The 72,089-nt window shown below is 32.2% G+C and overlaps 3 protein-coding genes and 2 long non-coding RNA genes across 10 annotated transcripts; 2 read left to right on the forward strand and 3 right to left on the reverse strand.

Annotated features, from left to right (window-relative positions):
• Window positions 1-3,834: 3,834 nt before the first annotated feature.
• LOC107954298 (protein AE7) lies at window positions 3,835-6,613 on the forward strand. Its single transcript, XM_016889810.2, has 6 exons — window positions 3,835-4,057; window positions 4,129-4,257; window positions 4,430-4,535; window positions 4,627-4,726; window positions 5,605-5,650; window positions 6,305-6,613. The coding sequence occupies exons 2-6, from the start codon at window positions 4,134-4,136 to the stop codon at window positions 6,403-6,405; spliced, it is 477 nt and encodes a 158-aa protein (XP_016745299.1). The 5' UTR covers window positions 3,835-4,057; window positions 4,129-4,133; the 3' UTR covers window positions 6,406-6,613.
• A 718-nt stretch (window positions 6,614-7,331) lies between these two features.
• On the reverse strand, window positions 7,332-14,728 carry LOC107954297 (uncharacterized). 2 transcript variants are annotated; one of them, XR_005916239.1, is made up of 2 exons: window positions 14,320-14,728; window positions 7,332-7,895 (listed from the first exon to the last, which is right to left on the reverse strand). It is a non-coding gene; the product is annotated as an uncharacterized lncRNA (long non-coding RNA). The 2 variants fall into 2 exon arrangements; XR_001699488.2 differs by lacking the exon at window positions 7,332-7,895 and adding an exon at window positions 12,155-12,500 and having other exon boundaries at window positions 14,320-14,698.
• A 17,545-nt stretch (window positions 14,729-32,273) lies between these two features.
• On the forward strand, window positions 32,274-35,313 carry LOC107954296 (uncharacterized). Of its 5 annotated transcripts, none has more exons than XR_001699486.2 (7): window positions 32,414-32,868; window positions 33,041-33,105; window positions 33,422-33,473; window positions 33,568-33,595; window positions 33,983-34,204; window positions 34,312-34,388; window positions 34,607-35,313. It is a non-coding gene; the product is annotated as an uncharacterized lncRNA (long non-coding RNA). The 5 variants fall into 5 exon arrangements; XR_001699487.2 differs by having other exon boundaries at window positions 32,419-32,868; window positions 33,046-33,105; XR_001699484.2 differs by having other exon boundaries at window positions 32,433-32,868; window positions 33,041-33,473.
• Window positions 35,314-37,087: 1,774 nt separating this feature from the next.
• Window positions 37,088-44,124, reverse strand: LOC107956057 (serine carboxypeptidase-like 44). The gene is made up of 11 exons (XM_016891808.1): window positions 43,884-44,124; window positions 43,266-43,370; window positions 42,919-43,011; window positions 42,737-42,829; window positions 42,225-42,310; window positions 41,502-41,804; window positions 41,202-41,335; window positions 40,873-40,968; window positions 40,595-40,709; window positions 40,014-40,071; window positions 37,088-37,146 (listed from the first exon to the last, which is right to left on the reverse strand). The coding sequence occupies exons 1-11, from the start codon at window positions 44,122-44,124 to the stop codon at window positions 37,088-37,090; spliced, it is 1,383 nt and encodes a 460-aa protein (XP_016747297.1).
• Window positions 44,125-64,603: 20,479 nt separating this feature from the next.
• Window positions 64,604-68,853, reverse strand: LOC107954295 (protein RETICULATA-RELATED 4, chloroplastic). Its single transcript, XM_016889808.2, has 8 exons — window positions 68,072-68,853; window positions 67,604-67,672; window positions 65,998-66,129; window positions 65,829-65,882; window positions 65,677-65,721; window positions 65,333-65,472; window positions 64,968-65,093; window positions 64,604-64,880 (listed from the first exon to the last, which is right to left on the reverse strand). Exons 1-8 carry the CDS (start codon window positions 68,597-68,599, stop codon window positions 64,817-64,819), a joined length of 1,158 nt encoding a protein of 385 aa, XP_016745297.2. The 5' UTR covers window positions 68,600-68,853; the 3' UTR covers window positions 64,604-64,816.
• Window positions 68,854-72,089: the final 3,236 nt, after the last annotated feature.

Consider the following 72,089-nt stretch of genomic DNA (forward strand, 5'->3'; position numbering starts at 1 on the left):
TAACTTGAGAGCCTAGTTGATGATGGTTATACAGTTATGAGTTCAAGTTTAATGCCATCGGAAGAGGATGTTTTATAAACCTCATACATAAGTTTGAGACTATAATCAGTGGGAAAAACTAAAGGGCTTTCTAGTATAATCAACTTATTCTTTTTTTCCATCTTCATCAAAGCAGTATCATTAACCTCATTGTTCGAAACCTGTGATAAATTTAGGGGTAAGAGGACTTTTAGGGAGAATAGTGACTGTGGCACTAGAGAAAAGCAGAAATTCCTTTTGGGGTGACAACAATTAATTTGATTAAACAACTCATTTTTAACTACAACTGTTGTTACCTTGACTCAAGTTTTAGCTTTCTCTCCACCGCCACAGTCACTACACCCTTGGAAGTCTTCTTGGCCCCAACTCTGTCACATGTTTCAAACAATTAGGTTAAGGATACTACTTTGGTGGAGATGGAGAAAAAGAATAAGTTGATTATACTATAAAGCCCTTTTGTCTTCCCTATGATTATGGTCTCAAACTTATGTATGAGATTTATAAAGCATCCTCTTTCGATATCATGAAACTTGAACTTGTGACTGCATAACCACTAACCCATGACCACATAACCACCATCAACTAGGAGCCCTATTTATACTTCAACTCGTGACCGTATAAACACCATGAATTGGGAGCCTGAGTTGCAATGCTATGGGCTTCTGAGGTGATGGTTCCATCCTGACACGACAGATGAAATGTGTGGGTCTCCGAGCACTAACGCATCATCGTGAACTCAAATATACCTAAAAACTATCACAATATCCACCCCAAACACAAACACAAATAGATCTTTCTCCCCAAATTTTCAACGCTCAACACAAAAAAATTTGGACACTTTTTCTATTTCTATCTCTAAAATTAACCTATTTCTTTAGATATGAAAAAAACGACTTAAAACCCTAAATATTTTTCAAAACCGACATTTTTATCAAATTTACCCTAAGAAAATAAGAAGTGAAATAGAAGAAAAGTCGAAGCCATGTAGGTTGAAGAGTGAAATTGGGAATGTAGAGTGGAGAAAATCACAGCTTTCGTTCATTTGTTATTTCTTTTTTCTTTTCTTTCCTTTTTTTTCCTTTTATCTCTAAGTTGCTCTTGCTTTCTCTCTCCTCATCTCACTATCTTTGTTTAAGAGATGAGTTCTTTCAAAAATTAAACAAGCAGCCACTACAGTTGTTATTTGAGCTTGCATCGTGGTAGATGATGCCAAATAGAAACTGTTGCTCTGCAATACCGCCGTTATTTGAAAACCTGATCCTAATAGTTTGATAAAAGTAATATGGCAGATTGCGTTTTGGTTTCTATATTATAGATAAAATAAGCAAAATTGCCTTAACCTTTTTTTAATTGAAGTAAATTGGCCCATCAGGATAAAAAACCAAAAATTATAAATAAAAAGGGTAAATTACAAAATATTCACTCAATTTTTATTAAAATTCTTTTTTGCCATTGAAAAATTACATTTTGATCACTAGCATTATCAAGTCATAATGTTTTGGTCACTCTCCTGTTAATAGCAATTGCAACCTTAATGGAAGTGTGATGTGGCATTTTAATTTCAAGGTTTAATATCTAATTTAACCCATGAACTATAGTTAACGTATTCAATTTAATACTTTTATAACTTTTTTAACACTAATTCTAAAAACAATTATAGAAAACTGTAAAAATATAAAAATATCTTTAAAAAATCTGGAAATTCATATTTTTGAAATTATAAAATATTTTTACAATTATCTTTATGTAAAAAATTTAAAAATCATAAAATTCAATAAAAGTTCTATAAAAAATTATCTAAAATCTAAAAATATATAAGTTGCAAAAATGATAAAAAAATTATTTTAAATCCTCTTTACCATTGGTTTCAGAACTGGACCGAGTAATCGAATTGGCTGAATCTAGAATCAATCAACAAACCAATCAAGAATAAGGAGTTGGATCAGTTGACGCACAAACCGGTTGAACTGGCTGGTTGGACTCGTAGAATTGATTCGATTTTCTTTTTTAATTTATTTTAATTTTTAATAATCCATTCAATTGAATCAAATGAACCAATCGATTCGAAAATTAATGGTTAACTGATTCGACCATCAGTCTAATTATGAAATCCGTGTCGTTTATAACAAATTATAACAAAAGAGCATTTTCACACCAATTTTAATTATTCTAAACAAATTACAACAAACTATTAACTAATTAAAATATTATAATAATTCCTCCATTCATGTCCTCCAGTCAAGCTCATTTTGTATAGTGCTTGGTTAGAATTTCGAGTATCAAAGTCTTATTTTATTGAAGTCCACGAAGAGTGAAATGCTTAAAATTTGGCTAATAAGAATTACAAGTGAACATGTCTTGCTATAATCGAAATAAAAGTGGTATGTGCTAAGTGTTTATTATTGTAAATGAAATGACTATAAATATATTATGTGATTAAATGAACACGTAACTTAGTCAAATGTGAAATTTTTAAAACAAAGAGTTAATAAAGTTCAAAGCATAAAAGCTATTTTGAACACTTAGAATATTTTAGACTCATTTCTCTAACATCTACAAAACTTTTAAAAGTCAAATCATCCCATCTTAACCATTTCAGTTTGATTATTTGGGTTAATAGAAATGAATAATTGATGGAACACATGTGAATCTAAAAGTGAGTGAAGAAGAGAATAAATGAATGCTTAATACATGAGAAAAATTATTAATATGTTGGTAAGCATATAAAGTGATTAATGATTTGAAAACATTCTTGGATGTCTTGAGCCATAATGAATGAATTTTTAAGTAAAGAGAATTTAAGCTTTTTTTGACTAATGACCTATAACATGTGTAATTTTATAATTGGAATAAGACTCAAAATAAGTTAGAAGAATTAGTAAATTAGGGAAATCTTAATGTGCTTACTAAGCTCTACGAGTTTAATGCGTTAATGGTTTAAAACACATAGGTCTAAAACTTATCGACAAGTTTAAACTTTAATTTGGGAGCATCGTGTCATTGATTGTGATTTTAAAATTTATAATCCAATAATTGATTCTACTTGGCATTAAACTATGGCATGTGTATAAAGACTTAATTTGGTTTAAAGTTAATTTAGTTTGAATTTTAGAGTTCCAAATCATTTCGAAAACAAATGAAATCAATATGGGTTCAAAATACCCAACTCAAGTACAACAAGTTAGAGTTTCTAATTTGTTTTTCGAATCTCATAAAGAGAAGAACAAAAATTTAAGATTGCATCTCAATCAAAAGATAATTATGGTTGGAACTGCTGAAACGATTTTTTTCATGTTCTTAATCATCTGAAAACAAAGATGATTGGAAAAAATTTCTCTCGTTAACCAATTATTCTTACCATAAATTCTAAAAATGAAATTGCTTTTATTTTTTTAATCATTGGGTAACAAGTTCTTTTTAAATGTAAGTAAGATATGAACAAAATATATAAGAGTATGAAAATTTAAAAACCTAAATGAAAAAAAAAGTTACATTATTAAAGAGAAAGCAGTTAAAGAGATATTTGTATTTTAGAATATTAAATAAATTAATTTAATCCCTATATTAAAAGGAATAAAATAAAATAAAATAAAAATAGGTTTAAAATTATTGTTTTAAAAAATATCATTTAACAAAATTAATATTTTTAAAAGTGAAAATTTTTATTTGAGATCCAACTATAATTAAAAAATATAATTTTAAGAATATTTTTTATATAATAAATATTAACTCTAATGTAATTTAAATTTATTTAATTTTTTAGATAATATAGGGATTAAATTGATTTTGGAATGATAGTCCCACGGCGACGGGGAACTCTCATGAACGTTTGCCTTTATTAAACCCTAATGTTTTGCTCCTTTATTTGAGAATTCTTCTCTTTCTTTTATCATCATCTTTCTCCTACCATCGTCCATCTCTTCTCTCTCTCGTCTCTGCAAATCAATTGTGTTTTTCTTCCCTTCTCCCACCGCCGTGTCCGCTGGTTTTTCCCGGATCCGACCCGTATCCGACACGGGTAAGTCACCCCCAAATTGCCGAGTTCGGGTAACGAAGGTTGAAATTAACAATTTTCTTTGATTGATTCAGAAATTATGGTGTCTGGTTTAATAAATGCAAACCCTATTGTGTACGAGAAGAAAGAGCGGCGGGTTCGTAACGAAGCAGCTGTACCTGATGAATACGCTGTTGAACCTATTGACCAACTAGAAATTTTTTATATCCTCTTTTTTGTTTTTTTTAATCGCTCTATTGTTTATTAGTTCCTTTTAGTTTATGCAACTTATTGTTATCGTTCTGTGTAAAGAATCTCCATCAATTGAGTTAATGCTTTCCATATTTACATCATATTATGGGGAGCAAGTTATTTTGATTTTCTTAACATTCTTAAATCATATTAGAGATATAAAGGATCCTGAACATCCCTATTCTTTGGAAGAGCTTAAAGTAATAACTGAAGATGCTATTGAAGTTGATAACGAGCGAAGTTATGTTAGGTACGATGATCAAATTATCTCTTATTCTCGCTTTTTATCTGTCATATCAGTTTAAGCAAATCTTTTTCTTATTCATTTGTTCCTTATTCAGGGTCACATTTACTCCTACGGTTGAACATTGTAGTATGGCTACGGTTATTGGTCTTTGCTTGAGAGTCAAACTTATGAGGAGTCTTCCTTCTCGCTACAAGGTATTGCCTTTTTTATGTTTTGAGCTAACATGTCATTTCTAGTGCTGTATGAGTTATGTAAAGTCAATCTTTGTTTCCTTGTTTTGCATTGGTTAAGAGCTTAGTTGAAACAATGTTTGGTGCCCTTGATTTAAAGTTTTGGATGGTAGAAAATTGGGAAGAAGAAAGTGGAATATTAGTAATTTGCTGGATTTGTTCCCTGAAATGGAAAGTAAATCATTACTTCTATTGTTGAATACCTGAAAATTTGTTTATCATTTCGTCCATCTTGATAACTGAAGTCTGAGACCTAAAATTTTGAATTCTATCTTATTAGATATGATACATTGATCTGAGCTTCTTGTTTTGCTTCAGAAATATCACTAACTACTAAGATTCCTTTGGGGTTTTCTTCCATGAGCTTATTGATACTTTTAAGTTTGCTGCTGGACTAGTTTGTGACTGAATTTTGTTGTAAACGGAGCGGGAAACTCTGACTTGATCTTTTGCTGAATATGGTGATTTGTGAAGCCCTTTGCTCATTCTTTTATACTGCCCACGTGTGGGGCCTTATCATTGCAATCATATACCTCAACTGATGGTTAAATGGTTCAAATATGATGAGATGTCAAGTAAATGAATTGATTAATGACAAGTTCTTAACAATTTCCTATAGGAAAAACCCTGTTTCACAAAGTTGTCTGCATCTGCATGTTTTGTTCATTAACAATCCCATTGAACAATATGGAGTTCTTAGTTCCTATAGATTATGTTTGGGTATTCTATTGATCATATAAATTATATATGGTTCTTATTCAGCAGATTCTCTTTTCAAATTCTTGCCATCTTTTTCTGACTCTCCCTTTTAGATGCTCATGACTGTTCTTTATTGTGTTTAGATGGATATAAGGGTTGCACCTGGAACTCATGCAACTGAAGCTGCAGGTATGTCTCTCTTCTATCTCTGGTCTTCAATGCCTGCTTTGTTTCCAAAAATATGTTGTGGAAGAGGTGATTTCCATATTACGTTTAAATAAGTATGGCATAGGCGTGTACACGAGATCCTGTGCTCAAAATTACTTGGGTTTGGCTCTAAAAGCTTCAAATTCGGCTTAGTCATTGTTGAATTAAACTTGAGCAGCTCAAGTTATCGATTGTGTTAAATTCGAGTATCCTAATACTTACCTTTGAGCTGCTCAAGTTTATGTTTATGTACTTTATTTTTTAATTAGTATTAGAAAATCTTAATTTGAACTTGAGCATGAATAATTGAGTTCAAAACTGAGCATATCTTTACCAAGTAAATGAGCTTAATTGAACGAGCTCAACTAGTTTGATTTTTATCTTGATCTCAAACTTTAAAAGTGAAACTCGATTGGCTTTTATCCTTGAATTCTGGGTTGAGCTTGAGCTTCTTACTGCTCGATATAAGTTCAACTCGCTCAGCTTGATTACACCTCTATTGTGGTACAAACTTCAATTTGTGGTCCAACAAGATAGAATGTAAGCGAGTGAATATTTATATGATTGAAATAGGGGGTTAAGTCATGGTATTGCAGCAGCAGTTAAAGCTCATTTCTTTGCTCTTCTCTAATGCAGTTAATAAACAACTGAATGATAAAGAACGTGTTGCAGCTGCGCTAGAAAACCCTAACCTTTTGGATATGGTTGATGAATGTCTGGCTCCATCCTATGCTTGAATTTTTTATTATTACCAGACGTGGTGAACTAGATTTGTTTTTCTTCATACAATAAACTTTACTTTGTCTCTTTGTATATTTCATTTTATTCGTATGAACTTCCCTACTTTGGTTCATAATTACAGATTAAAGTTTGTATTTTTAAGGCATAATGCCAAAAATAACCCCTAACATTTGACTGATTAGTCAATTTGAACCTTGTTTTTTTGAAGCACTTTAGCCTTCCATCTTTCAATTTTGGTCAATTCAGTTAAATTTGGACGGAAAAGCTGATGTGTGATGTGTCCGTTAGTTGACCAACGGTCAACATCTGCTGATGTGCCATTCCACATGTACAAAGTTGGTATGGCGTTATTTTATCTTATATGTCATGTATTGTAATCTTAAAATGAAAAAAAAAAGAAAAATAAGAAAATTTTATAAAAATTCAAGAAAAAAATTATTGTTTAGGGAAAGAAAACAAAAAGTAATAAAACGTTTTTGTGGTTGGAGTCGAGAGTTGGGGTTGAAGGTTTTGTGGTTGGTGGGAGTTTTGCGGTGGTAAGGGGTTCTATTATTTTATTATTTTCATAATTTATAAAAATGGTTTTGAATTTTTAAAATTTTCTTTGAATCGTAGAAGGTTGCATTGTTATGAACTGATTCTTTGTAATTTGTTTGTCGGTAGATTTTGATGTTGCCAATAACCATTATTCAATTAATATCATCAAAGTTTCATATTATACCAGACAAAATTCACTGCAATCGAAAAGTTTCAAGTCTCAACCCCAATAAAGAACAATGAGAAATCTTACATTCTAAAAACAATTGGATAGAAATAATTTCTGAATTTTTTAATCATTTTATTTTTTTGAATTTTTGCTAGCTAACAGACACGTCAGTTTTTCCATCCAAATTGGAGGCTGAAGTGCTTAAAAGAAAAAGAATAAGAATAAGGGCTATTTTTGACATTACGCTTTTTTAAGTACAGTTCTGATGCGTAAGTTTTGTATTCAGTGCTAAGTTTACAAATTGAGAAACTAGCCATTGATGTTGGAGACAGGTATCCTAGATTTCAAGATTCGAGAACCAAGTGCCATTCTTGTGTAAAGTGCATCGATAGGTTTCTTTTTGGGTCTCCTTTAGACTGTTGGCCATCGAACAAGACATGCATTTGTGCTTGTAAGCTTATATACCTTTCTCAGGTTCTTCATTCTACCCACCGCCTCCATCCATACATTCCCTTTGTTTCATTCTAACCCAGCTCTTACCCAGTCATGGCTATCCACAGCACATTTATATAGCCTCTCCTGAAATACCATTTCAGCTTATCGAAGCAAAAGCAAAATCCTCCTTTTGGATCACTTGCCTTTCTCCGAATAATTCTTCAACTGCAAACTAGTGTGTAACAAGGCAGGGTAAACTGAAGCACTAACTGAAATTTCTTTTTGACATGTCTCTGAAATATTCAAGAACTTCGACTTGACTTTGCCAATGACTCGCATAGGGCTCTGTATATATGAGGTGAAACAGGAGTCAAATTTTACTTCCTACTTTCAAATTCATCTAAGGATGAGCAAACTGCCCATACCACTAATTTGCTGATAACCTTCCATTATCAGGCAATAAAAGTAAAAAATACTGAAAATACCATTGAGTTCCATTTTTTCCTTAACCTGCTATTGCTGAAGTAAATGCAATGACAGGAACTTCCTTATCCGAGTTAAATGCGTCATCTAGGATCTATTTTGCTGTGTCAGCATGTCAACCAGTACAAAGTGAAACTATTTTCTAGTCCTGGTATTTAAATTATCTTTTAGCCCCGTATATTCCAAAATTCAATGTTAATTAATAAAAACATGGCGCATGATAAATGACATCATTCACATTCATAATTTTTAGGATAAACTGTGATAAAATAACTTAAATACTAAAATGGATAGAAAAATTAAATACCAAAATGAAAACAAATATTATTCAATGGCTAAATTGCTCAAAAAATAAAGTACAAAGCCATATTAAGCAAAACTATTTAAATATAAAAAAGAAAAGGACAAAGAAAGCTATTTCCTGATCTATTAAGTTTCCCAAATATTTCTGCAAATAAAAAAATAGCATAAATAAATAAGCATATTAGTTTTTATAATTTTTCATTGATGGCGACAATAAGCTCTAACTTGAATAAATATAATTACAATAAAAGGTAAGGAAAAAAAAGTGCCAAGCTTTTGAAGACCAAACTGGTAGGTGAAACTTTGAACTAGACCTATCCGTGGACGGTGAAGGAATCCGGCTCATTTTTTCTACCTTCCTTACCCAAACCTGGGCTGGGTTGGGCCCAGGTCGGCGTGTGGAGCTAATTTTTTTATTAAATAGCACTAAGGGTGAATTTGGATGGACGGTGCGTTTACCCGCGGTTAGTGTAAATACAGCGGTGACGGTGAGATTAGATATTGTAGCGATACTGTAGCGTGAGACAAAAAGTAAGCTAAACGCACCGCACCGCATCCAATCGCCCATCCAAACCCACCCTAAGGTTCATCTAAATTTGAAAAAACTTTGTTCAAGACCTCGAATATAGGCGAGTAATCTAAGCCCTCGGAAAGGGCTACTTGGAGGGAGTGGACAAGTATTTTAGGACTGACTTTGTTTCATAATCAATCCTGGATAAATTGCTGTATGCAGTATATGCTAATTAACGAAATCTACCAACATATAACCAGTAGGTTTTGCATCTTTCAAAAGGTAAAAGGACTTCATTCAAGAGGACCTTTCTATAACGAAAAGAAAACAACCAAAGCAAACCAAAGAGAAAAAGGGAATGTTTTCTAAGTATGACATTCGACCAAAGCCTTAATGTCCATCTTGACTCGTATTCAGGCATTTGTATGGAGGATATCATTATGCAAATATGTGAAAAAGCTAAAAGAAAGAGACATACATGTCCTGAACACATACCGGTATTCAAGATTCACTCGAGTCTGGATAACATAGCTCATAACAAATGGACTAATGAAAAAAAAATTGGGAGCCGCATTCAATAGGACATAAACTACATGAGGAAAAAAGAAAAGAAAAGAAAGAATAGTCAATAATTGGTGTATATAGTAATATCCTAATTGATCAATTCTACCACTTTGCAGACAATAGGCTGTGCATCTTTCAAAAGGAAAAAAGAGGTAATCTAGAAGATCTTTTCTATTCGGAAAAGCGAAATTAACCAAAGATAAAAGGAATGCTTCAAGACATCTTATCAAAGCTCTCAGGCCCAAGTTGATTCATAATCCATGTTAACTAGACTCTTCATCTTCTCTAAAGTATCAATGTCATTTTGTTGCGGATGGCAAGAATTGAGGATACGATCAAGATCCCACAAATTAATGCAACAATAGAAGTAATATCAGTTAATGATTTTATGGAATATCCTAGCGTTTTATTTCTTTCGGTCAAGCCCTATAACAAAGGGATTAGTATCCTTATTATCATGTGCTACCTAAATTAGTCAGCCTAGCCTTGTCATTTAAACAGCAGAATGTAATGAAAGAGGCAAGCAGAAAATTATTCAACTTGAGATAGACATCCCTCTCTCTTGAGCTCCAAGGTTGGTAGCCCCCTTTGAAGAGCTCCACTCTTTTCCCAATCCTCTCACCATAGATGCCTATAAAAAATCCCAAGTAAAATCGTCCCATGCCTAGCTACCAATCTAAGCTTCCAACTATGCTAGGAGTCATTGGAGATTAAAACAACCAGATGAATCCAATAATGGAGATGATGAGGCACATGTTGGAGGAACAACACGAAACAATCCCCTTGGAGAACTCATCACACTTTGGCAAGCATGGATGATAGAATAATACACGAGCATATTTTATAATATGCTTGCACGAACCACCACTATGCTTGTTGACCAACGCCTGGATATTTTCACAGCAAGGCAATTAGACTCCATTCGTCTTGATGTGGAAATTCACCACCCTACAAATTTGGTGTCAAGCTGTCAGCCATGAACCTTGCTAGGGCGTTCGAGAAAAAGCTCCAGTCTATTGAGGGGAAACCCCACATTTACAGTGAGGCAACATCAAGACAAACTCAGAATATTGTAGGAATTCAAAAAGGAACAAGACCGAATAGCAGTGCAGAGTTTGAAGAACAGGCACAACCACCAACCTTCATCAAACGCTTGAATCGGGTTGAAATGGCAGAAAGAAGGGCCACAGGACTGTTACAATTGCGATGAGACATACACTAGTGACCACAAATGTGAACACGTCTTTGGGTAGGAAATAGCAGAGACGGAGTAGAATGAGGATTCAGATAGTGTTGCCACTACCCTGGAGCCTGAAGTTCTCTCCGTGCAATTTGAGCTTGAGTTGGGGGGGGGGGGAGTGATGTTATGAATGGCAAGATCAAGAGAATCAAGACAAGAATCAAAGATGCAGCCAGCAGCCAACATCCAACAAATTAAGGCAACAATAAAAACAATATTAGTTAAGTGTTCTATAGGATATTCTGAAATCTTATTTGTCTTTTAGTCAAGAAGACATTATTCTACTTGAGATAGGCTGCTCTCTCTCTCTCTTGAGCTCCAAGGTTGGTAGCCCCTTTCAAGAGCTCCACTCTTTTCCCAATCCCCTCACCATAGGTTCTCATAGAAAGCCCAAGCAAAACCGTCTCGTGACTATATCCCAATCTAAGGCTTGCAACATATTTGGACACGAGGATGAGAGCACCAATATATGGAAAATAAAAATAAAAATTAAAGAAGCATATTTGTGTTGGATTCATGCCCGTTTTCACTTGAATTTGGGTAACATAAGTTTTAGAAATGGAGTAGTGAAAAGAAATTCAGAAGCCATATTCAATGGGAAATAATCTACATGGAAGAATTGATGAATAAAAAATAATTGGTGTCCATACTTATATGCTAATTAACCAAATCTACCACCACTTAGCCAAAAAGTTGTGCATCTTTCAAAAGGTAAAAGGAGGAAGTTAGTTTCAAAGACTTTTTACATTCATAAAAGAGAAATCAACTAAAGAAAACCAAAGACAAAAAGGAATGCTTTCTGACATTTGACTGAAGCTCTGAGGCCCAACTTGACTCATAATCTATGTTGCTGGACTTTTCATTTACTCTAAAGTACTAGTGTCTGAGAACTATGTTCAACACGTATTGGACATGGTCTGAGGGTAAGAACCTGCAAATATATGAAAAACTTAGAAAGGTTTAGCATATCAGGGTTGGACAAATGTCAGCATCCAAGATTGACTTGAGCCTGGGTAACATACCTCATACTGAATGAAGTAAAGAAAAAAAATTGAAAAACCACATTCAATGGGAAATAAAGTACATGAAAGAATTGAAGATCATTCTTTTTGCAACCTTGGATTCAACCCAAGCAGTGAAGCAAACAAATAAAAGATTCACCTAGAAAGGTTTAGCATACCAGTGTTGGACAAAAGTCAGCATCCAAGAGTCACTTGAGCGTGGCTAACATAGCTCATACCAAATGAAGTAATGAAAACAAATTGAAAAAACCACATTCAATGGGAAATAAAGTACATGAGAGAACTGAAGATCATTCTTTTTGCAACATTGGATTCAACCCAAGCAGTGACGCAAACAAATAAAGATTCACTTCGAAAGGTTTACCATATCAGTGTTAGACAAATGTCAGCAACCAAGATCCACTGAGCCTGGGTAACATAGCTCATACCGAATGATGCAATGAAAACAAATTGAAAAAGCCACATTCAATGGGAAATAAAGTACATGAAAGGATTGAATATCATCCTTTTTGCAACATTGGATTCAACCCAAGCAGTGAAGCAAACAAATAAAAGCTTCTCATTCCAGTGCCATCTGCTAAGTTTCTATTTATACACACACAAGAAGGAAATAAGAATAATTTAATTAATCATATGTTCAAAATAGCCACTACAAAGCAGCTAATTCAGTTTTCCTCTCATTTCCAAATATCATTTCTTTGTTTATTGAATACATTGGTTGATGCTACAGAAGTCATGCATGCCTGAATAATTTCATGCTAAGCCAATGGAAATATACAGCAACCACAAGTACAGGAAGTGTTAAGGGTACCAAGAAGCAGTAATACCTGCTAAAGAAAGGGAAGCAAAAATCAAGGAAAAAAATATACAGGGACTTCAATATTTTAACAACATTAAGAATAAAAAAGTACTTGTAGAACTTTCAGTCTAAGAAAAAAGGAAAGTAACTCTTTTGTAGTACTAACAAGTTTCAAATTGCAGCCCACAACAAGGCTAATTGATTTTGCCTTGGTAGGAAAAAAACTAAACCACTACATCCACACAATATGAAAGCAAAACTCTGCCATAAACCCAATACATTTAATACACGTATTATATTCATGTTTAAGGTTTTGAAAAATTTAATATTTGGGTTGCATTTATGTTTACATGGATGGCACAGAGGAAAACAAGAAACACAGCATGCATACACATTTTGCCAAGTCTAGCCAGAATATCAATACACATATCTGCTTTGCCATAATTTTTTCCCTAGCAGGTTGTAGCATCAGCAATTGGAATGGTCAGATATACATTCACCAAAATAACCTTGACCAACAAAACATAACAAGGTATGCATCCAACATAGCCCTAACCATAGATGTAAACAAGACACCGAACTTATAAGCTACTCAAGTTAAAAAAACACCTCAAATTCAATTCAATCTTTAATCATAATCGAGCAGGGCTCAAGCTATTGACCTAACCGAGTTTGAGTAGCTTGCAAGTCTAATAGAGTTTTTTTTTATAATATATATGTTTACTTTTCAAAAATTAATTTACTATTTTACACTGCATATATTCTTTAAGAACCCTAAAACCTATTGTTTTCCCCATACCCCTTTTCAGCCACACACTATCACTAAATCATAACTACTTTCATCGATCTAGTGGCATTCTATCTTTCATCTCATAGGATAGTTGCAATTAACATTCTTCCCTTTAGCATTAACATAAAGAAAGCATTGCGAGAGACTCAGATCTTAGACAGACACCCATGCCTTTTCTTTCTCTCCCTCAGTCTCACCTTCTCTCCCATAGTCCCACTCTCACACAAGGCTTTCTTCCATTTTTCCCAAAATCAAATCCCAACCGTGCCTCCATCGATGCCTCCGACTTTCTTGTTTGGCTCCTAAATTTTTGCTGAAACCTTCATTTGCTTCACAAATATCATCACTGCTTCATTTTAACCAACTGTCTAATGTTTTAGATGTCTCGAGTTTGTGATCTGCTTGCTTGTGGGGTTAACTTGTACACTCCTGGCAAGTATTACCTTATACTACAATTTTCGTCTTATGTTTTTCCTTGCTATTCCAGTTTTGGTGGCTGCTTAAACTGCAAATATTTGTTTAGGATCATCTCTACTCTTGAAAAAAAGTATTATTATTTAAACACTCAAAATTGTATGTTAAATGAGCTCGAGCTCGAGCTCAAGTATGTGGATAAAGTAAACGAATCTAATTGAGTCAAGCTCAAATAGTTCGATTTTATCTTGAGCAAAGTTGGAGCTTAGAAAATATTATTCGAGTGAGCTCGAGTCGACAATCAAGCCTTGAGGTTCAAATCATTGATATAGGTATTTAATAGCAAAATTCGGATCAGACTAATTTGGATGATCAATAAATCCATTTATTGTCTACTTATTATTTACTATTCGAATCTAAATCAGATTCAATACTCAGCATAACTGATCTCTCCTATAAGTATCGGATTATACTACTATCCAAGGAAAAACAAGCTTTTCTTTTTGCTCATTTTCTATAATCCAAACAGAATCCTGGCTCCTTGCAATCTAAGAAACAGAAAAACAGCAGTAACCCGAAAATTTGCAAAGCAAAACCGAAGGAAAGGAAAATTGAAGAACATAAAACGACAAACGGAAATTACCTGTCATTTTGGATGGCAGCAATCAGAGTATAATTTGAGGGCGGAAGAAGATGGGAGATGAAAGCGGTGAAGAGAAATCCGAGCAATACAAGTGATCCAATTCCCACCAACAACCACCCCCACATAGTCGATTTGGACCTACTACTACCATCCCCAGAAATCACCATTGATGGTTCGATTAACGCATTTTCAGACCTGAAAAAGAAAACAGATCCGAAACCTAATGAATGGTAAAAATCCGGGACTCAACTCGGATTGAGGGAAAAGTGCCAATACCAGATTCAGAGGTTTTTTTTAAATGATAAAAATTAAAGTATAATCTTAATGTTCGTTTAGAGTTTTCTGTCGGTTAAAACATCCCTTAATTCCCTACCCTCAATTTAGTCCATACTTTTACTCACTATATTTTTCATATTTAAAATTATCTATTAGTACTTTTAAAATTTTTCTCATCACAATATTAATTTTTTTGTTATATAATTATAAAGTAAATATTTTTTTTCGAAATATCATACTAGTAAATTTAATAAATTTTTTAACAATATTGATAATTTAACTTGTATTTTAAAATTTAAAAATTTAAAAATAAAGTATTAAATCTTTGAAAATAAAGTAGGGACTAAATTATGGACGAATGGTACAATGATTTGGAGTATATTTTAACCATTTATGTTTCTATAACACACCAAAATTTTTTGTACTACACATGACATTCTTCTGAGATCGTGTTTAGTGAATTTCAAGAAAATTTCGAAATAAGTGAAATTAAAGGAATTCATAAGAAATTAAATTGATATTGGAGATGAAAAATCCACTAGCTACTTTAAGTGGGAGGCTCTGATATTAATTGTTGAAACAAATAGTTGCTAATTGCTTAGAAAACAAAGTCCAAAGTGATGGATGTAGTGGCCTCTTCAATTGCCATTGTGATAAAATTTAAAAATAATAACACAAATGATTGTTTACGCAGTTTAATTTTTCTATGTCTATAGAGCTAACTCAGTTTGTAATACCCCAAAATATAATGGGATAGATGAAATGAATAACCAAATAATTAAATAGGTTTGATTGTTAAGTTTTGGTAGTATAATGGATTATGTGCATGTGCTTATTGAATTATTGTTATAAATGCTTTGAAATGATTTGAAAATTTACATAGTTAAGTCTTATTTGGATAATTCCATAATTTTTTCTCTCGATTTTATCTAAAAGGTTTTATTAACATTACAATTTAGTCCTTAAACTTTTCTTTAAATAATTAATTAAAGTATTAAAATAATATAATTAGATTTTGTTTTATTAATTAATCTAAAAAAACTTGATTACGAGGTTTAATTAGAAAATATTATGTTTTAATTGAGTTAGGACCTAATTGGAAAAGGGGTAAAATAAATTAAAATATTAATAATGAGTCTTGACTATGAGTATTAATTATAAAATAGGAGTCTATTAAAAACTATAAAATTAAATAAGTTAATAAAGAAAAAATTGATTAAAAGTATAAGCTAATAAATAATAGGTAGGCCTGAAATAGATATATACAATTAAGTGACTAAAATTAACATGAATTGAGCTTTAGTATTATTGGTTAATAACTTGGTAGAAATTTTAGGGAACCAAGGTTTAAGTCTACTTTTTGCATTTTTCCTCTTCATTTTTCCTTTGCTTACCTATGTTCATGTCACACAAATTCCCTTCTATTTTTATTAATTTCTACAGAATGGTTTAATTACCAAATCGACCCTTAACTTTGGAAAAATTTACAATGATGTCTTAAAGATTTATAAAGCTTAGAAATTTACCCCAATCCAATCCCAACAAGAATTCATCTCTTATCCTTCTTCAAAATTCAAATAGAAATAGAATTCTATATCTTTTTATCTTCTTATCCTAATTTGAAATCATATATTATCCTTCTTCAAAAATTCAAATAGAAATAGAATTCTATATCTTTTTATCTTCTTATCCTAATTTGAAATCATATATTATCCTTCTTCAAAAATTCAAATAGAAATAGAAATCCATATCTTCTTTATCATCTTATCCTAACTAGAATTCAAATTACTCCTTTTGAAATCCTAGAATTTATCTTCCTTATTTATATTTATTCCTCTTTTCTTTTTCATCTTTTCCTTTGAAAATATTTTCTCTCCATTGTTGATAAATATTTTTGTTCCCGAATCAAAATCTATTCCCGATTTCAAGTCGTTTCTTTACTGGTTGATTTTCTGTCAATTACATCTCGTATTTTCATTAAAATTTCGACCCCTGTAGGAGATTGGATCGAGCTTGAATGAAGGGTAATCGCCCAATACCTTGGAAAAGTCATGTGTGTGTCTTTTTTATGAAAAATCAAGTCAAAATTCGAAACTGCCTAATTGCACACGGCCTACCACATGGGCATATGGCCTGCCTGTATGGACCACACAACCTCACACACAACTATGTCCCCCTATTTTCCCTTACATCCATGTTTTACACATGGCCTGGTCACATGGCCGTATGGCTCCTACACCTGACCCTTTCGTATCGTACACGGCCTGTATCTTCACACATGGGCTGGTCGTACGGCTGTGTGGCCCTTGAAACTTAAAAATTACATTTTTTGTCTTATATTTAATTATTTTATGCAAGTCAATCCTTGATTAAGTTTTTAATGGCATCTAGAGAACTAGATTTTACAATTAGGTCTTAGATTAGGATTAGAATGAGTATATGCATGATTGAATGAATTTATGATTTAATTGTTTATGAATGTTGACATAAATCCATGAATGATTATATGGTTACTAATGTGACATAATTGCTTATGAATGATTATATATATTTACTAATGTTATTCGTGCCGAATAAATGTTTCGCATGCTCTAATGATTGATTTATTAATTGCCCCTATTTTTGCAATGAGATAGAATGCTGAATGAAATATTGAATGAACGAACTGAAAAGATCTAATTATATTGCATATGCATGGGGGGAGGATATGAAAGGTGGAAGAACAATAATTCATATTAACTGCATAAATGAATGTTCGCTGTGTGTTCACAGCCATAGTAGATTCCAACTGCGACGGCCTTACTATGTACCCACAGAATGGCAAATTCAATCTGCAATTCTATTTTATTGGGCGTCCACGATCACTCTGATAGCTTTTATTTGCGAGCAGTTATGGATCATTAGCCAAACGGAAGCTTTTATTTACACCCAATAATGTAGTGGTAAAAGTCCATGAGCGAAGTAAAAAGGTAGAGGGGGTCTAGGGAACTCCCTATTTGGAGTGCTAGTGGTTGAGGGTAGAATTAACGAATGATAAATGAAACGTTAAACAAATGTTGCATGCCATACTATGCATACTCATTGAAAAGTACATGTTGAAACGACTAAATTGATAAAGGTGCATATATATAATGTGAATGATATTATGACTCTATAGTTGATTTTTTCAATTAACTTTGACTGACTATTAATGTTCTGCTTGTCTTGACAAAAATGAATTGCAATATTGATTTGATTATTTTGTGAATTTGATTATTATGATTGACACACATATTCAAATATTGATTTGATTTATTGAAAAATGACTCCCACTGAGCTTCCATAGCTCACTCCCCTATTTTCCATCTTTTCAGAAAGCTCAAAGGACTAGAACACGGGCTCGACATACGGAGAGTCTCAACTTGTTGTGGACTTTACTTAAGATTATTATTATTAATTCTATTATTATTATTATTAATTTTATTATTATTATTGTTATTATTATTATTATTATTATTATTACTGTTTACTTCAATTATGGAACTGTGACATGGGTTATGGGGTTTTTATAGACTGATCATTTAGGATGCATGATTTTAATTATTAGGAAGTTATGAAATTAGTTGAACTGCTATTTATTTTGTTATTATTGATAAGGTTATAGGATGAGATTTAGTATAGTTTCTTTTATATATATAAATGATATAAACAAATTTATTTATGTTAATTAATTTCCGCAATTATATCCATGATCATTTTTGGTTGATTTGAATGAAAAATTTACTTGTGTAAAATAGGTTTAGAACTGAAAACCGATTTGAAAAAGACCAGACCACTTTGGTGGTTAATGTGATCTCTTCAACTCGGGTCTAGCATCTAGGCCGGGTTGGAGAGATTACACAGTTAGTAAATACATTATCTTTAATCCCAATACAAAAATGGTTCGAGCTCCATCACACCTTGGTATAGAAACCTAACTTTTGTATCTAAATATCTAGATCACTCACCTGTAAGTTCTTCCTCTAAGAACCTAGACAGTAAACACATTTTTTTACTCTCTCAAATGCACTCACAAAATAAGTTCCACCATGAACAAATAAGTACTTTCAATACTTAGTTACAAAATTTATACAAGTCTCTCAATATATAAGAGTTTTAAGACTTGCTAATTGTTAGAACCTCGATTTGCTCTATCCTCAATTTGATGTTCAAACATATGTTTGAATAGAGGTTTGGACAGAATTGTTTAAGCAGATAAATGCAAGAAGCGAAACAATGAGAAAAATAAACACAAATCCAAAACATGAGTAAAAGAGCTAAGTAAAGAGAGAATCAACACATGATATTTGTTAATGCAATTCGAATTTACTAATCTTACATACGTAGAGCCTCACTTAAAGAATGGTTTTATTAAAAATTCATTTGGTACAACTATTGGCTAAAGTTCAATCTAACCTCTCCCAATAGATATTTGCAACCTTAAAGTTGGACCCGAATTGTTACGAATCACTCTCCCCTATCTTACATTATATACAATATCTTTACATAAAAATCCCTAAACAATAAGTGTCTAAATACACCCCAAACAACTAATATCTTGCATTACATATAATATCTTTACATAAAAATCCCTAAATAATGAGTGTTTAAATGCACCCCAAATGGCTAATGAGGAAGTTAATAGGCTCAATATGGCAGCTTCCCTTTGCAGATTTTGTGAAGATACAATCATTAATTTAATAATCCTTGAAAATATCCTCCAATATCTATACCAACATAAATCCTTATTATCCAAGATAAATCAACATATTAATGACCAAAAATAGCTTAATGGATAAAGATAAACCTTATTGGATAAGGCAATTCAATCTCTAAGATTCTTCAAGTTCATAGAAAATATAAGAATACTTATTCTATAGTATAGCATAAAATCCACCTTTCATTTTTTTGCTTAGACCATTTAAAATTAGCCAGACATAGTAAAAAATGCCAACACTTAAACTAACCTTGAGTTGTCCTAATGGCTTGTTCAAACTACTATCCATTTGGTTGTCCAAACAAGCTATCCAGACATGAAAAAAACATAGTGTCCAACAAGCAGATCAAGGGAATGTTTGAATATGAGATGGAATTTCAGAAATAAGATAACTAAGGGCCCAATACTAACATACTAGAGATAAATTATAATTCAATCCCTTATTAAACAACAACTAAAATAATAAAAGACTAATGTAAAGTGGATTATTATAGATATGTATTCAATGTTATTTAGATCCAATCTCCATAATTCAAGGGATCTGATTACTTGATCCGATCCAATCTAATCTTCAAGATAAGTTACTTCAAATAGATTGATCTTCTTTGCCGATTTTGCATACTTCTACAATACCAACATCATTCAAAACTAAAATATTTAGTGTAACACCCCTCGCTCGGCCCAGTCAACGGACCTGGGTTACAGAGTGCTACAGAAAAGCAGAGAAATTCACATGCAGGCTGTCAAAGAAATTTATTTTAAAGTCATCATAGTTCTTATTCTAGTCATACATATGTATAAACGTTTATGAGACTAACCGAGGTTTAAGTAGCTTTATTAGTTTCAGTGTTTTATAATTCTATACGGATATTATTAAACAAAACACGCCAAGGTGATCTGTAAAAAAAATGACCATCCAAGCCTATCTGTCAAAAGTCTATTTGTTACGCGTTCTTATCACTTTATTATTATCTGCCCAAATATTCCACTTTCATAAGTCCACAAATTATCCAAAATGAGTTAATATATATTTTTAATACACGCAACTTTTCCATTTTAAGCGTACTATTAGTTTACGCCAACATTGAACCATTTACACAAAAGAGCATATACATATATATACACAATGTTTAAAACATCATTATTTGTTTCATATACAGTTTCACCAAGTAAGCCTTATATACATGCCACTTGACTCGATGTAGAGTTAAAATATTTCTACCAAAAAAGGAGGTGGATAGTATGAGTTGTGAATCAATATGTCTACCGAGTTCTGTGATACGGTCGTTGAAAGCACCAAAAATATCCTATCCCTAATAAATAATGAAAAAGAATAGTAAAAGGGAAGTAGGGTCAAATCCTCAGGGACTGGATTTGCACAATATCTTGTTCCGTGAAATTTCAGGCAGAATCTTGCCCAAGAAAACCTGCGTTCCTGAAAAAAATAAGAAAATAACAGAATTAAAGATTTGGATCTGGAAACAAAAAATAAAATAAAAATAGAATTAAGAATATTGAATCGAAAATTTGAGAAATTAAAAATAGAGTTGAGAGAAAGAAAATTCTTATAGGAGATTCCAACCTCCAGTTGTCTTGTTTTGCCTTGGGTTCAATCCTCGACTTTTAGATGACCCTTCCCAAACCGAATAAGCCAGTTATAGTGGAAGAGAACGCCTAAGACTATTAGCTCCAAGGATTTAGACTTACGATTTGGTGGAACCTGACTCTAGGTAACAATTGCTTCTGTGAGATCGTCTTATGCTAGATCAACGCTTCTCAATGGTGAATCCTACGCCATTTTGTCTCTTGGGCTCGCCAACCTCTAACGCAGTAAGCTAACAAACCGACTGTGCAACCTTCCCAAAACATACAAAGCGGCCGCCTTTGCATACGTTGAAAAACTTACTTCTTAAGGGACATGGACGGAAGCGTCAACCCCGTAGTGAGTAGAAATGATGAATACTCGGCGAGGAGGCTAAGTACGGACTCTAAGCCTCAAGAACCCTTTTTGGGGAATATCGATAACTTTCGGCTAGATGGGTTTAGTGGCTCATGGTTGTGGTGGAAAAGAAAATAAATAAAATAAAAATGGAGATTTTATTGAAAGAAAATATGAGAAGAACAAAAGCCTAGACTTTTGGGGAGAGAGTGTTTACAGAAAAAGATGGGATTCTTTTTTAGTCACTTCACCCCCTATTTATAGTGCTAGGGGAGATAGTCTAATCCTACTTAAATTCCCAAAAGATAAATACATTTAATTGAAGATAAATAAAGATAAATAAAATAAAATCCTAAAATTAGATAATCCTTAATAATTATCTTAATATTAATTATCCTAATATAATTAAAATAGAGTTTGATAGAATAAAATCACTTTCTTTTTCATTTCAACCCTTGTGTCGTCCATGCTTGCATTTTTGGCACCAACTTTTCTTTGTGTCTCACATTGACCCATTTTATCTCTAAATTCACACTTTTGGCCCTTAATTTTGCTTTTGCCTCAAATTTAGTCCCTATGAGATAAAAGATCATAAATAGCTCAAATTAGCAGGATCATACTCAGAATAAATACATAATTAATACATAAAAATACGTTATTCTAGAGTGTTATCATTCTGCCAAAATCTCCACAGGGAAAGAAAAAGATAAGTGGGGTAAGCATTAAGTATGCTTAGTAAGTACATAAGTTTAAAACTTTCAACTTGCCTTGCAAAGCATTCGCACATTTATAACACTTAACTAATTTTTTTACCCTACCAACACATTTTACATGTACAATGTAAGTACATCATATTCAAACATATAACACATCTCAAACATTTCATCACTCAATTATATCTTATTTTAATTTGTATAAATCATTCAGTCAACACTTTTAATTCAGAAACATTCAGCCTGACTACTCTGTATGAACAAAAAGGAATACGCGAGTAACCATTTGATAACATATCGGATTGTTCATAAGAGCTTTCCAATCGATAACATGCCAGATGCACATAGGGAAAAACTCATATGCTAAACATTTTCCCTGATAACATGCTAGTTTCTCATAAGAGCTTTCCAACCGATAATAAACCAGATGCACATAGTGCAAAGCCCGTAGGCCAAACATTCTCCCACGGTAACACGTTAGTTTGCTCATAAAAGCTTTCCAACTGATAACATGCCAGAATATTCAAAGAGATTAAATTGGAGATCCGCAACAAATGCATGATTCTAGAAAAATTCAGTCAACTTCCTCCATCTTCTTCCCATCACCCTTTTTCCCATATAGTGCTCAAATACCCTTATTGGTATACCAATTGTATCCTTTGTTCATTTGGCTCTATATACATAACAAAACTTTCTTTTTACTGATTAATACCTTTCACACCTTATCAATACAAGTTTACCATCTTTTTGTGATGGTCACTAAACTAACTATAATTACGACAAAGGCAAGCGCACCTATCGAACAATAGTATAGCTATGGTGAGTAGGGAATATCGTATCCATGAGGACTAGAAGTACTAGTAATTACTATTTTTCTATTATTTAGTCGATAAATTGAAGGGATTATTTTTAATTTAAAATTAACTAAACTAATTACCAAGAACGCAACAGAGAGTGAATTAGGAAAATAATCGAATAAAACCAATGAGATAGACAATACCTAGGAAAGAATCCACCTAGACTCCATCTATTATTCTGAATCTAAATTAAACGATTTATTCACTTGTGTCTTGATCTGTAGAAATCCCTAAATTATGTTAATATCTCTTTCGAGAGTAAAAACAACCGACTCTAGATTGATTAATTGAAATCTCTTTCTAATTAAAACCCCTATTGTCGCATTAATTTAATCTATGGATTCCACTATTAGATTTGACTCTAATTTAGTAGATTATGTCGCCCTATTTCTAGGATTGCATGCAACTCCACTCAATTATGCTAAATCTACTCTTAAACAAGGACTTTTGCTCCATTGAAATAAGCACATTAAACATGCATTAATATCCTGTAAATATTAAAACATGAAATAATCATACATAATTGAGAACAAGAATAAAATATTTATCATGTAATTCATAAATTAAATAATAAGATTCATCTTAGGTTTCATCTTCCCTAGGCATCTAGGGAATTTAGTTCATAATCTGGAATAAAACCATCTCAAAGTTAGGATAACAACAAGACATAAAGAAACACGATAAAAACTTCTAAGGAAATTGAATGGAGATCTTCAATCTTGAAGAAGATCCGCTTCTGAGTTGAATCTGGTGGCTTTCTTCGAGTCTTTTCTTCGTTCTTCTTTGCATGTCCCCTTAGGTCCTCTTCCAATATGTATTTATAAACTTTAGAATGCTCAGAAACCCTAAAAATTAGGTTTTTACGCGTAAAAGGGAAACAGGGTACGAAATTGACACAGGCTGGCACAGGGGCGTGTGACTAGCCTGTGTCTCACACGGGTGTGTGCCCAGCTCGTGTGGAAATGCTTAGGCCATGTGACTAGCCTGTGTGTCTTACACGGGTGTGTGCCCAGCTCGTGTGGAAATGCTTAGGCTGTGTGGATCCTGAAAATAGCTATTTCTATCCGATTTTGGCCTGTTTTTCGCTCATTTCACTTTCCTATACTCACCTAAGTATAGAAAATGAATTTAAAGGATTAGGAGCATGAAATTCACTAATTTACATAATAAATCATCCAAAAACTAGTCAAGAATGGGATTAAAAACATGTTAATTTTATGGTTTATGATTTTTCTATATACATTCACATACAACATTTCATAAATAAACATAAGCACTATATGAACTTACCTGGTATAGTAGCAGAATTTGAACGATCAATCTGTGATCTTTCCTTTTCCTCTGTTGTCTACTGGTTGAGTTGGTTCTTGATATGCAAAACTGATTAATCAAGAGAGCCTAGAGCTTTTCGTTCTTTTACAGAGAACAATGTTTTCGATGAAGGAAAGAGAGAATGAGACTCTCTTTCCCTCTACTTCAACTTATAACATTTAACCTCTTAATTTCATCATTAAATGTAAATTAACAGGTATTGGCACTAAATGTTGACACAACCGTACTATCATGCAGGAGTTTTTATTTACCACTTTGAACCTTGAACATTTTTTATTAAACTCATGTGACCAACTTTTCACTAATTCTTATTATTTAGTCCATACATTTTCATTTCTATACTGCTGACCGAATTCACCAATTCAAACATCAGTAAAACATTATAACAGGGTGGTAAATATAAATAAACAATATTTACTAACTTTATCGTTGAAATTGTGGTCCCTAAATAACTATTTCTGACACCGGTGTAAGTCGGGCTGTTACACATTGTGTTAGTCGTAATAGCCACTGTCATTAGCACTTCGAGAACCATATTAAAAACACTTACCTCAAAAAAAGGACTTTAGGTATTGGATGTAATGAGTAAGCATACTGGCTTGGAATTATTTTTTTGCCTTTTCTCCATAATATTTGTTTTTTTTATCTTTAATGAAGCTTGTTACTTTAAATCTTTTTTTGAAAAGAACATGTTTACTTGATTTTTTCATATTACATATTAAAAACTTGAATCCTAAAAGAACAAATTTTTTTTGTAAAAATAAAACAGTTTAAAATATTTTTTTTAAAAAGAATCTAAACAACCAAAAAAGAACTTCTACGCTAGATGAGCCTAAAAAATGCACAAACACGACATAGCAAGACAATCAAGCAAATAAAAAACCCAATGCCAACTTTGCAAATATAGTTTCTACTCAAAGAAAATACATGCATATATGCATAAGATGGAACTAAGGTTAAAAAAAATTGAAGTTTTGGTATGAGATTTCTTTAAAATCTAAGTTTTTTTTAATTATTTTTTTTAAAAAAGCTGGATTTTGATTTAAGAGTTTAAAAATAAGGCTTAAGAAAAATGCTTTTATTAAAAAAATAATTTTTTTGGGGGGGTTCAAATAGGTGGAGTAGATTTGCATAGTGGTTTTAGTAAAGGTGGAAGGTAGCAACTCGTTATTATTAATGGTAAAAAGTAAAAATAAACAAATATTAAAGATAAATTCTCCTCCTCATTGGCTTTCCAATGATCTTAAAGGGACCAATGATTTACTTCAATGTCTTAATGTCAGTAATCTTTCAGATATCCTAACAAAAAGGCTCCTACTTCACTTGGAATAAAAATCGACAACCAAATTATGTGTTATGGGAAAAACCGGATACAACCTTTGCTAATCATCAATGCTTTAGTCACTGCATGAACTTATCTGTCATTAATCTTCCCATCATTCACTCGGACCATTGGTCAATGATTGTTTCAACCAACAAAAGTAGTCATTTTTAAAGGAGGCCTTATCATTTTGAAGCTATGTTGACCCTTCATCCACAATGCAAGGAAATTATCAAAGAATCCTATAATTCACACATTGAGGGATCACCTTCTTATAGCTTGGTTTATAAAATCAAGATCACTAGCTCTTCTCTAAGTAAATGGAACAAAGACACCTTTGGTGACTTGCAGAAGAGAAAGATGAAACTTGAAAATGCTCTCATGATTACCCAATCTAACAGTTATTCTTCATAATCTCTCGACAATAAAAATGCAATCAAGGCCAATTTTGAAATGCTTGAGAAACAAGAACAAATTCATTTGCTTCAAAAATCCATACTATAATGCCATAAATTGGAAGACAAAAACGCCAAGTTCTTCCATCTTACTACCAAGCATAGAAAGGCAACTAACATAATTAAAGGTATCAAAGACTCTAACAATAACTAGGTGGATGGACCCTCTTCGATTAATCAAGTCTTTGTCAACTACTTTGAAAAGCTTTAAAGTTGCCCTGCTACTGTAAGTAGTGAAACCATTGTGAAACAAATAAGTCACCTAAACATCCCCTACTTGTTTCATAATGACATCATTTACCTCAATCAACCTTTCATATTGGTTCTCTCAAAGCCTTAAGTATTGATGGTAAACTCAACCTCTTTTACCAACAATTTTGGGACATAGTGATAAATGATACTTAGAGAACTAAGCAAGAAAATTATTTCCCTTATCCCTAAAGGTAACTCTTAGACTCACCTATCGGACTAGTGACCAATCAACCTTTGCAATGTTGCATACAAAATTATATCCAGGGTCCTTATTAGTCACCTAAAAACTGATCTTCCCAGCCTCATTTCCTGCCACCGAAATGCTTTTGTTCATGGATGCCTTATCTCTGATAATATTATCTTGGCAAGTTAAAATATTCACACTATCAAAAAGAAAACAAAGGGCAAATGACTGCTTGCTACTTTCAAAAATGATATGAGCAAAACATTTGATAGGATCAACTGGGTCTTCTTCAAAGCTGTTCTAGGATCTATGTGGTTTAACAAACATTGGATTAATTTAATCCACTAATGGATATCCACTGTCTCTTGTCAAATCCTTATTGTAACACCCTTGCTCGACCCAATTGCCCAGTCTGAGCTACAAGATGCCACATTCGTTGTTGGAGAAACTACCGTCAAATTCACAGTAAAACAATCATTTATACATTTTAAAATAAGTCAATTGCCTTTAAATTCTAATAAAAAACCAAATTTGAATCTCAATCAAGCTTATGAAAGCTCTTTTAATTACCCGAGCATGAAATATGACTAAATTGCAAAGTTTCAAAATTTCAGGATCGATGTCATGACGTCACTTTCTCTACATCGTGATGTCATAAAAAATTGTGTCATGACCTCAAGCCATTCAACGTTGTGACGTGACACACTATTAGCTGACATTGCGATGAGGAAGGTTGCTCGTTTGAAGGTGGACTCTGTTTTTAGTAAAAACGAACCATTGAATATCATATTTCAGGTCTTCCAACCAAACTATACGAAATATGCAATAAGTATTGACTTAACATGACTCAAAACATATAAAAAATATGAAAAACAAGCTCAATAACCAAACGAAACTCTAAATTAATCATTCAATTCAAAATCATCAACGAAGTTTACACATTTCAATGCCATTAGAGCATACCAATTTAATAATCCATTTACCAACATTACATGTACCAAATCAACTCATGAACATGACATTTCTTGTCCCATATATCCTCAAGTATGTCATTTTATTTAGGTATCAGCCATTGCTAAATCAAGCATATCAAGCAATATTTCAAGACAACATCTAGTTACTATTAGAGTATGCCCAAAAACCAATCATGAGATGATTGTAATCACGTACTCGTTTTACCTTGTTTGTTAATATAAGGCATTGCCATTGTTATTTCAGTTTCTTTTTCTGTGTGTGTAAATAAACTAATTAATAATAAAGTACTGGGAATAATATGATTATTCTTAAAAGGTCCTTAGTCAAGTATTATTCTAGGATTGGACAATAATAATGTATTAAGACTAATGTGTAGTTGATTGATGACCAAGTGTTGTCATTGACATAGGGATGTCAAAATCAATACATGAGTATGTGTTAGAGAACAACATACTGGACTGACCCACTTTGAGTATGTTTTTTGGATTATTATGTAATAGTCACAACATTACTCAAAGTGATATATGTATACGATCATCAGACTTGAGGTCATTATTGTCCCAACATCGTGAGTCATATATTTTGATACAGTCAAATGTCTACCGTGATAAGTTGTACTATAAAGACTGATATTGGATATGCCACAATCTATGTAGTGTGATATGATTGATCAAGATATGATTTGTCCCTACTACATAATGGGAGCAATATCTTAGGCCACTTGATGGAGTAAAAGTAGAAATGCATGACCATGCTCAAATACATTGATATGAGATATTAAACTTATATATTTATTGTTGCCTACTTAGAATATCAAGAAATATGATATTGAACTATACAAATGTGACTATTCTATGACTTTTGTACAATCTAGATATAAAAGATAAAATGATATAATATATGAAAAATTTATCACATTAAGGTTATGTCGAATCACGACTTCTTTTAACTTGGGTAGCAATGATCCAATGTTAGATGTCACTCATTATTTGTGACAATAGAAATGTTCTAGTATTACTACCAATCTTACAAGAGCCTATAGGGTCACACCCTATGGTTGAAGCGAACAGAATCCAAATACAATTGGTTTTGTGTTTAGTTGTCACATGAATTAAATTAATTATTAATTTAATTTAATTTGACAGTTAAATTTTGAACATAGTATATGCACAAACTTGTTGTACAAAAATAGAGAACATAGTTAAAACTAATATATGAATTTGATTCATATAAAATTTTAACTGAATATAGTTTACCGAAATTATTAATATAAATAGTTATAATAATTTCGATCTAAGATAAAATACATGGAAGTTGATATTCTTTTGGAAAGAATATAATCTTTTTAATATGTTTTCCACATGTTTCTCTAAAAAGTAAAAAGGGAATTATTCTATTTTTATTAGGTTAGATTAATAAAAGGAATATAATCCCTTAGTGTGTTAGGGTTACCAAGAAAAGAAAAGAAAAATCAAAAAGGGTCTAGCAACCGTTTTGAACATTCTCTTTGAAAAGTTCAAGAGAGTTTTTGCTATTCGTTTTGACTGAGTGGAATACGTAGAGGCCGAGACGTTTTTGGTTGTGGCTTGGAATCGACATTGCAAAAGGAATCAGATCCTAAAGGTATATCTTCAACTCTTCTTCAACCCGATTCGTTCCTCGTACATGGATCCATGGTTGATGATCGCCGAAATAATTTTTACGTTGCACCATAAGGCGTACCAGTAGTCTAATAGTTACATATACCAAGTTCATAACATAATGACTTTTACACATCAAAACACCTGTATACATACCACAACATTAGGGTCCAAAATGATTAAATATCTATTGATTTAGTGATAGGATTGTGTGAGCTTCTAGTTGATCCAACTTGACACATTCCTCAAGATGATCTACAAGGAAAAGAGAAAAAAAATGGGGTAAGCATATACAATGCATAGTAAGTTCATATGTATTAAACAACTTGCCTTTGTTTACAATTTAATACTACAATCTATTTATCTTGACAAGTTTGCCCATACATAGCAACCATATAACTGTTGGAAAAAATCTAGTTTGAACACGATTTTCTTGCATAGCGAAAAATCAAAATTTTGATAATCGACCCGGTTTGTGATATTTATAGCAATAAACCTTGAACCAAAATCATACCTGTGTTTTCAGAAATGGATCCTTAAAGGTTTTCAGCTTTCAACCAAACGATCTTCTTTGCTATTCTTGTACCACGAACTGCTTCAAGTGTCGGCCCGGATAAATTGAATTAAAATACGGAACTAGAAAAAGTTTTCTTTTATATTTGGAGGAAAACGAAAATTCTCTCTTCTTTAATAGAAACCAGTAAAATTGTTATACTGGAAAAATATATGTTGTGAATAAATTCCCTCTATTTTTCGGCAAAGTAACAATCTCTCCAAGTTATGTAAATAGCTATACCGGTGGCATCTATTTATAGGGAGAGAAGGTAGAACCCTTGTTGAATTGTAAATTTTTATTTGAAATAGAAAACAACTTCTTAGTCCAACTAGGAGAGGGAAATGAGCTAATAAGGTGTGCTTCCCCTTACATGCATTATGATTGGGATTTGGGCTTCTCATTGTATTGGGCCCAATTATATGTGCTTTCTGGGCTTTTAACCTAGTACTTTATAATTTAATCCAACCCAATACATATTTTTATATTTTCCAAAATAAACATAAAATTTCCAATTAAATAATTTTCTCATCTCAATTTTATCCCAGTAAATTTATGACGATTTTACCCTTGGTAAAATTTTCAAGAAAATATATTCAATATTTCACAACTAAACTTATTCACTATAAATGAATGGTTTATTTTCATTTTTGACTTTAAAACTGCTTAAAAACATAAACTCATTCTTTTGATCATTCTTGAGTAATCCATATATATTTGTAAATGGATCATTTTTCTTTTTCATTTCCATTTCCATTTTTTGAGAAACTCACATTCATTTCCAAATGCTTCCATTTCTCCATTTCAGAGAAAACCATAATCATATCTGAATGATTTCCATTTATCTATTTCTATTCATTCCGTTCATTTTGATTCAAACACACAATTCATTTCTAGTTTCAATGAGCTAGTAGATGGACCTATTGGACATATGTAATTTGGGCTCAAATGATTTATAATTAAGTTTTGGCTTTTCACCTATTGATTATAAACTCATTTATTCACGTGATTGAGGTCTCCCTAACGACATTACATTACGAAAGCAACTATCTAGTGCTCGTCTAATGACCTTGTAAAAATTGTGTTACCCTTATAGAATATCATTGATCTCTTTAGGATAATATCCACTATCCCAATATGATCCTATTTTATCTCATGGTAACCATTATATGTTTCTTCATGAAAAGTCAATCACTATTAAATAATGATCAACTAATTCATCACAAAAACAAATAACCCGTGGCTACATTTACTTTTCATCAGTCATGTAATGCCAATGAGAGGATATCATTTACCCATGTCCCGGGCTATAAATTCCACTGTTGTGAATGAAAATATACAGCAGAAGTTGTACACCCAACACAGCAGCTTTCAGTTCCTTATCTATTCAAACTCAAGCTTTTACTTACATCAAAGTGTACGAGTCACACATACATTGTCCTCCATCCACTTAGGATTTAGGTATGTCACACTATGAATGTCAAAAGTGAATAAATCCATAAATAGATTTAAGATTTATTCTTCTTGGGTCCTGTCCGATGTACTATCAGTCCAACCAGTCACATCTATGTCTCTATCTTCTTGGAGTCATTCGCTCCGATGCCTAAGACAAAGCATCTCCCCAGTTGGACTTGATAGATAATAGATTAGTCTTTCAATCATTTTGCTCATTTCTGATTAGACTAATGACATATTTAGTTTCGTCTACTAATATAAGCTGTCTTTCTGTATTATGATCCAACCACGTAATACCGCTTAATATTAGTTAAACGTTAGACAACCAATGAGTAACATTTGCTTCCATTTTGTTTTGCATGCAAAAACCATGTGAGGACTATGTAAAAAGTATTAATGTAATTCATGAATAATTTTATTAACCAATCTATTTGAAAAATTTCAAGTGTACTTAGACGAAAAGACTACATTTAAGGCACCACATCCAACAATAACAACAAGGTGAGCTTAGCATATAAATAAACTATAATGAAATTTAAACGTATATCAATTCAATTCATTTCAAAATCACTATCTCAATATCATAATCTTATTCAATTCTATTTCGAACATCAATCTCATGTTAGTTCTTTTCTATTTTTCTTTCCATTAGCTACCTAGCCCGATGAACTCTAGTAAATGGATTCAGTTATACATGTATCTATGGTATAATAATTGCTCATCTGAATTGAATATATATTCGTGTTAGGTTACCATTCCAGGCTAAACCTTTAATGACACGTTCAATTGCTTGGCCAAGCTGAAAATATACATGTAAAGCCAAGTTAGGCTAAACCTTTAAAATGACATCAGGTTACTAGTCCAAGCTGAACTTATGTCACATGTATCTTTAAGTCCACAAAACATGCTAGATCTCAGTAATCATTGGTAAACAATCGATATAGGTGTGTACAAAACCTTTACTAAGTTCACCCAGGCATTTTCAACAGCATATATATTAATTTCTTTACAATTTAGTCCAAATCTAACATTTTGTACCAAATCGCAAACAATCTAAATTTCAACCAAACATACACATATACATAACAATTTAATATAATCATACCATATGTGTAACTCCCTCACCTGACCCGATCGCTGGACTCGAGTTTCATGATGCTACAATAGTTACCAGAACATTCATATTTAAATCATAACATTGAATTAAATATAAATAATGAAGTCATTCTAAATACAAGCATAATATGAGTTATGAACCAAATAGAGACTAAATCGAGCGTACAAACATAGTTTAATTGATTAGAGCATGAATAATGACCAATCTGAAAAATTTTAAAACTATGGAACTAGGTATCAATACCAAAGGAACAAATATCGTTACTTTTATGGTAGGTATCGATACATATCAACACCGTTTTGGCATTCTTCCATTTTCAAAACGCTATTCATTTGTAATGTATTGATATATTAGTCCCTAGTATCGATACTTTTACCCAAATAGCTAAAATTCATAAGTTTTAAAGTGCTTTTCAAGCTCAATCCAAGACTTAGGGCTCGTTCTTCCACAAGTTTTAGAAGGAATTTTTCAATAAAAAGTCCTTTTCTCTTAAAAGGAATGAAGAATGACCTCCTTTCACGTAAAAATTTTACCATCAGAAAAGGGCTTTTCTCCAGATGAAGAAGCTAAAAATTTCTCCTTTTCTTCAGGTTGAAGTGCTTTTGGCTGATAATTGACCAAATTAACATGTCTTCTCCCACAAACGTTCTTTCCCCTCTGCTGGTTCTTTGGAGCTGTATACCCATTTTTTTTTCACATTTTCAGCTTTCAAAGCTCTTTCCTGTTCTTTGTTCCTCTTCCGCAGGTAAGTAAAAAAAAAAGCTTTGAAAAAGGGGAATTTCTAGCTTTTGTGCCTCCTTTGCTTTACTACTTTGCTCTGCTTTGTGCCTCTACTGCTTTGCTCTGCTTTGCTTTTGTTTTTCTATCTTATCATTATGGTTTGAGCTCTGGGAAGTCTAATTTGATTTTTCATTCAGGACAGCTGCTACTGCTTTGAGGCAACCCTCCAGTGCTTAAAAGCTTAAAAGGCACCCAGGGGAAGGTACCTTGGTTTGTTTATTTGGAGCTGCTTTTGACGCCCTAAAAACTGATTATATTGATTCTTTGGTTTTGTTAGAGAGATGTATTTTGGTCACTACTATTCTATACTTTGCTTCCAGCCAACCTTTTTGTATCCTATGTATGCTTTTGTGGTGCCTTGGTAATTTTATGTGGTGCCTATGTGTTGTGATTATATTGATATTTTTTTGTTGCGTTTTGTTAGAGATGTACTTTTTAAAATTCTTTTGACCTTTTCTAGAGATATGCATGTCCTAATGAAATTGTATTATATCTGATCCATGGCCCAATCATCCTAGAGGCACTTGCACTGGTCGTAAAGGAGTCAGCTTCAAGTCAAAGTCCATCTCAGTGAGTAATTATTTGCCTAGTTCCTCTGTCATTTGCAATTTTTCTTGCTGAAAACATTAAATTTTTAATGTGATCCTCTCTATTTTGTTCTTAGGGTGTAAAACCTGTGCTCCCCAATTCTTGTAAGTATTTTTCAATACCATTATATCAGCATAGTCTATTTTTGCGTTTTCTTGAGAACTCCAGTAGCTTTCTTTTCTTAAAATGTTTTGGAGCTCTAGAATTTGTCTTATCAAATCTCAAAGTCCTTCTCCTCTGCATCTTCATTTGTTACCCTTGAATTTTAATGACTTGCTGAAGAAATAAATCTTGTGCAATAGGAGTGTTTCCTTTGTTAAAAACTTTCCTGTGCTTCCTTCTGTTATCTTGTTGAAAACATAAATTGCCAACAATATTAGTGCTGTAAAGTGACATAGAAACCCTTTACTTATTTTAGTTGTATTGCTTGTAGAGCCTTATGCTTTACTCATTGAGCTTTGAAACTGGGTTCGTTGTTTTTTCTTTTGAAGCTTTCCTTGTTCTTTGGAATTGCCCCTGATGCCGTTACTTATAATGCCCCTGATGCCGTTACTTATAATGCCTTCATGAACGGGATATGTAAAGAAGGGAGGGTGGATGATGCTTTTAGAGTATGTGATAATATGAAAAGTGAAGGACTGGCATTAGATGATATTACCTATACGACTTTGATCCATGAGTGTCCCTGAGGGCTGGTTGCAAATTTTGGCATGGTATAATATCTCACTGGATCTATGCAATTATATTATATATATGTTGTACTTTGTAAGATTGATGTTTTACTATGTTTGATTATTTATTTTGCATTATTCTTTCGCAGGAAAGTTTATTGTTGACCATGGGACAACAATGATACTTCTCTTTCTCAAATACTGTACTGGTTGCTAAACATCAGAGGTTCGTTGCTTCATCTTGTTACTTGTAATTCTAGTATTTACCCTTGCACTGAAGCTTTTCCCTTTTTTTTTTTTCCAAATGGCTTTGCTTGATTGTATGTGCTTTGTATTTGGAGTTTATGGTGAATCGTATTGGAAAATTATTTGAGTGACTAGGGCTTATGGTTCTGAACTTTTGATGTTAAGAAAGGAACTGATTTCTCCTAAATGTTCTCACAGTTGCATGCTTGCTTCTCACGCCTAGAATGTCAGGTGCATTTGAGCTTGAGATTCCTGACTGAGCTGTTAGCCGAAACAGGCTGATGCTGCAGGATGCACATGTGTGGGGGTTGTGATGACTTTCTTGCATCATGAAGATGAATTGGGAGAGAAAGGATCTATTTGGAGTTTTAAACTATGTAGATCTGTTTTTTGTTTTAATAGTTAGTTTCCTTCACATATATTCTGAAATGTTGGCCTAAATGGATTTAAAATTTTTCAGGAACTTCTCCTGGATGAATAGAAGTACCATGTATCACAATCAAGTTCATCACTTTTCTCTGTTAAAAACTGAGTATGTTGATGGACAAATCTTGCACCATTCATCTGTTAATTGGTAGGTAGAGAAGATTTATCAGATAGATTGCTGTTTTCATTATCTGGCCAACGAGGTGGTAGAACAACCCCCTCCCCCTTTTTCTTGGTTGAGGGAATTGGGATTTTGATGTAGGAATAAATAAGAAACTTCAAAGTAGGCAGTTAGTTCTTCCAGAAATACTAAATTAGGTGGTTGTAAGATGATTCATTCATCATGTCATGTCATGTCAAAGAAGGAAATTAGATAGAAAGAAACTAATAAAAAGTCAAGAATGAGACTGTCAGATTGCTGAGATTTTTGAGTTTCAACTCGGTTTTGAAACATAAATAAATTTGGTACTGCTTTGTTATCTCATTTGTTATTTAATGTATCTAATTTTATGGATATATATTTGTTTGTGGCTTTTTCTATATTTCTTTCTCTTAGTATTTAGGGAGAAACTTTATTTTGCATCACTTCACATAAACTATGAGCATTCAAATTTGTCATTGCTTTGCAAATAACTAGGCAGGTTCTTATGATTTTTATAACAGTCAGGCTTTGACTTGCATATATGCTATTTGTTTGCTAATGCCCCTCTTTAATTTGTTTGGAGATGAAATCATTCTAAATGCTATTGTAAAATTTTTAGTATTTATATTTGGTATATAAATATTATCCCTTTTTAAAACTTTAATCCAAATATATGTAATATTTTAATTTGTTAGGTTTATGTTTTCTATGTTATGTTTATATATAATATGAGTTATTTATTCAAATACATTTTAAAATAAAATAATACAAATGTGTTAAAAGCATTAATTAAAAATAAAAAATAATTTTTATAATAATACAATTGTGTCAATATCTAATTACAAATATTTAATTTTTATATTTAAATATTTAAATATAGTTTATATATTCTAATTAAATTTTATAAATAATTAATATTAATTACTTAGAAATATTTAAAATTAATATTATATATTAAAATATTAACAATAAGTTATAATAAATTATTTTTTATATTTTTGCTAAAGTATCGTAATATTAACTAATTTGAAACATTATTTAAATACATATTTGTTACTTTATAATATCATGTCTAAAATGAACATTTTATTCTTCAAAAGTATTTTTTGACAGCAATACCAAACACTCAAAATTTTCAAAAGTACTTTTTAAAAGCACATTCTAAAAGCAATGAAGAACTGACCCTTAATAAAAAAGTGACTTAAGTACACATAAGACTTGTATAAAACTCATTCAAATCATGCTCAAACCACCATATTTCAACCATGTTCAATCAACCTATAAATAACCTCAATTGACCAACCAACCATTTCAATAACATCATATAATCACATGTAATTTTCAAATTAAATCTATCCCAATGCACCATCACTCAAGACAATTCATACTATAATTTTAGTCATGTCCTGAAATGACCAAATTTATGCCATACAAACTATTACATTTAAAATCTAGTGTACCACCATCCAATTTATACCTTCATATAAGTATTACCAACCTAAAATTTCCATCAAAGACAAATTACAAGCTCCATATACATGTCAAAACATCGTATATCACTATTTCAAATAAACTAATCCAATCTTTCCAGAATTTGGCATCAAAACATATCAAACTTGTAACATCGACTCCCGACTCGATCTCTGGATCCGGGTATAGTATTTCACAACATAAAAATAATTCGAGTTTAACAAAAACACTTGAAAATTTGTGGAAGTATCGATGTCTTGGCGTAAACATCATTATGAAAAAGACAACAATCAAATTAGTAGTATGCCAAGTAAAACATCTTTAATTAAAACATTTGGCGGAAGTCTTATATAAGTTGATATATTATATAAATCATAAGATGAATTAATTACCATACAATAGTTTCAAGTGCATCATTGGCAGTTAAAACAACATTCAAAACCATTTGGCGTATATGTCAAAAGAAAATCTCATAGACCATGATTCTTTAGATTAAAATACATACTTCAAAATTTCATAAACATTATCAAAATAACAATGTCTTAACAAAAGTTGCAACATTATACAAGTTTATTATAAAGCAGATCTACACACCACCCCCAAAAAGGTTATGCATGATACAAAATTAAATAGATGGCTCACTATAAATAGTTCTCTGGCAAAGTCCCTTCAACAGAATCTATTCCTTCAATCAGCATGCCTGAGAAGGAAAGGATAATAGGGTAAGTTCAAACGAACTTAGTGTGTTCCATAAAGAAAACACGACTAATGTACAATGTTATTACTGATGAACAAGCTTTAATACCATAAGGATACCCAACCTTTCAGAGAAATACAACGCAATAATCATAATACGCCCAATGGCATTCACAAAATTTGGACAAGCTCGATACACCAACTTAACACGACACATGGGCGGTTACTACCCACTAACTTAACCATAACTTTTACACAACCCATCCTTATGCCAGCCTCGTACCCAAAATTTAGAGTCAGATTCATATTAATCTGTTGTACTCATATGTACATACCCCCTTAACTCCTCATACCATTTTGGTTCAGTCGAGATGTTTTCTCGTGATCTGTCAGTCTAAATTGCAATATAGCTACCCTATCGGAGGCATCACAAACATATCCCTTTTGTTCATTATCATATCTCACATCTCACATATCACATATTGGTGGCACTGGCTTGCGCAGTAAGTAAGATGTTTTACATCGAAACATAAATAGATCATACCCACACTGATTATGCTGGTCAGATACCATACTTACGTTATTGAGAGGGAACACTTGCCTTACACAGTTCATTCAACAATGGAATTTACAACACATGGAAGTAAGAAGGAACTCACCAAAAATTCTAATACAATAATCTACTTAGCATGTCCTTTGCCCTTGATGTTAGGACCTACGTTAGCTTCTAGAGCTAAAAGAGAGACAAATACATTTATCAAATCATCCAACTATTGAAATTTGACATGCATGCATGAATCAGTAGCATGCAACCCAGAATCATGAAGTTTCCTTGCTCAAGAAAAAATCTAAAACCTATGCATGCATTACTATAAACACGTAAATTTCTTCGATAATGACCTAAGAGTTTACTAGAAATTACCAGTAATTTGGTGCTAACATTGGTTTAAGCTAAATACTAGAAACTCCTTGCTAAAGATGCTTACTTAGAATTTCAAAAGTTTCAGCGAAAACGCAAGGAAGAAGTAGAGAAAAAATGTACAAACATGCTAGACTAATGTCCTTATATAAAAGAGACATCCAAGAACAAAACTTAGTGGAAAGTCAAAGAATCCCACAATCACTCTAGATTTCGAAAAGATAATTAAGTATCAAACCATTTACAATATCCTAGTTCAGTTCTAACTAGGTTTTACTGGAAGGACATCACATGCCTCACAAACTTCTCCTATTGAAACATCAAAAGAATAAAAAAAATGAAGATTACAGAATACTTTAACCCCTATTCATCATATGAAAACGAATTAATTAACCTTACTACCGAATAACGCACTTACGAGACTTACACTTGAACGAAAATATTAATTCCTTGCTCTAACACGGCACCACAGTGATTACACGCTAGAAAATCAATAACAGAGAAATAATAAGAGAGTAACAAAAACTGAAATTGCAATTTTGAAAATCAGCAAAAGGGAAAAGAAAAAGAACAGGGGAAAAACGACAAAGAAAAATATATTGTAACAAAAAGAAAAATAAAAAAGAACAAAATCAAAAAATGGGCAAAAGTGGACAGAGAGGGATGGTAGAAAGTGCGAGTGATTTTAAGGATATTTTTGAGGAAAATATTCCAAAAAAAAAGAATTTTAGAAAAAAAATACCCATATCCTACTAAATCTAATTAGTTATCGTGTCAAATTTCTCCCTAGAGTTCAAATTCAACCCAACTTGGGTGGCACAACTGGGAAATTGCAAACATACTTTTGTTTTGCACACACAGAGGAACTCAAACACAAGATCTCTAAGCAAGCTAAAGCCTTATCACTAAACTAATAGGCTCATTATTATTATTAGTTGAGCGAAAATAATATATAAGTTTAATATCCAAAGTTAGGGGTTGGGAAAAAAATAACAAAAATTTAAGCGAAAGGATTTGAACCCAAAACCTCACATACACTAACACTCCACTTAACCACTAAACCATATTAATCACTTTAACAATTTTTAACAATTCAAAAACAAGAATTTTGGGGCATTACAAAATCGTAGTTTATCTTGGTTGAAAAAGTGAGGTCGAGAAATAAACGAATATCAATCAATTGATTAATTAGTTAGAGGCCGGAAATTAATAATTTTTTAATTGATAGCTAATCCATCCTAAACCCCCTAACCCAAAGTTAATTACAAACCCTGGTTTTACCGACTTAAGTCATTTTTCTATTTTATTTTATTTATTATTATTAACCTCTTTTATGATCTATCGTATATAAGATTTAATTATTACTATTTAGGCTTATTATTGTAGAGAAATTTTGTATAGATTTTGTCACACCCAATTTCCTTTAAGCCCAGAACTTAGGAACAATTTGGGGATCGAATTGAAAGAGATTGTAAGCTGGCGGTCTTTATTGAAAAACCAGGAAAAGTTAGGAACGAGATTGGACATGGTTGATATCCAATTCTGATGTGGTTGGATTAGAACCAGCCGATCTCTTAGTGGGGGACAAAATGATTGTCAATGGATGGTTTCTAAACGATCTCTTTATTTGTCAATTTCATTTATTAAATTTGAAAAAAATGATGAATGATTCTTTTTTTAAAAATAATTTTCTTTTAGATGTTAAATCATTTAACTAATTACATTATTGCATAATATAAAAAATTATGATGTTAATGCATCATAAAATAATACATATCACTATAAATTATTACAACGACAAGTCTTATTATGGTGAATGATGGATTAAACATGAATCATGATCGTGTGCTCCATAAGTTTCATCGTCGATCCTCAATGCATCCAATTAATTGTGAAAATTTTAAAAATCGAAAAAGCTTGTGATGGTCGAGAAGATGTAACATGATGATTACCTCCCTTCACTGTCAAGAATTTTAGTAAGTCACCAAATTCATACTTCAACCCTCCTTCCTGTTAAATATTTGTCATTAATTTTATTAAATTAAAAAAGAAAATTTATAAATATAAATAGTGTTATTTATGAGTTGGGTTATTCAATAAAAAAAACTCATTTTAATGTTCAATATATATGAAATGTTGCAAAAATATATTCCTCTAATATTTTTTTTATGATTAAGTTTAAAATATTTTGAATTAGTAAATCTTAGCCCATGCCAACCTATTGGCTTCATTAACTATTTAGAAGTATAAATATGTTTATATTAAGAATTTCATATTTAAATAAAAATCCGAGACGAGTTGCCTAAAATTTGTGAAAAATCTTGTCCATGACCAAGCCTATTGAACTAGGTAGGTAGTGTGAGCTTGCCTTGAAAGCGCTAATCAAGCCAATCGAGTCAACACTTAAAACTTCTAGTTCAAGTTTAAACCCAAATTGGGTAATAATATTGGAGGGATAATTTGATGCATAAATATAACGAAGAATAATATAAATAAGAAGCTAATATATATAATTAAATGAGTAACATAAAACCTTGTTACTAAAGCTCCATGTTTCCTCTTTTGTTAAGTTGATATTTAACTCCTCAGCCAACTTTTCCAAATGTTGTAAGGTTCCCATTGTCGGTATTATACCATCTTGATCTCCACTATAACAATATAATCAAATACAAAAAGAAAAAAGAAAAAAAACTGTTAGTTAAAATGCCTGAGAATTTCTTTTCAAAATTGTTCACTTTGATTCTTCATACATATTTAACTTATTTCAGTAAAGTATTGGAAAAAAATATTGGCATAAAAATATATACCAACCTGAATATTGTAATGGGAATGGATTGTTGAAGAAGGTTTTGAAGTGCAGGAAGCATGTCAAGGTCCTTATCAGCTTCGTTGTATTTAAAACTAGCTCTAAATAAATAAGAGTGACATATAATGAAAATTTTAAAGTTAACAATTGTTACACAATATTAACCTCAATAAACAAGTAATTTATTTATTTTTCCCAAAATGGAGGTCACAATATGGAGATAGAAAAATTGATTATAAGTCTTAAAACTTGAATTTAAAATAATCTAAAAAGTAAATATATGAATATAACCAAAAAAAAAGTTTTTTTTTTCAAAATTTAGAGGTAAACTTACGTGAAACAACCCTTCCATCTATATAACAAGTTGGTTCGATTCCCGTGAAAAGCTTTTTGAACTTCAGGGAGATTAAAGTAAAATTGCACCCTTAATGGAATGCACATGTCTACTTCAGTGCTAACTTTAGGAACCTGTCCCAAAAAATAAAGTTTTACGCTTTTGATATAATGAATAAAAGAAAAATAACATGAAGTTAGTTTTACTCAGTTTCTTAGTTACATCAACTCTAGGAATTTATGTTATCTCTAGTTTCAAATGCAAGTAAAGTAAGAGGAATGTAAAGAAATAAATAAAAACCTGTTTTCCTAAGTTCAAATCTTGCTCGTTTTCAGCACAAGGAGCACGAAAGACATCGAATAGCTTCTGTGGGGAGTAATTATGAGCATCGGTCTTGAAAGCAGCCAAATTAGCCTCATACGTAAGGTTTTTGCATTTTGCACTCCAAGTAGTTTTGATGTTAGAAATGTAATTATTTTCATCAATGACATTGCATTCTTTCTTTATTTCGTTATACAACGAGCTGTTTATCATCTCCCAAGAGAAAAAGAAATCAATTCTTGCAAGATCATCTAGCTTTTTACGAAGCATTGGGTTTCCCAACTGTTCAAAATAGTTACAGTTAAAAAAGTAATATAAAGTTCACAATAAAATCTTTAAGTTAACATTGAATTGAACCTAAACATGTTTACATGAAAGTTGAGTTGCAACACATTTTATTTTTGTTTTATCTAAGCTCGATAAAATTCATAAAAATAAGTCAAGATAATTTTTTTTATGTAAGTGTCAATACTTAATTTAAATAAAAATTTATTGTCTATGATGTGAGCTAATAAACATTAATTGAAGTCATAATGATTTGATCCAAGATGTAGAAGTCGAGATCCTAATCCAATCTAAAAAAGCTAAGCCTTCTCGAATTAAGCAAGTTACTTAGCCATGAACATTTCTAACTAATCCTTCCATGCAAGTAATTATTAAAGTGGAAATTAAATTTGATTAACTAGATACTATTCTACTTACAACCAATCCTTTGAGGTTAAATTTGGATTGCTTGGATTCCTTGTTGTTGTCAAGTAAAGCATTAGCAAGATTCGGTACGAAGTGTCCTGAAAATAAAAAATCCCCAAATTTTATTAAAGTAATGAGCTTGTTATATTGGTTGTATTATTGCATATAGACTTATCCATAACTGGTATTAAGTCAAGATCATTTGATTATTATATTTCTATTCAATAATTAAATTGACATATTCAATTTAAGAAGTATGTTACAAAAATTAATTTATGAAAAAAATATTTTTTAAAAATTATTGATTTAATAAGAAATTTGTTTGATTGTTTATTTTGAATCTAAAAAAATAATGTTGAATGCTTGATATGTCAATAGTAAAGTACCATTTATATATTAGAGAAAAAACTATATGTTGGAGATCACATTGTATTTTGTTTAGTTATTCATTATGTATATTTTGGTGTATTAAAAATATGTTGATATATAACCAAATAAGAGAAAAGAAAAAAGAAATTGTTTACCTGCAAAACTTGATCCAGCTAAATATAGATCTTTCGACTTGAAAACTGGATATTTTTCATACCATTTTTGCATGAATGAAAGCAATATTTTATCTGTACGAAACAAACACTTGAAAAATATCAATATATATAATATCCAAAATATGTTAATTAATAATGAAGAATATATATTCTGATCTTACTAGTGCTATCATCTCCATTATTATAATCGCTACTTGTGTTTGAATATGACCATCCAGATCCAATAGGAGAGTCGATAAACAATAGATTTGACACTGAAACATAATTAGAAATATTTTATATAGATATAGATATAGAAATACATACATACACACACATATATATATAAGAAACAAATGTAAATCTTTTAAACACGATGAAAACTAGATGTACTGTAACATTTTATGGTTCTAACACATTTAATATTTTTTTATAAGCTTATATGTATACGACAAAAGTAACTATGAAACATGATATATATATACACAAAAATTTATCAATAAGAACTAAGTGTAAGAAATTAGAAAACCTTTGTTCCAAGAAAAAAAATTTGTTTGGAGAGCATGAGCATCTTTCGTAACAATGAAAGGACCAACACTTCCAAAGCCATCTCCAACTGAAGAACACCCTGGTCCTAAATAGTATTACACAAAATATTTTATCATATGTGAGTAACCAAACAACTTGTCAGTTAGGCTTAAGTAAAGCTAGGGAAATAGAGTAATGGTTCGATCTAATGAAACGAATAGTCTAGTTTGACAAGTATTTAGTATATGTTTAAAGGTACAACTTTCCAGATGAGGAAAAGAATCATAATTTGATTAAGGCTTTACATTTTTTGGTAGGGATGGAGATAAAGTTAAAAACTTTGCATGGAAATGGCCTAAAGTGAATTATTACTTTCTAACGAGGGTAAAAATGATAATGTTACCATTTGAAGGGCTAAAGAGGATTAAATTGAATTATAAATTTTTGGGAGAGGCTAAAAATGCAATTATAACATATAACTAATGGGAACAAAACCCTAGCTTCCCCATGGCTTCGACTTTCTCATAGTAAATTTTATCTAACTTGTTCATATAGGATACCAACTAGGAAATACGCATAACATTAGAAACTGCAACAAAAGAAATTTAAACAAGTTAACCTCCAGTTAACCAAATAGTGAGGGGTTGAGCCATAGGATCTTTTTCAGCTTCAACAAAATAATAAAAAAGACTTCGACCAACAACGTTTTCATCGACATCAATATATCCAGCAAATTGCCTGAAATTAACATGTGGTTGTCCTGGCAATTTGGTTATCAAATCATTCATTGGGAAGGCACTGGAATCAACTCCAAGTAGAAGGAAAAGAAAACTAATAAATATTATCCCTCGAAATTCCATTTGAAATGATTCTAATATCAAAGAAATAAGGGTAACAAATGTTTATTGAATTCTTTTCTTTCTAATGCTTAAAAGTAAATGAGAGAGCTACCTTATATATAATGTTTATCTTTTTTAAACTAAATATATTGTTTTAATAATTAACACTTAGAAACCGTGAAACATCGATTTCAAGTTGTCATTATTTTTAGGCACTACTTTGTTTTGTTAGTTTGTCTACTTTTTTTTTATTAGGTGTAATTATTAAAGGTGGATGAATAGCCTTTATCAATTATAGGTTTACTTGATATAAATTTATTATACAATATAACATCAACATATTCATTAATTATGAAAAACTATTTTAGAAAATAGTAAATTTGTTCACAAATATGATTCCAGGAAAGAAATGAAATGAAATGTAAGTTTTTTCCCATTTTTTAAACTTCATATTTCAAATATATTTTGAATTTTATATTTAATTCGGTAAGATTTTTTTAGTAATAACAATGCATGTGTATATTAATAGAAAATGATAGTATTATTCATGCAGAGGTTGGGTTGAGAGAGTTTCATGTTGGAGCTATTGTGCTTTTCCTTTAAAATGATCAAGTTAGAGTTAACCCCAAATTGCATTGAAACAATATAATTACAACATACTTTAAACAAGAAAACTTCCCTTCTTGTTTAACCCAAAATTGCGTCTGAAGCAGCAAATTTTTTAATTGTTCAAATTTAATCAAGTTCGATAAGATCCATGACTTCAATCTTCCAAAATGAGAAATTGATATGTATCGAAGCCTATTCTCATTGTTTGTGAATATATGTTAGACTTTAGTACATCAATTACTTAATCAGTTACAATATGGTTTGATCGCCAATTCTCTTCTATGTATGAATTGTTTTATATTAGTACAAGTTATTACTGAGTAGATTACAATGCATATTTTGGCTCTCTTTCCAAGCTTATTCTTGACTTGTTTTTTAAAAAATATAAGTACTTTAAGGGTACTTTTAGTATTTTAGGATTATGCGTGCTAGATTAGAGATTATGAGTTTTTCTTACATTTTGATGCCTTTTTTGCGTTAATGAAAAATCTCATGCGATTTGTACTTATCACATAGGTAAAAAAAGGCCAATTTTTTGGAGTTAAATGAAATAACAGTGATTGTTGTGACCCAAACCTAACAAAGCGCACAACCTTGAGACCTTGGTTGCAATGCACGGTTGGAGAATGTGAGAGTCTTGTTGCCAAACGAAGACATGTTGTGGCACTAAAGTTTAAATTGAGGATTTCATGCACGAACATGCCTCAATGTCATGATGTTTCCATAGGCAACACCGCATCCTTAAAATTTATTTAAAAAGGAACCCAATAATCTTATGTAAAATCGCATTGCTACATCACCAAGGAACTTGCGACGCTTAAGGCTGGTTGACACAAAAAGAGGATTCATCACGTGAGATTAGTTAATTATTTAGAGGACGAAATATAATAACTGGTTAATAAATAGCTAACTGAATAAAACCTAAGTTCTGTAACACCCTATACCCGGCCCGATCGTTGAGCCTGAATATAAAGATGTCATACCACCGTCTCACTACTTGTACATTACAGTGTTCATTTTATTAAAGTTGTCACATGTTATTCTTCGCATTCGCACATGTTTTAAGACATTCATACCTTAATCATCACTAATCAATGTAACTTACCGAGTTACATAATCAAGCATTTGAACCACTCAGCAAAATTTAAAAGTTAAACACATAGGTACCGATACTAACCCTAGGGTATCGATATTTCCTTTAAATGGTATCGATACCACTTTGAAAATCGATACTAAACTTGAATTTTATTCTCGCTCAAAAATCATATTGTCAAAAATTATTGGTACCTATCATAAAGTATCGATATTTTTACCGCGAGTATCAATACTCGAGCAAAGGTATTGATACCAAATCTCTATTCTAATTTCCTTGCACGTTTCAAAACACAGAGGTATCGTTTTTAAAACTTGATTATCGGTACCTCTGCTACATACCTAAAAAATACAGCATACAAAAGTATTTAGTTCATTCCTATTTAGTTTTTAAACATTATGCATCAAATATTTCAACAAGTAATCATCCAAACGACTAAATTTAATAGTTCAAAACATCAGAAATGTGTCTAAGCAAGAAACATCATTCCATCATCAATGTTCATAAACCTAAGCATATTTGTAACTCATAAACCTCTTAAACAAAAGTAATAACCAGCAGAATGTTCAGAACTAACATGGCTATAAACAAGTCTACCACATTGCCTTGTTCCCCAAAACATAAATAAATAAATAACACATACATAATACTAACAAGTCTTCCTTGGATCACTCCCTTAGAAAAACCACATTGCCCACACCGAAACGTCACTAATCTGTATATGTTGAAAAGAATGGGTGGGCTTAAAAAAGCTCAGTAAATGATTAGAATAATCACTATACAAACGTGTCATCATGCATCCATAACACAACCATATATATATACAAACACAATGTTCTTATGTCTAGTGTCATGTAATACCTATTCATGAATTATCTATTAGTTCATTTAAATAGCATTTACATGCTCATTAAAACATATATCATATAACACAATCCATTAATCATGTATCATATATCACATATCACACAATCACGTATAATGATAAATTTGCTCTTGAGGTATGAAACATAAAATGGGCACTATCACCGCACATCGGATACACGGATCTTTAATTACACCAAATGACTTATAGAGTCGAACATATCCTATAAGTGAAGCATATAGCTAATGCTCTCATTATTTCCCTTCACATGTCCCATTGAATGAAGCTTAGCTCACATTCCCTTATCCCTCTAACATATCCTAAGACCTCGATGCCCAAAATCATTGTACATATAGGTGAGTACTCACAATCCTATGGCATGCCAACTATATCCAACGATTTCAAGATCACAAGGCCAAAATATTTGAAACAAACACATATCACTTGTAACACCCTAAACCCAGCTTGGACGTTATCGTCAAATCTAGTGATGTCACATGATAGTGTATTAGAAAACTGTAGCTTTGTTTAAAACATTTTTCGTTTAGACTTCCTCAATATCTGTTATTAATTCTAAAATCGAGATTCTTATTCAGTCGTTAGTTTTCAAAATATTATGCGTTGTAGAAACTTTTTAAAATAGTTTGTAACCTTGTGGGTATTTTGCTTAAACACATGTATTTCTTTTAAAAACTCGTATTTGTCCCACCTCTAGCAGATTTAAAACATAAAACAATATAAGTCCAAATTTTAAGCAAAAATCCATAGAGGCCTTTATCATAGTAATATACCCCAAATAAAATTTTAAAAACTTAATTACGTACGAGACAGTGTAAAAGGGGTCGTGTGGCCACCACAGAGTCCTCCGTCGCTCCAATCCTCCTAAGTCTAGGGGTCTCCTGTACAGATAAAACAGAAGGGTGAGTTTACAAAAACTTAGTGTGTAATCCCCTAATAAGCAAACAGTAAATTAAACAGTAGATAAATACAGTTTGGGCCTGAGCCCATTACAGTAACAATCCAATTCAGCGTGGGCCCTTTCTCGTAACAGTAAATGATTGGGCTTGAGCCCATCATAATGCCAGTAATCAGTAGGGCCTTTGCCCAATTCCAGTAATAGTATCAGTGGGGACTTGGCCCATAACAGTAACAGATATCAGTCATGCAGTGAACAATATGTAATATCATTAATCGATGCAGTAAAAGTACAAAATCATTAATCAGTGCAGATATGCAGTTAGAAATCCTACCCAATCCAGCCTCTACATACCACTCTATTCCGCCAAACACACCATGTGGGGATAAAATCGACCCACCCAGCTAGATACACCAAGATTAGCACCGGTTGCGGCACTAAACAGTATTGCAGCAAAGCTGTTAGTAAAATAAATGACATATAGCCATCAGTAGGTCTACAGTTGTCTTGGGCGACCCGTGCAACCTTATCAGTACGGTACACTTCCTCCAAATATAACAACCCATCCCCATGCAATATATCGTGACACAATATCATACGTGTGTGCAAAATGTCATGCTCAATCATAGTCATACATATCATAGAGCAAATCAGTCATAGATAACATAAGGCCATAACAATCATTTCATCTCCTAGGGGTATAATAGTCATTTTACCCTATGGGGGTATTTCGGTCATTCTACCTTATGGGGTATTTCGGTCATTCTACCTTATGGGGTATTTCAGTCATTCTACCCTATGGGGTATTTCGATCATTCTACCATATAGGGGTATTTCGGCCAGTTTACCATATGAGGGTATTTCAGTCATTCTATCTTATGGGGGTATTTCAGTCATTTTATCCTATGGGGGTATTTCAGTCATTGTACCCTATAGGGGTATTTTAGTTATTTTACCCTATAGGGGTATTTCGATCATTTTAACCTATGGGGGTATTTCGGTCATTTTATCCTATGGGGTATTTCGATCATTCTATCTTATGGGGGTATTTCGATCATTTTATCCTATGAGGGTATTTTGGTCATTCTATCCTATGGGGGTATTTTGGTCATTTTACCTATTTTAGGGTCTCGGTGTAGATATCGACCTCTCGAAAGGTTCGCAGTCGCCTCGAGCGACTTAGGTAACCTAAATGGTCATAATAGTGTAAATAGGCCCAAGGCCTATTACTCGGCCCAAGTGTGCCCACACGCTCGTGCGGCCCGTTCAGCCCAGATTTTTCCACGGCTATGAGATCTACATAGCCCAATCCAGTATTGCCACAAATCGTGGATTTCATCTGTGTGGGGCCCTGTGGCCCATTATGGCCTAAGCCCATGAAAATGCTCATGGAGACCTCTACAATCTATTGCCCATGATTTGCGGGTTTGGCTTACCACACGAGCGATCGCACACTCGTGTAGTCTCAAACGTCTTATTTTTAGCTTTTCGGCTTTTGCCGTTCTACAGTTATAGTGGGGTGTTTACACACCTGATGCAATTTGCAAATTCCCTTCAGTTCGAACACTCTTATTCTGAAAATCAATGATCATCGCACCCTTGGCTCCTAAGCAATGTGCCAATCAACCTCAACCACCACCTTCAAAAAAGTCACCATCTTTAAATTAGACTCAAACTTGACAAACCATCTCAATTGCACTCCACTTACCACTCAATATTATTTCTTAAAAAGTAACAGATGACTCCTTATCATACCATAATCACTTACCAACAACGATAAAACAAATTGCAGATCAGAGATGTAGCGTACAAAGAATCGAGAATTGGGATTAATCTCTCAGTATTCGGCCAATGAAGAGCACTTGAGGGAGAGGAAGAGAAAAACCGTACGCTCCTAATTGATCAATGAACCCTTGCTAACGCCGAGAGCTATTCGGTAGAGCTTAAAAAAAGAAAAAGGGAGAATCGACTAGGAGAGAAAATCGAAAAGAAAAATGGTGGCGGAGGAGAGAAGATGTATTCGGCCAAGGTTGAAAGAAAAGGAATGAAACCTGAATTCTAACTCTCACTAAATTGTCAACAACCCCAAATCCCAAAAATCCCTCTTCCAATTTGGCTACACACTCTCCATCAACTTCCTATCCCTTAATTTTCTACTATTATCTTTCCACAACAACAACCTCCCCAAATCCCAATATTCTCTCCTCAAATCTTCCTATGACTAGTTCAAACTCCATTTAGTAGTATTTCAATCCAACTCTACCACCCACACGAATTAGGCAGCAAAATAAATACTCCCCTTTTGATGCGCCACCACTTGAACCTTAGACCCCATGTACACTCCACACGCCCTTTACCACTAGACCAACAACTCCTTTGTATCATATTTTAACCACAATAATTTAAGAACCTACTATCTAGATCCAAGGATTTTATTCACATAAAATAAAAATTTTGCATAAGCCAAGGCTTGAACCCCTAACTTCTCAGACACTTCCAAATACTCCTCAGTCACTTAACCACTGAAGCAGACATTCATTTATATCACTTCCTTGCACAACTAAATATTTATGTGTAGTCTCCTAACTGTTCCCTTGTTCAAAACCTATTTCTTCTAAGCCCAAAATTCAGGGTGTTACATCACTTACCGATTATCCGTGCACTTTCACTGCATATTTAAATCTTTAGCAAAACACTGTTGTAACATCCCAAAAATTGGGGATTAGTAGAATCGGGTTTGTGAATCAAGAGAGAGTGGTCATGCATTAATTTTTTAGATTATCTATGCATTTTTAGGAAATAAATGAGGTATTGGTTTGTTGGTTAAGTGTTAGTGAAACATTTCTTGAAACCCAAGTTCAAATCATTTCTCTTATATCTTTTTTATTATTTTGCAAATTTTGCCTTAAACCCTAATATGTGACATGCCTTATTTTCAAAATAAATATTTCAAAATTATTTCAATAATAAGGAAAAACCCTAATGGTTAAAAGAAATATGAGAAAGCATGGAAATTAAATAAGGCCCAAGTTCAAATCCTTTCCTTTGCAAAATAATTAAATTTTGCAAAATCCCTTGTTTTTTTTAATGTGTGTGCCATTCATACCCATGAAACCTAAGTATAAATACAACTTTTTATTTTATTTTTCAACCTTTAATTCAATTTTTCCTTGCCCTTTCCGTTCACCCTCTTCCTATCCTCTTTTCTCTTAAATTTTCTCTTTCTCCTTTTGTTGTTGTCGCCTGCACCTCCCATTTTATCATTTCTTTCTTTTTCTTTTTTGCATCAAGATTGTGCACCATATCCTTTACTATATTACTTTTATTTATCATCATCTAAATCATCCCCACATATGAAATCTTGAACCCCAAGATCGATCCTGAACATTGCAAAGAAAGGGCCCTTGCCGTTTCTCTCAACTAGCTTGGCTAAGATATCTTTTCTCTTCAATTTCTCGATTAATCTTGTCAATTAAAAACCAAAATTTCCAGATATAGAATTTGGGGGATTTTAAATGCTTTCAAATTTATTTTTCCATATTTTAATGAGATCTCAAACCGTTTTAAAATTCAACCCCAATTTTGGCCACCATGGGTGGTGGTGCGTGCGCCTATGTGCAAGAAAGGGGGATATTTTGTTTCTTGGGTCTTGCCCATATTTTTCCAGCATTAAATTATGTTCCTGAACCCTCCTAATCATCTTTTAATCACATTTTAATTAGGGTGAGACGTTCTTGATCAATTAGCCAATCGGATCCTACAAATCGTGAAGCGTAAGTGCAATTAAGGATAACTAGTTTGTTATTTCGTTATAGTTGTTGGGTAAAAATTATGAATTTATTAAATGAAAATTTTAATCATTAATTAGCTACTTATTTTCCAGTATATTATTGAATTAGGTGCTGACCCAAATGCCCCAAATCATCTGTAAGGGCGAAGAACGATTGTACGTACGGTTCACATTGATACAGTGTAAGGAATCTAACTAGTTTAGATTCATAAAATAGTTATAATTTCAACGATTGGTTTGAACTGATAAGTGAGTGTTTTGGGGCTGTTTTAATGGTAAATTGATTTAATTTATACTGAATTTTGGTTTTGGTTCGTTTAAGAAATTATTAAAGAAAATTGGAAGATTCGCTAGTATGCTGCGAGGAAGCGAAAAATAAGGTGTGGGTCTTAAACTCATAAAATTGTTTGAAAATGTTAAATATCATGTTATATTTGATAAATTAACTTGGTGATTGGATTGAATTAATAGCCAAATTATTGATTTTCTGAGTGGCCGAACCAAGTATGTTTCGAGCCTTAAAAGATTGACATGTTGGCAAAATTTCTAGTTTGATAGTATGAATGTTTGATTGAGTTTGTAATTGCATATTTAAGTTATGAGATATGACAATTTTTGATTGGATTATATAATGTGTTGAGATATTAAGCTTATATATGATTTAAACGCATGAGATATTTGTTATATTGTGTACTAAAAAGGGTGCTATTAATTGAACGATATTGATTGATACCAACAAAATGGTAATTTGAAAGATTGGGACATTGTTTCCATTTACTAGAAGTATGTGATTATTGAGGACATGCTGAGCATGTCAAATGAATGTGAAAAGTATTGAGACACGATTATGTATGAGATTGTGTGACATGTTGTATATGCATTGGGTTGGGGTTTTGTGGTTGATGGAGGAGTTCCGTGTAGTACCGACGGCATATTAAGCCCGTATTATTCGTAGTCAGTGCACTACACCTACAGTACCGAGGGGAATGGCGATTTATCACATTTTTATTGGTAGCTTGTCTGCATTTTTACTGGCAGAATTTTTTGCATATTGTTATTGGTGGTTTTAACCACAACGGGCTTAAGCCCATAATGTTTTAGAGTTTGGATGACGGATTCTGGGGAACTCATGGTGTGTAGCGGATGATATAGGTAGGAACCTTTTTGCATTGCATCATGCTCACGACATATTGGAATGTTATTGATTTATGATACGTTTTGTATTTTGTTGTATTGATGTCCTATGCTCATACACCGTTTGACATTGATATTGATAATGTCTATGTAATGATATGAAGTTCCTACGATGGTTCTGTGTTCTTCTCTTAATGCTAATATGTTTTACTGTATTTGATATTTATGTCTGTTTAAATAATTATTTGACTCCGACTGAGCTTTTCATAAGTTCACCCTCCAATAGTATTTAACTTTTCAGGTAAACCTTAAAATTAGGATCGGACTTGAAATTTGGAGAATTATCTTGGATTTTTTTTATAAGTATTAACCAGTCTCTATTGGTTTTGGTTTGTAATTTTTAATGACTTCTGATCTGTGGCTTGGTAACTTTTACTCTGGGATTTTTGCATGCATGGATTACTCAAGCATAATAATCGAATAATGCATGATACCAGGTTTAAGTAAAATTTGATATTTTTCCCTAGTTTCCACTGCATTGCAAAGGAACCGTTTTTGAAAAACAAATCAATAAGGCAACTAAGTTTCCAAAATAACTTGAAAAATGATCTTTTTTTTCATTTCATTAGTCTAACATTGAGTTTTTTTAAAAAAGAAGAGTGACAAGCAAATGGTTTTTCTAAAAAAACACTATCAACAGTAAAATGAATCCTAAATATACACGGCCTAATAAATGAATGCTTTTAAGATATCTCAAAGTACAACTACGATTTTCTTTAAAATGAGTTTACTTAAGGTCTTCAAAAGTAATGTAAGTTAGCTTAGCCATTGCGGTGGCTAATGTAGCATTCTCAATCTAGACATAATGTCTAGGCTGGGTTTGAGAGATTACAACTATCACTAACATTTAACATATTCCTTAACATGTACACATTTTCACTTTCACAACAATTATCACAACCACATATCACATTTTATAACATCTCATCCCAACTCACATAATTCACCTACGGCTAATTCCCAACCTTTAAACTATAATAAAATACTCAATTCATAGTATCAACTTTTTTGACATGTTTTATGTCTATTTTTCGGAAACTCATTAAAACTCAAGAAATTTTTATTGAAACTTCAAAAAACTTTTAGAAACCTCTTGATAATGTCAAAACTAACTATAAAACAATTTGAAACCACATTTTTACTCAAAATCTTGAAATTCACTATTAAAGACACTATTTTTTTTATTTTTAATCAAAACATGAGATTTAATGGCTAATAATTCAGTTTTAAAGACTAATTAACATTAAAAACTAATGGGTAGACAAATGGTTACCATTGATGGAAGAAAAACAAAGATATTTCAAAAACCCAAAAAACTCACACGTGAAGAAGATGAAATCTATGGAGTTTTAGGATGTTTTCTTGAAACCTAAAAATTGCATTTTTTTTGCTTATTTGGAGTGTGAATCGTGAAACCTACACGGTCTGGCACATGGTTGTGTGGCAGCCCGTGGGGCTCACATGGCTATGTGCCCAGCCCGTGTGGCTCCCGAAATCTGCTCCAATTGTCTGATTTTTGTTTTATTTTTCCTCGTTTTTCTCCCAAATGCTCTCTTAAGTATAAAAACATAAATTTAAAGGATCAAGAGCAGAAAATTCATCATTTTGCATCGATTAGTCATCCAAAAACACATTAAGAACGAGATTAAAACATGTTACTTTTGACACTTATCATTGGGGAATGATGGAAATCAAAACAATGAATATTTAACAAAGAAAATTGAGGATGAGAGGTTGGGAGAGCAAGGGGTGGCACTAACAAGCAAAAGAAAAAAAACATGAAAACTATAAGTAGGGGTGATTTTAGGTTCAATTTTTAAAATTGGTAAAACTGCAACATAATGCTTACATTCTTGTCTCTGTTACAAATAAATTCTTTTTCTAAAATTAAAGGTTTCCAAAACACTTTTTCAAAAAATGATTTGATTTTCTAAAAACCATAATAAAAAACATTACCGATATACCATGTCGCAAAAATTCTGAACACTCTAAGGCTAAAATTCCTAAAATACCCCTAAAACTCCTAGGCCATATTTTAGGGTGTTGCAAGTTCTAAAGTTAATTAGGAACACTAAAGTCAGTTAATCTCCTACCTATTTTATTAGATTAAATTTGGTTGTTAATTGGCTGATTTTTAGTTTAAATAAATTTAGGTCAATTTAATTAATTGATGATAATTTAATTTTTCGTAATATAATTTTAAATCGGTACTATTTAGCCCTATTAGTGTAGAGAGTTATTTTAGGTTTAATTCAACCTCCCTTGGGTCTGATACTCTGAATTCTTTCCGAAATGCTTCGTTGTAACACTAATATATATTACAATTTGACCCGTATACTTGCGAACCTACTTAATTTTATTATCTTTTTCTGCAGTATTTCCAGTCCAAACGTTTGCACGTCTAGCAACGGTCAGTAATCCTTGCAAAAAGTGCCCGAGAAAAACCTCGATCGTATTGGCATAAATAAAAAAATTATAAGGGATTATCAGTGAAATATTATTGCATTAGAGCTAAAAGCATGGATAAAAATAAACTGAGTAGAAAAAAATTTGAACTGGCTATACCCTGCATAGATAATACTTATTCGTATATACATTTTGATGGAGATCTATATTTAATTTTATTTAACTTGTTTACTTTGTAATTTATTGAACTAATCTATTTAGGTGTAAATAATTTTGAATTATTTAAATCTCTAGCTAGAGTTATATATTTAAGCAAATTTTCCTAGTATCGATACTCCGATCCAATCTCGTGTATCAAATCGTCTTAAGTACATTATTCAGTTTTCGATTTTTATTTATATTTTGGGTAGTTTTCTTGAGGACAAGCAAAGACTTAAGTGTCAGGGTATTTAACCTGACGTCAAATTTAGTAGTTATTTTAGGTCATTTCTGCACTTGATGATCTTCTTTTATCGATATTTTATAATTAATTATTATATTTCAGTATTAGTAGGCTAGGAACTAAAATTTAATAAAGTATGTTTTTACACATTTTCTACTATTTTGATGACCCGTAAGGCCAACTCGGACCTCGTGAGTGACTAATGAGCTATTTATTTGTGTAGGATGCCAATTTCGGTCCAAGAATACAAGGAATGATGATTGGGCCACGAGACAAGGAGCCTGAAAAGCCAACAAAGCTGCCACCAGAATGCACTTGACATAGTGACAAGGATCTTCCTCTCGTCACGACCTCGTCACGATGATACGATGAAGAAATGGGAAGAATGGCACGGTTACGATATTGTGATGATGAGCATTCCCACATCACGAAGATGCGACAATGGTAGGCCAAAATGAAGAAGATTTCATTGGACAACAATTTTGTAATATTTCCATATTTGGACCCTAGATTTTAACAGAATATTTTATTTACTGGTATCTAAGTGTATCTCGAGTTGGGTGGCCATCAAGTAGCCCGTTGCCTACATAAGCAACCTTAGGGTCATCGAAATTTGGAGCAGATGTAGACAAACAGTTTTACTATTCAGTTTTTAGGTTTCTTTTCTTTTCATGTTCGTGTAGTTGGAGCTTTTCTATTCTGGTATGAAGACAATTGCGAGCGAAGATTGCTCCAGGATCGCGCTTTAATATATTTATTCATGAGCCTTCTCCAATCTCTTCTCTTTTCTTATTTTATTTATATTTTGTTGATTTGGCCAATTAGTCATTGCATGAATATTAGAATAGATTATTGCGCTTTCGATTACTAAACTGATTTATTTGTTAAGTGATTATTTATCCGAAATTGGTTTTTTATTCAATATTACTTAGTATATTAGGAAGTGACGCCCCTAATTGAATATCAAGAAATGTGAGACCAGAAGGGTATCCTACTGTGTATAACTTACGCCAAGCAGTGAGACCAGGAGGATCCCGTATGCCTAGGAAGAGACTAGAAGGGTGGCTTCGGTGGTAATCCTTAGTGAAAATGAACCGGAAGGGTAGTCTTAACTAAGGGCGATAAATAACTCAATCTAGGATAATTAATTACTGACTTAGATAATTAGAGGTTTAATCGATCATAGGCTAGAGGCTCGCATTGTTGACACTAGGAATAAGAAAGTTCATTAGATTAATTTAGGTTAGTTAATTTAATTAGTTTAATTAAAATATTGATTTGGATTCACACTACTAATTAGTGACTTGATTAGATTAGTAATTATTTTCTGTAACTAATTTAATAATAGTTTCTTCAATCTACAATCCTTTGGGTACGATACTCAAAATACTTACCAATGTTTCGTTGTACACTTTACTATATTACAATTTGACCCGCACACTTGCGGACACTACTGATATAATTTAATATATTGTTGGTGTATTTTTACTATAAACGATAACGTGTTTATAAGCAGTCAGTATTTCCTGAAGTGTTTCACTGTAACACTTTACTATATTACAATTTGACTCGTATACTTGTGGACACCACTGCTTAATAAATTATCTTTTTGCTACAGTATTTCCCATCCAGATGTTCATACGTCTAACAACAGTCAAGTTGTTGGCGCTGTTGTCGAGGAGGTTTTGACATGAAATTAGAATTTTATTTTATACATTGTAGTAGGATAAATAGGAAAATTTAGAATTATAGATACAAATTTTAGTTTTAGTTAATTTTATTTCAAGTTACTAAGTTTATTTTAATTTCTTTGGTTTCAATATGCGACTCGAAGCGAAACTATCCCAATCGAGCCAAATCCTGAACCGGAGAGAATTCTAAGACAAAACTATCAACAAATGCAAAACAATCCACCCGTGGTAGTTGACTTACCTTGGGAAAACCATCTCTTTGACGAATTACCCAAACCACAAGCACAATTCTGAAAAGAGCCACTGATGGCTCGAAAGAGCGAACATTGCGCAAATATGCTCTACCTACTCTAGATGTGGTCTGAGGCAGTATCGAGAGGTCGATGATCAATGCCAATAATTTTGAAATCAAGATGGCCACTATCCAAATGATTCAAAATAATTTGCAATTCCGGGAAAATATGATGGAAGACCCAAATAAACATTTTAAGCGATTCCTGCAACTCTGTGATACCTTCAAGTATAACGGGGTTACTGATGACACCGTCCGTCTTCGGTTATTCCCATTTTCACTTTGCGACAACGCATACAAATGGTTCGATTCATAAGATCCAGGTTCTATCACGACATGAGACTAATAAGTGGGGAAATTTTTACATAAAATTTTTCCCATTAGGCGAACCATCCAATTAAGGCTTGACGTTACCAATTTCAAGCAATTTGAAGGTGAAATCCTATACGAAGCGTAGGAACGTTTTAAGTCGCTACTAGGAAAGTTCTCACATAATGGAATGCAATAATGGTTACAACTGCAAATCTTTTACAATGAATTGGATGGTAACTTAAGAGCCGAATTAGATGGTGCATCTAGTGGGGCTTTCATGAACAACACATACGAGTGAGCCTGTTAATTGATCGAAGACATGGCTATGAACTCATATATGTGGCCCAACGAGCGCTTATCGTATAATCCAAAGCCATCAACGACTAAAGCGGTCAAAGAAGATGAAAATATCAATAGATTTTGGAAAAATTAAACTGTCTGGAGACCATTGCTAAATCGTCCATGAACGACGCCACTCGAAGCTACGTGTCGTAATCTAAAAACCAACCAAAGGAAGTTAATTATTTGAGAAATAGTGGTGGAAATCCTTATTTTAACACCTATAATCCTAGTTGGAAGGACCATTCGAATCTAAAGTGGGGAGGCAATCAAGGTGGTGGAAACTCGATTCAGAACCGACAAAATCCTCCACATCAACCTCCATATATTCAAGGATATCAAGAAAGATCCATCGGTAACAAGAATTTTGGGGCGTTACAAAATCGTAGTTTATCTTGGTTGAAAAAGTGAGGTCGAAAGATAAGTGAGTATCAATCAATCTATTAATTAGTTAGAGGCCGAGAGGTAATAATTGGTTAATTGATATCCAATCCACCCTAAACCCTTAATCTGAAGTTAATTACAAACCCTAAAATGAGTTAATCTTCTAGTTTGGTTTTATCTATTTTATTTATTTGTCAATTTTATTGTTTATTTATTTTAGTTATTTAATTTTTATTATTAATCTCTTTTATGATTTATTGTGATATAGGATTTAATTATCACTATTTAGACTTATTATTGTAGAGAAATTTTCTATATATTTTGTCACACCTAGTTTCCTTTAAACCCATAACTTAGGAACAATTTGGGGGTCGAATTGAAAGAGAACATAAGCTGACAGTCTTTACTGAAAAACCAAGAAAAGTTAGGAACAAAATGAGACATGGTTGAAATCCAGTTCTAGTTTGACTGGATTAGAATCAGTAGGTTCCTTGGTGGGGGATAAAATGATTGTCAATGAATAGTTTCTAAATGGTCTTTTTATTTGTCAATTTCATTTATGAAATTTGAAAGAAAATGATGAATGATTCTTTTTAAAAAAATAATATTATTTTAGACATCAAATCATTTAACTAATTATATTATTGCATATAAGGGTGAGCATTCGGTCGAATCGAATTGAATGAAAAATTTTCGAGCTAAACAGTTGACGAATCCTATTTTATCATCCTTACTCGATTTGAAATTTTCTCGAATCGAGTCGAGTGAGATGGAATTCGAATCGAATATATTTGTTCAAGTTAAATTTTAAAAAATAACTTTGGGTCCTTGTAACCACTGTCACCCACCGTAATTAAATTTGTCCACCGTAATCAAATTTGTTATTAACTTTCATCTCCTCATAATTTGTTTATTAATCTTTTATTTACGGGTTAGCTTCTTTGCTTGCTTAGTTACTTTAATTATCTTCTGATTTTTGTCATTATGTATTTTTAAATTAAAAAATATATTAAATATAAAAAAATGTGATTTTTTAATAAAATTTATCTTAAAGATAAAATATGAAATTCATATCACCATAAAATTTTAACATGAATATTTTATGGTATCATTAATAATTCAATTTTAACATAAATTTATAAAGATTTAATATAATTAAACAATTTAATAATATAAATAGTACAAAATGTGAAATTTATTTTAATAATATAAATAGTAGATGTAAATAAAATTATTGCTATTTAGGTTTAAGGATTTTTTGGATGATTTTTTATTTGGGGTAAAGGGTGAAAAGTAAAAGTTTAGGGGGAAAATAAAAAGTTTTGAGGGTTGGGGGAGTAAATAGGGAGAATATTCAAAAAAAATTGAGGGGGGGGAATGGGTTTAAGGTAGATGGGGGTGGGATGGAAAATGAGTAAAAGTATTGGGGGAAAGTAAAAAGGTTTGAGGGTTTGGGGTAAAAACGTAAAATATTATAGTTTGATATTCAGTTTATTGGTTTATTTGAGTTATTCGAATTTGAAAATTAAACTCGATTCAAACTTGAAATTCGAAAAAATATTAAAGTTGACTTGAATAACTAGATTCGTTTAACTCGAAATTTAAATTTTTATTCGATTTTTTCGAGTCGAATCGAGTTTTGTTCTCTCCTAATTCCATAGTATAAAAAATTATGATGTTCATGCATCATAAAATAATACATATCACGATAAATCATTACAATGACAAGTCTAATTATGGTGAATGATAGATTCACTATACTTTCAACTCACCACATGATCTAGCACATTCCAGTTTTTCTATTATTGTCTTAAGACCATGTAGGATACTTCATAATATTTCACACGAAGCTTGCCATAAAGGAAACTCATTAGAATATCTCACTGAAGGTGTAACATGATACGCTATAGGGGCTTTTTCTTCTGAGTTCATTACAACTATCGTTCCTTCAGAGTTCGTTGTGAATACCATTTCCTTCTCTCAAGGTCTACCACGGAGGCATTTCCTTCCGATGGTTGCTCCAATGACCATTCTTCATAGATCGCCACAAAGACAATCCCTTCATAGATCGCCACAAATGATTCCTTTTTCTGACGTGTTTCTGATAGGGATTTACCTAGACTCACATTTTATGAGGTTTGCCCGTCATTGTCCTGGGTCATGTAGAGAACCCCTTTTTGGGTAATCACCTTTCTTTAGTTCTTTTCCATATGATGCCATAGCCCAGCTATGGTCTTACACAATATGGTGTCATGGCCATGGGCTTTTCCTTTCAGATATCATGTTTAAAGTCTTGACGGACCCCTTTTTGACGACTCCACGAAGATAGACACAGACTTATCATGCTCAGATCCACTCTTATTAGAACATATCGCATTTCATACTACTAAGACACATATACACAATCCATACATCCAGATGCAACCATACTTCACATTGACCTACTTGAACTCAACAGGTCTATACCAAGTATGCATATCATTCTTATCAAACATTAGTACGATCATAAACATACTTCAATAATCACACACAAGGTCACATACAAAAAATATTGTAACCTTAAGGAACACAGCATCATCTTTTAGCCACTCTCTTATAAATTTACAAGTACTATCATCATATAAACAAGAGTCAGCATAGAGACTCACTTGATTCTCTCCTACTGTAGTTCAAAGCTTTAGATCCAAACTTCCATCGTACAAGCAGCAACATCTACTGGTACAGAACAAAGTAGCTCATTAAGATCTATTCATATACCCCATTTTCTCATCATTTTTAACATTGAAAATCCTCAATGAATGCCCTTTTATCCTTTATCTTACTGATCTACCAAGTCTATCAACTTTACTCTTCACAACACAATATACAGAGTCTTAAATCTTACCTCGACGTGGTGTTACAAGTTACATTGACTTGTCAAATGCATATTAAGTTGCAACTAGAGTTAGCATTTAACTCATGTAACTGATATTAATACATTTTACCATTTAGGTATTTTTCATCCAATTAGTAGCTAAAAATCACAAAAACATTGAATTTCTCTATTATTTTCATTTAAAATTAATGATACTTTGAAGTGTTTTAATGTTGTGATATTTTAATTATCTAAATAGTTAATTACATGAAATAAAAATATATTATATAATAAATTTAAATAATTTGCATTAATTATATGAAATAAAAGTATATTATGTAATAAAAATAAAAAAATAAACATGTAAAATTACATGCATGTTACATCATAAATTAATTTATTTGAAAGTAAATACTTTTTCAATTTTATATTTATTTTACAAACTATATTTTCCCTTTATTTTCATTATTTTATTTTATATTAAGAATTTAGTTTTCTTGCATGTTTTTGGTTGAAATGAATTATGAAAAAAAGAAATCATTATATATAAAAAAGAATTCTATTTTCTTTAAATTATTTTCTTTTTGGTTGGTTGATTGATTAATAGTACAAGTTTAGTTTTTTTAAACAAACTAGTTAATCGTAACTTCAGTTTCTATGTAATATCACATGGAATATACATGATATAATGACTAATTATAATTATAATTATAAAGTGAAATACAAATTATATATGACAAATTTAATTTCTATAAATTTAATTTTGAAGCAAATATGTAAAGTTTTAAAACACAAAGATAACTTTGAATATTTAAAAATATATGTTAATTTTTTGTATTTTAAAGTGACGTTGAAAAAAAAACTCAAAATTCGACTAAATAATTTCTTTTTTCTTCATGTTATTTAAAACACAAATCACTATTTTTTAAAGTTTAATTTTATCGTCATAACTGTCCTTTTAACAATATTGTTTCTAGAGTTCGGATCTGAGTTATTTCTTAAGAGTGTAAATTATTTTACCACTACATTAAACACTTGTTAATATAAGTTGCATACCCCACTAATACACTTATTGGCTTACTATCTTGAGATAGCTTTAGCTTACAATACCTCTAAGTATACAAGTCACTTGTGTGTAGACCTTAACTTAATATTAAAGTTAATATCACAAGTGATTTGAACTACAATCGGATTAAAGATCACTCAACTAGGTTCAGTACAATGCGTTCCTAGTCCATACTAATTTATTTATGTCTCTACTTAAGAGTTAGTCTTGCACATATAGTCATTGACAACTATCTCTATGTGGGACTTTAAATAACATAATAGTTCTCACGTAAGTTACTTGTTCCTCGTAATGCTCGGTGACAAATCACCATAATTTCTAGGAAAAATAAACTTAACTAAAACTAAAAATTAAAGAAAAATCAAAGAATATTATTGAAGAGGCTGTGACCAGTAACCAGCCTCCACAGGCTGGCATCTGTCGACAATAAAGCCAAATTTTGGTTTTAGAAAGGTAAGCAACTATAGTTCTTTTCTTCCGAAGGGAAAGGTGAAGATGAACTAATTTAAAATTTTATATTTTAAATAAATAGTTAATAATATAAATTTAAAGAAGTTAAATTCTCAATTTAATTTGAATAAATTTTTGTTTATTTAAATCTATTACAAAACAATAATGTAAAAGAAGAGTTTATGAAGAATTTAAAATAGTTTAAGTTTATAAACATTTTAAATATGAAATTAAACAACGTTTTAAAGTTAATTTATAAAACTTTATTTGAGACCGAAAGCATTCAAGAACTGTAAATTTTAAAATTTAAAAACAAATTTAATTATTCAATTGAATAAAGAAATTAAATATATTTTCTTATTGATTCTTTATGTTAAATTAATTGAATATGTAATATTTATTTTGAGAAATAGAAAATAAATATTGTGTTTGATTAAATTTAAACTGTTGAGTCAAAAGTTCAAAAAGCACATATAATTGGACCCAATGCATTAGAGATTTAACATGCCCTCGTATAGCATGTGAGGGATGACAACCCTAGTAAAAATCCCTAGAGTGTGTCGCCCATCTCTATATCACTCAGAGTGAAATTGTGTTTTCTATTTAAATAATATTATTTATTAAGAGTGTGTTCAATCAGGATTCTTATACTTTTCTCTATAAATAGAGAGCACTGGTTGACTTAAAAACATACTTTATAGATTATTGAGTTATTGTTATTCTACCATAAAGTAGTGAAAATTTATTTACTTAAAATAAATTGTATTTCTGAGAATCACGATCTTTACCCGTTTTTTATAGAGAATTTACTTTCTAGATCGTTTTCTTTATTATGATTTGGTTTGTGTTGCTCGAGCTCACATTCGATACAATTCATGATACGAGGATAACAGAGAAAGTCATTCAGTTGAAAGACAGGATAAACTAAATCCATCTTGCACAAAGCACTAGTACTATTTTGGTTAAGGGTTATTATTACAAATATCACAGGAGTGTTTGATTTTGAAAATTTTTAAAACTTCCATTGTAACTATAAAACTATTTTCTTAACCGGTTTTCCAACATTATAGATATATATATACACACGTCTTAATGCATGATTCGGTACCCGAGTTTGACGTTTTTTTTCTAATGTGGTACCTATATTATTTTTTGGTCCAACTTGATTCATGATTTGACAAATGTTATTGTATATATTTTAGTACCCCAAATGTAACAATATTAATTTTTTAGTGTTTAATTCAAGCTTTAAAGTTTATTCAATGAAAATTCATAATCAACTAATAGTATTAACAATTAACATTCATTTAAAACACAGATTAAAAATCACATCCGGATTGTATTTGACAAATTAAAAGCAAAATTAAACAAATTCACAATTAAAACTGAATTTATTCTATTAACAAAATTATGAAAATTTCAAACCTAATGATATTAGTAAATAACTTTCATCAAACCAATCCTAAAACCCGAATCAAACACTAAAAAGTTAATACCGTTACCTTTTAGTACCAAAATATATAACTTTTAATATTAAAATACAAAATATGTTGAATCATTATACATATTAAGATACATAGATTAATTTTATTTATATTTCTGCTTCAAAAAACATTTGTATTTCAATTTTAAATGTTTAGTTTTTATGTTAATTTTATGGAAAAGAATTCACTTTCTAACTAATTCAAAACTTACCATTTATAAATTACTTTTATCTTTTAAGGTGTTGTGTATGTGTCTATATAATGATTTAATTTAGAAAAATTTTAATAAAACTTTATTAGAAGAAAAAAAAAATCATCAAAAAGGAAAACCTTTATAAGAAAATCTGAATACACAGACAAGAAAGAACGTTTGGGAAAAAAGCACAAAAAGAGTTTCTTTTATAAGAAAATGTCAAACAAAAGTAATTGTATTGTTATGAAAACTGGCATGGGAGGCAACAAAGCTTTTCCAGCAAACCTCCTTTGATGGGGAAAACCACCATAACTGGTTGGTTCCAACCTCCACCTATGCTGCTGTGTCCTCTTCGTGAGCCTTCTGAATACCGACCAAGCGAGCATAATCCACCCACCTATACCCAACCAAATTTAAAATCGTCAAAATGAGAAAATCGACCATCGTATTGTAGCATGTAAAATAGTTGAGGGTTCAGTCTTACAATAGAGAACCCAAGAATGTGTTGCCTGTTCTAACGGCAAAGCATATTGCACTCAACATAAGCTTGTGCTGGTGCAACAAAGGCTCCAGAATCCGTTGTTCAATTACACCAGCCAGCACTTGGTACCTATTCAACAACACACAATCCTCAGCAAAATGTTCCAACTTACGTTCAGATCATTTTCTCATTATGGAATGGAATTAGCATTCCCAACATGTTTGTTTTATGGGTATGAATCTGAAAATACCAACTTCAAAACATCATCAAGCTCAACTATGTAGAACCTGGTATTATGTAATATTAGGCAACTCCATGAACCATAGTGTTTTGGGAACTATTTTCAGTAAAGTATGAAATCTAAATACCTGAGGTTGCTCGAAACTGCCATATATACACCATAGGCAACACTGGTGGATAGTATAGGAACATTTTCAACTTCAGCTGCCGATGTCTTATCAACGGCCTTCCTAGCATTAATCAAAGCATTTGTGATGGCTGTCCCAACCTACAACAAACTTAACCGTAAAATACTAGCAAATCCAGATATACTCGTTTTGCACACAAAAAAAAGAATGATGCTCTTTATAGAAATGGAAAAGATAATAAAATTTGACAAAAAGTTGAAAAGAGACCGTATATATTAGATCCCAGTAGAAAGAATATAAACAAAAAATGTCGAAGAAAAAGGAAACAGCTGCCAAAAACTTACCAGCGAAGAAGTGGTGCCCACTGCAAAAAGCTTTGCGCCGTTACGCTGCTCATACAATTAAAACACAATAAGATGGTTTTATTATTACCTCAAATATTCAGGACAAGTAACTTGTTATTCAAAAGTTTATGAAAAAAGAACGCGCTGCATACCATTACTGCTCCTAATCTCTGCATAAGTGAATATGAAGTACCAGGAAGAGCAACCTGCAGGCAAGAATTTTGATCGCAACCATGAATCATTTGTATTTTAACAGCTTTAAGATATGTATAGATGCAAAGTCTTGATGCAACTTTATTGGCAAGAATAAAAGAAAGAAACCTGGAAAGCATTATCAGGGCAGCTATAGAAGAACTTGGAAATAGCTCCAGCACTGACTGCAAGAGGAGGCCGGAGAGAAACAGTAGGAGCAGGAAGATACACAAGCATGAAATCTGCAATTATGGCCATTACCTAGAAAAAAACACATTGGACATTTTAAATGATAGAAAATAATATTGTTAATATGCATTATGCAGCCACAATTTATGATGCTAAAAATAATGCAAATTTTTGAAAGAAACCTAGTTGCTTCCTCATAATATTAATTTCTCTAGATAAAAATTTCACTCACAAAGGTGTATCTATAGTTAATTTATTCTACAGCTCAAATACAAAAAGTAGACAGATAATAACAAGTGCTAAAACCTGATATACTACACTTGGCAGCATCTGAGTTCTCAAGATTTCTCTGACAAAATCTAACTCTAATTCAATCTTGCTATTTTTCCCCTTGATAACTAAACAAAACTCCATCTCTCATTTGTCTCAAATGATCGTTTTATCAGCCTAGTAGAAGACGAGCTTGCAAGCCCACAAAAAGATATGGTTTAGTATTAAAAGCTTGGTTAGATTACCAGGAGAACATGCGTGTATAAACGAGTCACATATTTGATTAAACTCCGTAATAACCATTAATCTTGAACTATAGACTTCTTTACCACCATATGTTATGATTCAAACTCTTCGTTATGATTCAAACTCTTCGTTGGATGGTCTAGAGCATTTGAAACATTCCCTAAAGGAAAAGCCCAACGTTGACAAGACGGCACGTGGCATTCGTTCCCCATGATTGATAAGCGGTAAACCCGCCTATCACTTCCTCTTGTTACTAAAACTTATATATCATGCAACAGCTGTGAATTAAGTATGTTCATCCAACTACAAATGCTTACAATCTATATATGTGTTGTATTTGTAATTGCCGATGCATGATATTGAGCTACTTTAGCTAAGGTCATTTACCAAAGAAAATTTTAAGCAGCTAACAGAATTCATCTAACTATGAAGCATGACATTTCTATCAGTGGAGTGTCCATATGTCGATAAATGTCCCACATGTTGGAAACATTAAAAGAAGTAAAAGTAAAATTGAACACTGTCAAAAGATGATCAAGATAAAGTCGGACATGAATGGACACAATTGAACATGTTTGGATAAATGATGATTTTTTTCTTCCAAATATGGAATCAACAATTCGGTTCTCATAGGTGTCTTTAAGGTTCAATTTTTGAATTTTGAAAAACTATTTGCAAGTTATTTTTTAATTGAAAAGTACAAATTCAACATATAAAATCTTTTTATAGCCGTCATGTCCATGCTGTGTTCCTAGTCTAACAATTATAAGGCAATTCGCTTCTTATCCTTAAAATATATATGTATATATATACAGAGCATTCGAAGGATTGTAACATATTATTCCCCTAATTTCAAATAAAAAACAGTAGTTTGACCATCAAGAAATTCTAAGGATCAATATAATAGACATGAATTGGCATCAAAATCTTGGGTTTAAATTTATCGAACACGCCATCCTTGCTACTCAGAATCAGAAGAAATGAAGAATGAAAAGGTGCAGGTTTTAAAGAGGTAAGTGAAGAATCATACCACATCAGCAAAAACGATCTCCAGCTCCTTGAAAAAGTTTTCTCTGCGACGTTCATATTCTGCAGCAGTCTGGAAAACATGACAAAAGTATATAAATAGTAGTTAAGATGGAATGATAAAGTAAATGAGACCAAAATTTGGAACATGCATAAACATAGCTCTTGTAGCTTCAATTGCTTTTCCTAAAAATCAACATGCTGTATTGTTGAACATTTAATCCTAAAACAATCATGCACTTTAAGCAGTTTCATGTAAAGAAAGACTAAAACGTTGACTTAAAACTCCGAAGGCAAAGTATCCCGAAATTCGGGCTAAGATTCAAAGAAAATAAGTGAACCAAAAATGATCAAGTGAAAAAGAATAAAAAGAAAACCTTTAAAACCGATGCTAAGTAAGAATCGGTGAACAAATCTACAGTAGCCATTTGTATATATTGATTAAAAAAACGAAAAAGGAGGAAAAATGGACCTTGGTGAAGATCCCAACACCACACTCCATCGCAACTTTAGCTAAGAAAAGATCATCAGCCAAAAGCCTTTCTTTAAACCCTCCAAACTGCATCAACCATCTCATAAGCCCCGATTTTTCAAGCCCCAAGAACCTCTCTATGACCGACCCAGGGATCCTCCCAGCCTGGATCGCCGCCGCCAAGTCCTTCGGCAGACTCTCCGTTGACCTCCCTGCCTCCGCCAGTACAATCATCGCCTCTTTCCTGTTCTTATCACCCGCATTCTCGTCATCACCACCCCTGTGTTTTCCATTCTCATCGTTTCCACCGCCGCCACCCGAGTTGTTGTTGCTGTTAATATCACCACCATCGCCGCCGGCGCAGAAGGTTAAGAACGGGGAAGATCGGCTGTGACGGAGACAGGTGGCGGAGGAGGAAAGGCGGAGGTGGAGGTGGAGAGGGAAAGTGGTGGGGAATTTAGGGGTGATGGTAAGGGAACTAGGAGAGGAAAGTGGGGAAGGGGTGAGAAGGCAGGCGGCGATGGACATTGGTGGCGGCAGGTGGTGTCAGAGGCGGAGTTTTGGTCAGAGAAGTAATGGAAAGAGGTGTGTAATAATGAAAGGTTTGTCGTTGGCTAGTTGATCAAAGTTGAAGGATCTGAATCTAAGCAAACGCCAGACCACTTTCTAAGACAGTTTTTGTCTGAAAATCAACCTCCGCTCTTGTCTACTTTAGGGTTTCATTCTTTCCTACTCTTTTTTCTCTCCCCGTGAAACTCACGCTCTCATTACTCTCCACCTTTTTCTTATAATTTAAATTCCAATTAATGTTTTCTTTAAGAAAATAACTTTCATTATTTTTTTGTGCATTTTCTTATTTCAAATTTTTTATCTAAATAATATAAAAAAAATATTTACTACAATAGGATAAAGCCTTATTATTTACCAGGTAAAGTGAAAAGTGTACTCACGGTACCACCTGAGCAATCGACGATACTCCCTCTCTTGCCACCAAAAATTGCTTCAATCATTCATTTTTTTTAAATAAATTTTTTTAGGCTGTTGCTTGAGCAATCGACAGCACCAATATCTAAAATTTAAAAATACCTCATATTTTTATACATGTAAAAAGTAAAAAATTATTTTTTATTGGTGCCGCCGAAGTGTTAGACGACACCTGAATTTTTATTATAAAATATGTTTTTTAAGTTGAAAAAAATTTAAAATATTCGGGTAATAAAACTTGGGTCCATGACCTATCACATTAGTGGCAGGTCGGTGCCGCCTAACAGCTCGACGGCACCGACCTGACGGCCTACCACTAATATGATTCATCGATCACAGGTCCAAATATTTCAGACTATTTTTTACTTTTTGTTTAAAATTTATTATTATATTATTATTTTCATTATCATAAAAGGGACCAACCCCCACATATTGTTTCCACACGAAAACAAAAACAGACTACCAGCTGATGGTCCCCCACCGAATACCAAGAAGAAAATGTTAGTATGGAGGTTGGTTTTTTCAGTAGTATAATTAGTTATTTTTTAATAGTAATTTATTTGTATTAAAAGTTTATTTAGTACTAATTATTTAGTATTTTTTATTTTTTATATTACAAACACTTGGACGTTCCCTCCCTCCCTTCCAATAGCAGAAGGTCCCAAAAAAATAAATATGTATTTTTTTGTGATCGTATAATTATTAATAATTTGGAATTGTGTTGAAATTTTAATTTTTTATTGTAATAATATGTTAACTTCAAAAATAATTAAAATTGTGTTAGTTCAGATATTTGTAATTTTCTTTTGTAGTGTATGTTTATTAAGATAGATTTTCTCAAAGTGCATGTTTATTTTAGTAGAATTATTAGAATTGGGTATTAAGACATATTTGTGTTGAAAGTAATATTAAGATTGGTTTGACTAGTATATATTTTTTTATTTTAATAATAATTTGTTTATTTTATGATATAAAAGTGAACATTATATGTTTTTTTGAGTAATTAGATTTCTGTTTATTACAAAAATGGGTTTCGGAAAAAGTAATTGTCGTTATTTTTATATTGTTTATTTGTTAAGTCAATGATTAAAATTTTAATTGTTTGTGCAAAAATCGAAATGGGTTTTTTAATTACTACAAACGATCACACAGCAAGGACGATCCATTTGCTAGTAAAAAAAGTTCTAATGTTGTACGTAATTTTCATAATAGTTGCACGTAAATTTTTATTTAATTGTGAGATCTTAACCAATGTTATAATTTAATATGATTAGGGTGTGTACTACGTGTTGAAGTCGCGTGGCTATGGTCCGAGCTACCGGCCGGACAAACGGATTATGATCTACCTAGATGCCACGAGATTTGGATCAGTGGCATTAATCCGTGTGTTTGAGTTGAGGGTTGACTTAATATCGGCACGGGTTGACCGATGGCGCCTAAAGACGCACACCTTTCATTTTCCGTGTGGGGAATGCACCGTCACACTGGAGGATGTCGCACTGCAATTAGGGCTCTCTGTGGACGGTGATGCGATAATCGGTTCAAGCCACATGGCAAATCCTGCGACGCTCTACTATAACTTGCTTGGATGCTCTCCCAGTAATGGTACATCTAAATTTATGGGTTTAAAATTTTCGTGGTTGAAGACCAATTTTGAAACATTGTTGAATTATGTAACCGAGAGGGCAAAGATGTCCGTTGCTCAGGCCTATATACTGCAATTTGCAGGAAGTTACTTATGTCGGATTCCAATAATAATAGAGCCCACTTGATGTACCTGCCCTTACTAACTGATTTGCAAGGTGCCCGTTCCTACAATTAGGGTTCAACAGTACTAGCAACGCTATATCGTGAGCTTTGTCGGGGGACAAAGCACAAAACACAAGATATAGGAGGTTGTCTAATACTTCTACAATCCTGGGCGCTATACAAGATGTCATTTTTGGCACCAGTGGATCACCAAGTAAATATGTTCCCACTTGTGAATAGGTAAAAAAATTTGAAACTTGGATCAAGATTTTATTTATGAAAATATCTTCTTACGAGTTTGGTTTATTTTTTAGATGGTATACTTGTCCGAATATTGGAAATTTAGAAACACTCATTGTAATAGCCCGTTTTCAGTGATGTCAAAAACATTGGTTTCGGGACCACAATTTTGACGAGTGAATTATTATTTTATTATTTATTATAGGTATACGGGATTATATTAAGGTCGTATTAAAATTTTGTTAAGAAATTTTGATGTTTACATGGTTAATTAAGTGAAAAGAACTAAATCGTAAAAGGTGTAAAAGTGAGTATCTATTAGTTAAAAAGGCTAAATGGTTATGGAAAGGAAAGCTAATGGATTTATATGGTAATTATACCAGAATGAATTCTAGTGGATGTGCATAGGCAAGATATTAATGTAATTTTTAATTAGTAATAAGGTTAAAATAGTAATTTGGTAAATAAAGCTAAAATAACTAAAGAAATTAAGCTCATCTTCTTCCCCATTTCATATTTCCATCAAAAATCACCATTGAAATAGGGTTTGAGTATTTGGCTAGGCTTTCATCTTTCATGTAAGTGATTTTAAGCTCTGTTTTTAATGATTTTTATGTTTTTGAGTTCGTTTTAGCTTAATCTAGCTAGCCCAAGGGTTAATTTGAAAAAAATTTAAAGGTTGAGGGACTTACCATGAACGTTTTTGAATAAGTTTTGATGTTAGTTGATGGATTATTTATATTTGTTATAAAATAAACAAGTTTTGTTAAATGATTTTTGATGAATTTTAGAATTAGGGATTAAGGGTGGGTTTGGATGGGCGATTGAGTGCGGTGCATTTAGCTTACTTTTTGTCTCATGCTACAGTATCACTACAGTATCTAATCTCACCGCCATCGCTGTTTTTACACTAACCGCATGTAAACGCATCGCCCATCCAAACTCACCCTAAATTGCTAAAGGTGTAAATCTATAGGTTTTGTTGTGAAATATTGGTATTGATAGGTTAATTCAAGGTCCCTTGTAACATTGGTTAACATGGATT

This window comes from Gossypium hirsutum, chromosome D07, assembly GCF_007990345.1.
Source record: "Gossypium hirsutum isolate 1008001.06 chromosome D07, Gossypium_hirsutum_v2.1, whole genome shotgun sequence".
NCBI classification, from domain to species: Eukaryota; Viridiplantae; Streptophyta; class Magnoliopsida; order Malvales; family Malvaceae; genus Gossypium; species Gossypium hirsutum.

Bases quoted from the DNA above. Each gene is read 5' to 3' on its own strand.
- LOC107954295 (XM_016889808.2), bottom strand. From the start codon at position 68,599: ATGTCCATCGCCGCCTGCCTTCTCACCCCTTCCCCACTTTCCTCTCCT. The intron at 65,094-65,332 runs GTATTTAGATTT...GTTGTTGAATAG, and splicing joins GCAGTTTCGAGCAACCTCAG to GTACCAAGTGCTGGCTGGTG. The intron at 64,881-64,967 runs GTAAGACTGAAC...GGTTGGGTATAG, and splicing joins ACATTCTTGGGTTCTCTATT to GTGGGTGGATTATGCTCGCT.
- LOC107954298 (XM_016889810.2), top strand. From the start codon at position 4,134: ATGGTGTCTGGTTTAATAAATGCAAACCCTATTGTGTACGAGAAGAAA. The intron at 4,258-4,429 runs ATATCCTCTTTT...TAACATTCTTAA, and splicing joins TGACCAACTAGAAATTTTTT to ATCATATTAGAGATATAAAG. The intron at 4,536-4,626 runs GTACGATGATCA...TTCCTTATTCAG, and splicing joins AACGAGCGAAGTTATGTTAG to GGTCACATTTACTCCTACGG.
- LOC107956057 (XM_016891808.1), bottom strand. From the start codon at position 44,124: ATGGAATTTCGAGGGATAATATTTATTAGTTTTCTTTTCCTTCTACTT. The intron at 42,830-42,918 runs GTAAGATCAGAA...TGTTTCGTACAG, and splicing joins TAATGGAGATGATAGCACTA to ATAAAATATTGCTTTCATTC. The intron at 41,336-41,501 runs GTTTTTATTTAT...TTTTTGGGACAG, and splicing joins ATTTGAACTTAGGAAAACAG to GTTCCTAAAGTTAGCACTGA.